This window comes from Juglans microcarpa x Juglans regia, chromosome 1D, assembly GCF_004785595.1.
Source record: "Juglans microcarpa x Juglans regia isolate MS1-56 chromosome 1D, Jm3101_v1.0, whole genome shotgun sequence".
Lineage (NCBI taxonomy): Eukaryota > Viridiplantae > Streptophyta > Magnoliopsida > Fagales > Juglandaceae > Juglans > Juglans microcarpa x Juglans regia.
Genome location: NC_054594.1, coordinates 33,842,494 through 33,906,632, shown reverse-complemented (window position 1 = coordinate 33,906,632; position 64,139 = coordinate 33,842,494). Strand labels below are relative to the sequence as shown.

Sequence of the window (64,139 nt, the reverse complement as noted above, 5' to 3'; positions counted from 1 at the left end):
AATTTTGAAAGTTTAGGAAGTAAAATTTTCAATTTTAAAATTTAGGGAGCAATCTATTCATTAATCAAACCACAAAGATTATTTTTGTATACACTAAAATTCTATAAACCACATTACCATCCACTTTCATCCCACTATATAAGCTGTGGTATATTTATCATTATTGGATGATCTTTTATTGAATAATTTTTAATCATTTAATAGTAATAAATGAGACACATATTATATAATGAAATAAAAATAAGATGAAAGTATAGTATATAATATTATATATTACTCTTTTGTTAAATATGGGATATTTTTTTTCAACGGGGAAGTATTCGAGGTCCATTAAACTACTAATGGGCTTGGCTACCCAAGTTATACCAGCATCCAGTATTGGCCCTGAGGACCAAATTTTATGAAATGTGTGCGTGCACGCATATAATATATTCCGTAAGCGCTTAATTTTGTTAAATAAATTTCATCTCAATGTAATAACCATCGGTTGGTACCAACTAACCGAGACTAAGACTTTGGTTACAGAGGTGATCTCATCTCATCTCATATCATTTTAATTAATAATTTTATTAGTATTCACAAATCATTTCAACTCATCTCATCTCACTATCAAAACGAGCCCTGGGATTTGGATAGTGAGTTGAGTTGAGTTGAGATGAACAAAATATAAAATACAATAAACAATTCAACTTTTTCAAATTTCAAAATAAAAATAATATTCTAACAATATTTTATTTAATTTTAAACTTTCATCTTATCTCATTTCAACTCACTATCCAAACTAGGCAAAATGCAAACTAAAAATTTTGATAATTTAAAATGTGAATTAAAAAAGTATTATCATTTAAGAATGCAATGTAGCAAATAGTAGTTTTCACCTCTCAAATATTCTCATGCAAGCTAATTCATCCAACATAGAGTTGAGGAAGTTGAAAAAGATTGAAAGTAATTTTTTTTTAAGCTAAGAATTAAAAAAATTAAAAACCCAAATGAGAAAATTATATTATTAATCACAAATGGTATTGTTTGTGTAATAACAAAGTAGGTATTCTAATATTTTCATATTTTTAGATATTTCATTCTCAAATACCAATCAAGTACAAAATACTTTACAATTTCAATTCTTCAATTTTTTTCATTTACTTATTACTTAATAATTATCCAAATACAAAATCCTATATGATTTTCTCAAACTTCCAAATAAAACACAAAAAATATAGTTTTTTTTTTCAAATTTCAAAACAAAAACATATTAACAAATAATATTCAAATAATTTTTTAATTTTTTAATATTTTTATTTAACTTATTCTCTCTTATTTTTCAAAATCCAATAAAACATTTTAATTCAAGCCATTTTAGTACAGAAAATGCTAGGTTGCTCCCTGGGTTTGACTACTCGTGTATTTTAATTTTTTTTAATGGTTAATGTGATAACCCAAAACTTGATTAGAATTACATCATTGTTTATTTTCATTTCCTTAGTAATATTTTAAGGCCATGAGAATATATTTAGTTGGACTTAGGCCTTGGTTTTGTAGAATAGCAACCCAAGCCCAAGGGGTAGAGAAGAGTGTTTGGGAAGTCAAAGGAAGGGCTTGCACGCCTACCCTAGTGGGTATGCCACTTGTCATTCATGCTAGAAGTCTTCCAGAAGACCAAATGACAAGATCTCCTAGGGAAGACCAAGGGGCATTTGGCCAAGCCCCATTTGCATGCCTACACCATTCCTTTTGGCATATTCTCGAGTTTCAATGTTGATGTCATGGAAAGTAGTGCCTAAGGAAGACAAAATGAATGTTTTCAAGGGATTTTGCATGGGAAACATATGGGACAAAGAGAGATTTCGAATTTTGCTTACACTCAAGGTTTTCTTCATATTTTGCCACATTTCACTCATACAATGAACTTCTAGAAGAAAAGAGGAATGAACTTTTGCACAAAATATTACTCTACCCTCAACATTTCGATCACCACACTCACAAGCACACTCTCACTTGCCACTTTTCACGTAGGTCAGAAAATGGACCAATGGCATATGGGAAGTCACCTAGGGAAGAAATAAAAAAAGATAAAGTAACAACTTGGGAAATGGCAGGATAGTGGGTGGCAAGTGGCAGGATAGTGGGTGGCAAGAAGCATGGCACACGCCCATGTCAAGTGTTACTCATGCAAGGGCTTGCTTGTTAGAAAAAGAAGAGACATAAGGTGGTTTTACACTTTTACCCTCAAGGAGCTATATACTTGGTTAAGAAATGGAAGGGATATAAGAGGAAATAGAGGGTTTCGGCCAAAGGGGGAGGAACCCCACACACCACCCACATGTATGCACATTCTCAATGCAATCCAATGTTGGGAACTCCAAAGGTCTTTTCGGTTAAAGAGAAAAAGGAAGAAGAAAGAGGCCACTTGTCATACAAGCGATGGTTTTCAAGTAACCAATGAGGGAAAGGGAAGAATCCTATAAAAGGGGAGAGAGTCACTCGCCTAGGGCTTTTCTTCTTGGCCATTTTCAGATTCTTGCATGTGCTCTCATATCCTCCACACTTTCTCACACTTTCATTTGAAGATTCCTCACTTTCTCTCATTTTCTTTCCAACCAAACAAGGGAGGCTTTACTCAAAAAGGATTTTCGACACTAGCAAGGAGAAGACACAGTGAGGACTCTGTTTTCCTTTATATTTTTTCATACACAACACATTTTCAACTCAAGAAGAGATGAGAATCTCTGAATAAATATGGTAAAGCACAAATGATTTCAACAATTTTTCATGCAAAGCAAACTAGGGTTTTCTAGAAATGCTTGAAGCTGAAAATGAAGGGCACAAATCCTCTATGTAATCGACCAATCTTGAGTATTTTCACAATATTTCTCCGGTCGAGATAAGAACACAAGACAAACGAAATGTTTCTTGACGCCAAACCCTAGAAGCCAAATGGTCTAGCCCTAGTGGTAACCCTAGAAATTCTCACACACTCAAGAACACGAATTAAGATTTTTGGAACCCTAATTCTAACTAGTTATATTTCAATTTATAGCTTGCTATTTCTTTCGTTACGTGGATTTTTGTAAATATACACTCAACCTAGTTTGGTTAACATACATATATGCTTGTGTAAATATTTTATTTTGCTCCCATCTTTGAATGTTGTCTTATATCTTTGTTCGGATGAATCTATTGCTTCGACTTGTATGATGTCATGTGAAGATGCCACATGTTTCGGATCCATGATGAAAAAGCCATGAATTACATGCTTATGTTTCGGTTTTGCTTGTTGTTGTGTTCATATGTCATTCATCTTGAAGTTCCAGGTATTGTGATATGTCCACAATTTTATGTTAAATCCACCCATGCCATGATTAGTGTTTGATATGCTTCAAGTATGGAACATATTAAATGAAGATTTTCTATATCACATGCCTCTAAAGTTTCGACCTTGATTATTGTTTAATATGCTTCAATTATGAAACATATTAAGTGAAGAATTCCTATGATTACATGCCTTGGATGTTTCGACCATGACATATTTGTTTATGTTCATGAAGTTGTTTTGGATGTTTCACATGTCTCATGTTAACATGCCATGATTTGAAGATGTTATAATCAATAAGTTCATGCACAGCATCGCATGTGTCATATGTCTAGTATGAAAATGGTTACGTCTTAAGTCTCATTTCACATGCATTTGGGTACAAGATTTTTTTCAAAGAAAATAAATGGGTCAAAAATATTTTATCACGACTTCAAATGCTAGGACGAGAGATTGTCCTAGTAGAACTTCTCCATCCACTCTGGAGTGCTTAAGAATAGAGTGGTAACTCCTAGATTAACAAAGAACCGTCGGCGTGCCTCGAATGAATCTTTTTAGAAAAGATGCTGGAATGAGGTAGCACTTACGCTAGTGGGTGCCATTACTAAGACAAGTAACTCGATGAAGTACTGTCATATTATTATGATATGAATATGTTTAAGATGTATTCATCACAGTGTATGGATCGTTGGTGGTGTGATAACTAGCAGGATCACACAGTGCATAAGGGAGCCATGGTGTGTCCTCAAGTGTTATAAGAACAAAGTAATGCACCTACATGATATGATATGGATCACATAATATGAATGATGCGATATAATACAATATGATATGATATGGATCACATGATATGAATCGTGTGATATGATATGATATAATATGATATGATATGTTCCAGATTACGTGATTAAACAAGATATGAATGATGACAAAAGAACATTTTTTCGAAAAGTTAAATAATTATGTTACATATCTTTTGAAAAAGGTCAAGTGCATAAATCAAGTTTTCAATCACGTCATGTGTCAAGTACATGTTCACGAATGCATTCCACGGTTTGACACTTGTATGCTTATGTTAATCATTGTATATTATGTGCTTACTTACTGAGATTTTTTAAAATCTTATTGTGAAAGTTTTTACTACCATTCCCAATCAGAATTGTAGAAGTTGTAATAGGCATAGATGACGAAGCGAAAGAGGACAACACTCCTTCCAGATAGGATAGTGCCCAAGATGGTAATGAGCTCTCCTGAGCCCTTTATCCAGGAACAATTAGAGACCATCTAACAGACTATTACTGAAGTACTCAACCTCATTGATGAGTTAAAGTGACTTAGGAGATGTGGCAATGACCAGTTCCTCAAGAAGAAAGCAAAGCCTGAGAGGCCATTAAGACTTAAATATTTTTGTAGCAAATGGACATGAATTGAGGTTTTAAACTTTTGTGGAACAATATTTTGTGGGTCCTGTATTTTGGAAAAAAGAACACATTCATCTTTTTGGGTATTTTATGAAATGAAGTCTTTTGGTGATGATAATGTTTAGGTTATGTATAGTTTACAATACCATGTATTAAGACAATTGTTTTAGGCATTGCTTAGTTTCACACAAATCATTTATATTCCGCTGCATTATTTATTGCATACTGCTAATATATCTAGGAGTAATGTATATTATCTATCATACACGAGGGGTATATAGGCATGTGTTACATGTCCCGACGTTTCAGTCAACATCCAAACCCAAGTGGGCGTTGAGGGCGCCACAGTTAAGAAAGTGACTACTAATAAATTTGTGTAATTTTATACAAAAAAAATATTTAAAAGTTTTAGAAAGAAAAAAAAAAAGTGCAATTATACCATGGCACGTCCAACAATATATACTAAATGGCAGAGTAGCATATACTTATACTATTCATAAATCATTTTACTATTATTTAGATATGGGTAATGATACACTTCCTACCCTATACTACCTATCTACTACCCAACACATGACTTTCTCTTATTTTTTTTTTCTTTTCCTTTGTCTTTTAACCTTCACTGAGTTGCTTGTTTGTATACTGAAATTCAAAAATCAAATTTTGTTGCACCTCTCCCCTCCTCCCTCATCAACCCAAAATTTCGGCCAGGGCTCGACGCACCTTTCCCTTCCTCCAACTCTGATTCCAGTCACAACACACGTCCAGTTGTTAACCATCAGGTATGAAAATGACATAACAATGACAAAAAATAATTCAGTAAATGTCTACAAATCATAAAAAACCGAACTTTCCCATAGCACAGATAAAAAACCAGGAGGCAAAAAAGTAACTATAGGCTATAGCCTTGTTCATTCCCTTATAAGTAAATTTTTCTTTTCAGCATATTTCTCAATATATATTCCCTTGTACCAAACTGAACAACAAAACTTCTTTTAACTTCAATTCATAAGCTAATCCATGAGTTTAAGTAACTCAAAACCGTTAATCCTAGCCAATTATCCACTTTTTAGGGGGTTTCTTACATTCATACATATGTGTATAACAGTTAGAGAATGGTAAATGATAGAAAATGGAACCTTCAAAATCTACTTAGAAAAGGAAGAAAATTAATTTCACATTCATCCCAATGGAGTGTAACATTGTGAAAATGGTAAACAACAAGGATGGAAACTTCATTATCTTATCAACTATTATTGACAAAGGTACCCAAGTTTTTAAACGTTCATATATAAAGCAACTAACTTTAATTAAATAGCATGTCAAAACTGTGAGTTCTCAGTTCGATATAGTAGCAGCTTGCTCCAAAAGAGGCTAATCCTCGATTAGTGCCTCCCAGTCCAGTTTTCTTAGCATTTTGAACCTCTCATTCAATGTCACAAACCCAGCTTTGGGAGCAACAACACCAGAGGTTTCGGCTCAATAGAGTAAAAGCACACTGTCACCCATATCTAGGCCGTGGAGTTTACCTGTTAGCAACACTCGGAGAGGTATGAAGAGTGATTTTCCCTGCAAAGAGGATGAAAATAAACAGAACCAAACAATGGATTCGAGGTAAAATACTATGTGGTCCCTCATCCTTCACATGCCCATCTTGTCAACTCCACATGGCCAGGCTACCCCCTGTCCATCACCTCAACTCGGTGAAGCGTTGGGATTATATGAGTTTTGGTTGGACAAGTGTGCAGCAAAATTTGATTTTTAAATTTAAGCAGCAAAGTATGCAAACAGGTAACTTGGTGAAGGTTAAAAGACAGAGGAAAAGATAAAAAATAAAAAATAAAAGAAGAATAATTCTTTGTGCAATCCCGAATAGGGACTGCTCAAGCACAAAGAAATGAAACGATTCATTTCATTTAGAACCGTTTCATCTCCAGATCATTTGTCCCCAATTCCCTTTCCCTTTCCCCTCCCCCTCCATTCGAAAACCCTAACCTTTTTGTGTAACCCATTGAACTCTCCACTCTCCACCTTTCCTCTTTCTCTCTCTCTCAAGAATTTCTTCTTTGTCTTGTCTGCTGTGAAGACAGGTCCCTAGAGTTCGCCTTGTGAGCGGCCTCACTGATGCCTTGCTCGATAGTGTCCCACTTGTTGCCATCACCGGTTTCAAGAAATCCCGATTGTGGAGGTAATCATATTCTGCTGCATTTTTTTAAGGTTAGATTGTTTATTTTTGAGCTGGTACATGAAATATCATAAATTAAGCATTAATCATTTTGAATGTGTTCCTTTCTGGTTTCAGGTTGTTGCAGTTGACATTTGCTTGTTTTTATTCGATATAATGGAGACCAATAATTATATTCAAGTTTGTCTTGGTATTGTGACAGGTGTTCTTGCCTCATATATGTGCAGTAGCTTGTTGCTTTTGCCAGTAAGCCAACTATAGTCTTGATGGGGGACATCATGGCAAGTCTTATTTTAGTTTAGTGTTAGGAATTTTCTCTGTTATATCTCCACTCCTTTTTCAAGTCTTTTACTTTGTAACTTTGTTGTGGGGATCCATTTTACAAATGGTTGCAATGATATAGGTGTTTACTATGTAGTTAGGTTTTCTTGAACTTCAGCATCATTCTCTACTTCAATGAAGTTTTTTGCTAAATTGATATTTAGTTGGTTCTTATGTTGAGTTTCAGTGTTATTTCAGGTATTTTCTCTGACCTTCTTTGAAGTTAACATGTCGATTCTGGACCTCTCTATATGGTCGTTGGTTTGTATGTTTCACAGGGTTTTTAGTTGTAGAGATGTGATGGCTGGGGCGATTATGGCTTCAGAACTTTTTATCAGAATTCAATTATAGATTTATGTGGATTGGTTTTATCTTGTATGTTTGACCTAAATTGTTTCAAAATACCAATTTGTAACTTATCGTACCATAAATTCAATGTTGGCTTCTTCAACGGGTGGCCACCACCAATATGGGCAGTGAACCTACCACTTCATAGGAGGTTCTACTTTAGAGGAGGTTCTGCCACAACCAAAGTGAGCTTTGATTTTAATGTCCTTGGAATTTATTACTTGCAGAATATATCATTTCTATTCAAGAACCATTTTCATGTTGTTTGATCAAGTACATATAGGAACCCTTTAATTTTATCACTACATTTTGATTTGACTCAAGGTCAAACTGATATGGCTACTCTATGCAGTGGTAAAATTAAAGCTTTCATCAAAACTTACATCTGTGTTGGTGGCTCAAGCTTACCCAACAGGGATTTGATATTCAATGCATGTTAAGTCACAATTATACATGTCACTAATTGTGTTTTATATGGTGCCTTATCTTCTGGTGTTGGGCTTCTATTTCAATCCCAATCTCTTGTACTTTTCTCCTATTTGCATCCTACCATCTTCGTTTGTGTCATAGTTCTGATTTTTTAGTCTAACTTAGAGTTTTCTGCTATTTATTTGACATCATCTACAATATAAATTTTGTTGTTGAAAATTAGGGTTGGATTGTCATTTTCTTACTCATTGCAAAGCAGATTTTGAAGAATACAACGAAAGTCCAGTTGCCAGGGAAAGAGATTTCCAACAGAGAGAGGAAAACTCTAACATGCAAATGAAAAGATCCAGAAAAGAGATGAAGACATTCAAAAAAGAGTGTTGATAGGATCAAGATCAAATGATAATTAATGTTGTTAATGTTGTATTGGGAACTTAGCTCATTTGCTAAGTTTGTAAGCATTGTAGTTAGATTAATCACTTGTAAAGTTGTTGCAAGTGTTGTAAGTGTCTAATATCACTTTATGTGCTACATTGTACTAGACTTATGATATTACAATAAATAACTAGAGTTTCTAGAAATTCTCTACTTTTGTGGTTTATTTATATAACAATATACTCTCTAGCAGCAACTAAATCAACTCGGTAAGATCATTATCATCAATACATCAACTCGAAATTAATTCATCAACTGAGCAAGCTGGCAACTTGTCGAGAGAGGCATGATATTGAGGATCCATTTGTAACACCACTTCCATCTGTAAAAGTACAACTTAAAAGTCACAACCACAAATATAAAAACTCGAAAACACTTTTAAAAAAACATGTACTTACTAAAAAATGGATGAATAGAAATATATTCACAACTACATACCTCACCTTAGGTCATGGTTGTGTGCATTCTCAATAGTATTTATGTGCAACACCCCACCAACCAAGATTGCATTAATCATCACCTTACAATCAGTCTTCGTTGTCGGACTTGCAAAAAAAAAAGCAACTTGACAAAACAAACATTATATCAACAAAATGGCCATATAAATTTACACAATACAAAAAAATAATAATAAAAATAAAAATAAAATAAAAAATCCCATGGAAAACCTATATAAACCTACCAGCAGAATATCAACTTGAAAAAAAAAGCAAGTTCTGCTATGAATTATCAACAAAACTAGCAAAATATCGAGAGTTATAACAAATCGACTTCATGTAAATCTAGCATAGCTTAATCACAATGCCCATATAAATTTACACAATACAGACTTTGAAACTGCCAATTAAATCTTAACAATGCCGATATAAAAATTTCCCTTGCTTTGGTTTGACTCTTTAATTCGCAGAACCTCTTTTCATTCTCTCCCTTATTCATCACTTTTGTGCTTTCATGTTTTTTTACATATGAATTTTTCCTTTCTATTTGTTTAGAGCATGAAACTCCAAAGCAATAAATAAAACTAAAAGAAAAATGAACAAAAAAAAGTGTAGAGGTTTTACGTGGTCGGCAGCCAGTGAAGGAGAAGATGACATCAATTGTGTCAGACGAAGCTTGAAAAGTGACCGACGGCGTTGGAGTTTGACACTAGGCATATATTCTAGGAAGATCGGAAGAGAGATAAGAATGAGAGAGTTTTGTGAATCGCTCGTAGGGAGGAAAGATGAAGTGAGGGGTATTTTTGACATTTGAATAAAATTGTAAGGAAATGACCTAAACTCCCTTTTCGTGCACACGCATGCCCCGCCATGGGACCTATACGTAGCACGGCTCATATAAGAAATTCACGTGTGGGGTAGCAGATGGGTAGTAATGAGTAATAACTGTATCATTACCCTTTAGATATATTCAAAAAGGAAAACACTACTTCCACATAAGATTTCCACCAAAATTTTGCATTGAATTTCATTTTATTTTCATTTTTAAATTTTTTTACTTAATGATTAAAGATGTGTTTTTAAATGAATTTGTATTTTTTTTATTTTTAAAATTATTTAAGTAGTTTAAAAAATGTTTGAAAAGAAAGTAAAAAAAAAAAAAAAAAACTTTTGGCTGATCAATGACAATCCTTTATGGATGTAGCAATGCCAATTATGAAATGAGTAAAGTTAGGAGCCAGACACATATGGTTTTGTAGTGAGTGAAAACCAGACTTGCTTGTAGTGAATGAAAAATATATTTCTTTCTCCCCCCTCCTCTCTCTCTCTCTCTCTCAAAATCTCAAAACTCTCTTTCTCACCCTTTAGGTGCTCTCCCCTGCTCTCCCCTCAATCGATCTCCCTTTTAATTTGGTTTCGAGTTTTGGTAATCAACTTTTGTTCAAATATTAGCCCATTCCCTGATAAGGTTTGGACGGAAAGTAGGTCATGAGTTCAAGATTAATTGTGTGCACGTTAAATTTAATAATAAAAAGTTAGTTTAGGTTACGTTGTTAATGAAATTACTTACTGGTTGTTTATATATTCTTGATGAAATGGAAAGGGTTTAAAAGCCTCATCTATTTAAGTTTCAAAATATTTCGAAATTGACGTCTCTCCCATTGGGGCTTCAACATGTTACCACTCTACAAGAGCTTTCAATCATAAATTGTTCAAGCTTGATGGCCATACTATAGAGGATCTGCCATTGGGCATCACATGAGCAGTTCACAATTTTTGGATGCTCCAGCTTGACATCACTGCCAGAAGCAATCCATAGGCTCCTCTATGAAAACGTTGAGAATTTATAATTGCTCCATCTTATTACGAAGATGCGAACAAGAGAGAGGTGAGGATTGACCCAAGATTGCTTGCATCCCAGAGCGACACTTTATTATCTTAATCCTCAACTGAAATATGTCATCCCTGACTCATCCAGTTTTATCTTTATTCCTGCATCCACCTTCTTCACCTTCAATTTACAAAATTCTATTTGCAGACACGATTTTGTGTAAATAAGAAACAAGGAAGAGGCTGAGAGGGATTGAGAGTTTGTTAAAAAATCTAATACATTGTGACTTCTACAAGTAAATAACTTAGTTATGATTGCCTTGCTTTATTTATTGTTTTATTCTTCCATATTCAAATAAATATTACCATATGCATGATTCTTCACATCTAGGAGAAATAGTAAGGAAGCGGAAGAATAGCAAAGAGAAGAAATATAGGAGGGGGTTGCAGAGTAGATCGAGGATTGGACTCCAAAGGTCACAACGTTCAGGCTGTGTAATTTCACGACAACAATTTCAACGAGGCCTGCGGGGAAATAGGTGCGGGAAGAGGGAGAGGAAATCGGTGTTGCGCGAGGAAGGGGGAGAGGAATCGCTGTGCGAGGGAGAGGGAAGAGGAATCGCTGCTAATGAGTGTAGAAATGAGTTTCCTGCAACTTCTATGTGGCAAATTGTCATTGATGGGCGTAAAAATATGAAATGCACCCAACTGCCCTTGAGCTTTTCTCTTACAAAATGAGTAAATTTATTCATTATCTATTTTCACATTATTTTCTTATCGTCTTATGATGTGATATTAGATAATATATTTATAAGTAAAATTTAATAGATAATATCTAATTATCTAATATCACATTATAAAATAAGAGGATGATGAGAATTGAAATGAGGGCATTATGAAATATTTGTTTACTTTTTCTTTTCAACCTCCTCCACTCTCCCTCTCTTGAGGCTCATGCAGCATCCTCCACCATCTAATCCTGCGCACCAGCCACCCTCTAATCAACGCACCCATCCGCTATACTGCGCGCCACCTCCACCCATTTCCTTCAAACTCTATACTTCACTAACATGCGCCCCCTCCTCTTCACCGCCATGGCCTCCAACGCAACCTTCCCCAAACCCCAGAAATCCTCAATCCCTAACTCTAACTCTAACTCTAACCCTAACCCTGCCCTCTGCAAGCACTCTCCCTCTGCCACCCTCGACCTCCTCATCCTCGTCCTCGTCCTCTTCTCCGGCTCCTTCCTCCTCTCTTCTTACTTCTCCTACATCTTCCACTCCGTCTCCCTCCTTCTCTCCCACTTCTCCCCTCTTCTTCATCATCTCTCCGTCCCTTACCTTCTTTCCTTCCTCCTCTTCTTTGCCATCTCCGCTGCCCTCGCTGACTTCTGCTGCGGCTCCCGATCCCGGCGCTGTCAAAACCCTGCCTGCAAGGGCTTGAAGAAGGCCATGGAGTTCGATTTGCAGCTTCAGACCGACGACTGCGTGAAATCTCCCGCCAAGTCCAAGGAGATCGATGGCTTGCCCTGGAAGGGCGGAAGCGAAGCTAACCCAGATTACGAGTGCCTCCGATCCGAGCTTAGGAAGATAGCGCCGCCCAATGGCCGAGCCGTCTTGCTCTTTCGCGCGCGCTGTGGCTGTCCTGTCGCCAAGCTTGAGGGCTGGGGGCCCAAGCGTGGGAAGCGGCATAGGAAGTGAGTGTCTTTTCTTTGGGACTTCCATTTGCAATTAATTAATTTATAATGCCAATTGAACGCAATGCAGTGCCGTATTGCTCAAGCCAATTTCTTTCTCGTTCTTTCTTATATAGTTTGTTGCATGCGTTGCTCCTACATTACTTTAACGTTCATCTCTATTTACTTACCAAAAATATGATGATAATTTATTGCACCCATCGGTTTTCAATTGGGGTTTCGTTTTTGTTTTACAACGTTTCTCAGTTTTTGTGTGATTTAGTACTGGAGTGATTGGTTGGGTTGGAAAAATATGGAAACTAACAAAATTCTATGCCTTTTCAGTTTGTAAGAGTAGAAGTTCTTTTACTTAAAACTTTATTTTATACTGCCTAGCTGGTTAATTATAAGTGAACCATACCATCCAACACAAGTTCCAAGTAGGAGAGGGCGGGGGACAGTTGTTTTGCCTTCTCTGGCAGGGTATAGATGGTTTAGAAGGACTGGAAGGTTGGATTGAGAACCTAACTAGATCCCTTGATATAATCTGTTGACAGGGTCGAGGAGGCAATTTCTGTTGCCAATGTAGTTTGTATTTCTTCTTTGTTTTCACTTCCTCTTTTTTTTTTTTTTTTTTTTTTTTTTTTTTTTGGTATCTGTAAAATCCTACCGATCTCCATTGGGGTTTATCAAAAAGAACTTACTTGGAGTTTGATCTAACTCCTAAAGGAACTTCACTTTGTTATCCTCTTCTTGGATGTGGTATCTTGTGTACAAAATAGGTCGGGTCACAATAAGGTTTGTTTGTATTTGGGAAATAAATGGCAAATTAGTTAGATATTCTCAGTTACCCAAAAACTCGAGGTCATGAACTACTAATTTCAGCTTCCATTCTAATTTATACCAGATTTTTGTTGTTGTTGTGGGTGTGTAAATTTAGTTTGCAATCGAGTTGTTCATATGGTTTATTATTTGCAAACAGTTATTTTCTTAGTAGAGAGGAAAGTGTTTATCCCATAAATCGAGTTGTTCTTTCTGAAGTCTTTTCTTAGTAAAGGTCTTTGAATTTTGTGAGCATAAGAGTTTTGCCTTTGTGAGCATGGGGTAGTAAGTACAATCAAGCTTGTACCTTTTGAAATTGGTATTAAGAATGATAAATGCCTGTTCATAATGATCGTTGATGTTTGTTTAAGGCTAATTGCTTTTGTATGGACATGTGAATTACTTGCGTACTGTTTATGAAGGCCTGTTGTTTTACTAGCTGTCTTTCCTGTTTCTGATGCCATTTCGTATTATTCACCTATACATTGAAAGTTGCCTGATTTTATTTTTGATAACTTGAACTCTGTCTGAATTTTAGAAAATTAAAAACAGATGAATGCGTAGGATGTGAGAGATTGATTATACCTGCGTTTTAGTGGTTAGGATTTTGTTGTAGCCCCTTCTTGTCCACACACACTGTAAAATGAAAGAGAGAAAAAGAGGATAAAAAAAGTGATGGCTCATTGTTATGGTGATTTTCCAAATGTGAGGAAATAGGTCAGAACCTTGTCCCTTGTCTAGGTGAAGTTCTACCGTCTACATCTTAAATTAATTGGCATTTTGGGTCTCATGACAAAATTTGTAAAAATGTTTGAGGTCCTTGGCATGAATTGTGTTTTATGATTTTTTTTTTCCTTCTAAAATTGAAGAATTTTCAAAATTTAAGTTTAGACTAGGACAAGCATGTCATCCACAATTTCAAACCTGGCAAGATTACATCCTTCCTGGTGCCATCTCTTGTACATTGGTCTTGTATATTTTTTTGAGTCAATATTTGCTTCAAATTGAGACGTGTCTTTGTTAGATTTGCATGGATTACTATGCTCAATGCATTTTTGTGATGACAAAGGATAAGCACTAGCCACATGTATGCTATAACCCAAAAACCAATTTGAAGGTTCCTAGATTTGCATATGAAGTACATTATCATTTACTTAGGGGATGTTTGGAAATGGTTTGAGTTAATAAGATGTTTTATCGGGTTTTGGGAAAGGAGAAGGAAAAAGTTGAATTAAAATATTATAAAATTAAAATATTGTTAGAATATAATTTTTTGATATTATTTTTGTTCTGGGATTTGAAAAAGTTGAATTATTTATTGTGTTTTGTTTGGAAGTTTGGGAAAGTTGTAATGATAAGATACAAAAGTTGAAAATTTGAAATTGAAAAGTGTTTGTGTTTGTGTGATGCTTGGGAAGGAAATTTTGAGAAATTTTGAGATGAGATGAGATAAGATGGGATGTGTTTCCCAAGCAGCCACTTAGTAACCACTATGGGACTTATAACCTATCCACTGTATGTGGGTGGGTTATTCATATTCCCAATGTGGGATTGGGGTGTTACAAACTCTTTTTAATTTTCTTATGTCCTCTTTAGGGTTATGTTATGCAATGCTCTAGCTTCATATAGAGACTAGGTGGCTCCAATACCATATGCAATGCCTTAGGATAAACTCTAGCCACATCTGCATTATAACCCTAAAAGGACTAGCCAATTTGAAACTTTCCTAAATTCTAAATCCCAATTTTGCAGTAAGTAGTCAACGAGTAATGCTAGGTACTTAAGACGGGTAATGGTAGGTACTTAAGATGGGTAATGCTAGGTACATTCTAAAGATGGGTAATGCTAGTACCTAAATTACCGAGCATTATAACGAGTAATGCTAGGTACTAAATTCTAAATACCTGAATTTCTTGAACTTTCTTAAGCACCCATTTTGAAGAACACCAAGACATATTAACTCCCGGAGTGTGTTCCAGTAGTATTCTGAACAGAATTTTCTCTCTGTACACACATATGATGGGAAGTTTGTTCTAGTGACTTTTCACCGGAATCATCTTGTTTTAATCCTCTCTATTGTTTTTTTGGGATAATCATGGGCATTCTTAAACATCTTTTAATAGAAACAAAGGTATTTATTTTGTCTATGGAGGGTGGAAATTACAATTACTATCGCATCACTGAGAGGGGAAGGAAGGTTACTAAGGAGATGGTGCTCAGCCATGCGAGTGCTTGTTGGTTGGCTAGTACAATGGAAGAATGTGTTTTTTTGGGGGGGGAGGAAAGATTTTTACAAGACTTATAGGGATGGAATCAAAGCTATGTTTGCTCATAGGAGGTCCTAATGCTTATAGGCACTTCTTGGAAGTAACAGATTATGGTGGTGGCAATGGGGGTTGTAGTCTTTTAGCAATACCAGAAGGAGTGGAAGGAAAGGGCTGGAAGAGTTTATCAATGGAGTTGAAGCAGTTTTTGTCTATACAAACCTTAGCTAAGAAGGCTCTAGTTCATGCTCCACAACTGGTCAGAGAGGTAAAGAAGGGGAAGGAGACTGGGAGGCAGTCCAAGTCGTATGCAGAGGCGGCATTGGGTGGTGCAGGGAGTGGGGCGGCAATGCATGGAGGTTCGAGGCACCCCTTGGCGCTAGAACATGGTTTAAAAAACAAAAATGGGGACATGGCAAGGGATCTTTTGGAGGGCTTTGGCATGAAAGGGGGAGTGGGAAGACGATAGTGGGACTCTGTCCACTAGAAAGTGAGTTGTAGAGGTCTCTCCTTAGTTTGAAAAAGTAAGTTACGAGCATGAAGGAGGAAATGAAGCTTTTAAGAAAGGAGATTAAGGCTTGTTTTGTTAAAATAAACAAAGGATTGGGCCTGGGCTTGGGCCATAGCCTGCAGTCTCTAAATTTAGGAAAGTTGAAGCCAGACAAAGGGAAGGCCTAGAATGGGCTGGGCCTCAGTAATCAATTTCGTAAGCTGAAATGGAGGCCCAAGGTTCATGGGCCCGTTTTCGAAAAGGGATCTTCTTCTGGGCCATCTTCATGGACTGAAGGTAGTTCGGGGCCCATGGACCCACTGCCGCTACACCGGCCAGAGGAACCTCCTACCTCGGCACCGGTAAACACCGTCGTCGATCCCGGCAACCTCGATGCTGGCCAGAACAAATCTTGCGCAGATACTCACGCGAGCATATACGAACAACGTGGGCGAGGCTTTTGACCTCGGGGGGCCACAGACTCAGTCGCTTGCATTATCTAGGCTGTCCCCAATTATCACGACTGCGAAGGCGATGGTGTCGGTTTCTGAGAGGTTCGCGGCAGATCCTGCACAGAATCCTATGTGAGCATCCTCGGAACCAATGGGTGAGGTTTCTGATCTCGGGGGGCCACAGACTCAGTCACCGGCTATTTCTGGGTTGTCCCCAATCATCACGGCGGCAAAGGCTAAGGTTTTGTCTCCTGAGATGTTCACGGTAGGAGTGGAGTGGGCAATCATTGGATGAGGACATGGCAGAGTCCATGGAAGGCTTGGAGCACTATGGGAAGTCACAGAACTCAACGATGGGAGCCTTTAATCTGGTTGTTGGGCCATCCACTACTCCATCACCGGAAAAAAATTTCGTTTTTGGAAGCGTAGATCCTATGGGTGATTTGAGGGAGGTTGATTTGGGTGGTACTTTGGTTGTGTTCAATGCTGCCAAAGATGGAGAGGAAGAACCTACTCTAAATTCTTTTCACCCCAAGGTATCAGATTGGGTTATCCAAAGAGCAATGGACGTTAAACATTAAGTAGGAATTCTTACGGGGATTTCGAAGCTGAATTTATGGCCCTACTTACAGTCGTTGAGGCTATGAATGCCCAATCCAAATCCGATCAATCCATGGCTTCGGCCAAAAAAAGGGAAAGAGAACTCAAAAGTTAACATGGGGGATGGGGGTGAGAAGAGCTCTAATCGGGAGCGTTGTAAGGGGAGGGGTAAAATAGTTGTCCCATGAAGCCAAAAATATTATCATGGAATGTGAGGGGGCTGCATGATCCTAATAAGCGACTCCAAGTCAAAAATTTACTTTGCCAATGGAAGGGGAATATCATATGCTTACAAGAGACTAAGTTGAAAGCTATTACAAGACAAATAGTTCACAGCCTATGGAGAGGTCAACATGTCGGGTGGTCTTACCTCCCTTCAAAAAGAGCATCTGGGAGAGTTCTAATTATGTTTGACACAAGGGTGGTGGAAAGGGTGGAGGAGTGTGTGAGTGATTTTACGGTCGTATGCTCTTTTGTTGATCTAGAAGACGACTTCAAATGGGCATTTGCTGGTGTTTTCTACTTGTTTTATTCTACTTAGCATTACGGTCCAAATATTGACTCAGGGATAAGGTTATTGTGGGAAGAATTGGCGGTAGTCCTTAGTTGGTGGGAATTACCAAGTTGCATTGGAGGGGACTTTAACATATCTCGCTTCCCAAGCAAAAGGTCGGGTGTTTCTCACATCACTCTAACCATGAGAGATTTTTCTGATTTCTTTTCAAAACAGGAGCTCATGGACATTCCATTATCAGGAGGCACGTTTACTTGGTTTAACAACTGTGATTATCCATCTTGGTCGAGGATTGATAGATTTTTGCTAATTCCCCATTGGGAGTCACACTTCCCGGATGTAGCTCAAAGAAGATTACCCTGTTTATGCTCTGATCACTTTCCCATCATTTTAGATTGCGGAAGCATTCAAGGGAGTAGAAGGTATTTTAAATTTGAGCATATGTGGCTTAAAATTGACAGTTTTGTGAATAGAGTTAGACAATGGTAGACTTCCTACAGTTTTCAAGGCTCTCCAAGCTTCATTATGGCAAAAAAGTTGAAAGTGTTGAAACAGGACTTGAATCAATGGAATGAACAAGTTTTTGTCAATGTGTTTCAACAGAGCTCTTGTGGAGGGCTACAGGGCCTGGAAGGCGAGGAGGAGGCCAGAACCCTATCTGAACCTGAAAAAACTCGCAAGAGTCAGGTAGTTGCTGATTTTGAAAGGTTAACTTTGATGGAGGAAATTTCTTAGAGATAGAAATCAAGAATACTTTGGCTTAAGGAGGGATGCACAAAATTCTTCTATAGGATGGCTAACTCTCACAGAAGGAACAATACTATTGATATACTCATGGTAGATAGGGCAACTTCTTCGGATCAGAGTGTAATAAAAAATCACATTGAAAAATACTATCAACAACTCTTATCTGAAGAGCACAATTGGAGACCGGAAGTGGATGGTTTGTCTTTTTCCACATTAGACTAGCAGAGCGTAGAGTGGTTGGAGAGGCCATTTACAGAAGAGGAAGTGTGCAATGTTATCAGAGGTATGGCAAGTGATAAGGCTCCCGGTCCGGATGGGTTCACTATGGGATTCTTTCAAGCTGGTTGGGAGGTGGTCAAGGAAGATATTATGCAAGTTGTTCTTGAATTTCGTACTAATGCTAGATTTGAAAAGAGTCTCAATGCCACCTTTTTAGCCCTCATTCCTAAAAAGTTGGGGTCTAGGGATGTGAGATACTATCACCCCATTAGTCTTGTGAATGGGGCATACAAGATTTTATCTAGTGTTAGTGAACAGATTAAGCTCGGTGGTGGAAAAACTAATCTCGAAGCCACAAAATGCATTTGTCAAAGGTAGACAAATCCTCAATTCGATACTTAGTGCAAATGAAGTTTTGGATGGTCGACTGAAGTCTAGAGAAGCCGGGCTACTTTGCAAGTTAGACATGGATAAAGCATATGATCATGTCAATTGGAAGTTTGTACTTTACTTACTTGGAAGATGCGGTTTTAGGGGGAAATGGTAGCAATGGGTAGAATTTTGCATCTCTTCAGCTTGTTTCTCTATCTTGGTAAATGACTCACCGGTAGGTTTCTTCAACTCCTCTCGCGGTCTTAGACAGAGAGATCCACTTTCTATTTTACTTTTCTTATTTGTCATGGAAGCTCTCAGCAATATGATTGAGGGTTTGGTGGACAGTGGGTTGCTCCATGGCTTTTCGGTGGAAACTAGCGACCTCAACATTTCTTACTTGTTATTTGCTGATGACACGCTCATCTTTTGTGGTGCACACCTTGGTCAGGTTCAAGCCTTGAGGGCGCTACTCCTTTGTTTTGTTGTTTTGTCAGGGTTGAGCATCAATCTTGCAAAGTCGAAAATAGTGCTAGTGGGGGTTGTCCCCGATGTGGAGATTTTAGCTACTACCTTGGGATGCAAGATATCTTCACTTCCTATGAAGTATCTTGGCTTAGCTTTGGGTGCCTCCTTTAAATCTGAAAGGATATGGAATGATGTGTCGAAAAGGTGGAGTGAAATTGGCTGCTTGGAAGAGGCTATATTTGTCTAAAGGCGGTTTGACTTTGATTAAAAGCACTCTTTCAAACTTACCCACCTATTTTTTGTCTTTGTTCTCGATTCCCACAAAGGTGGCTAACCGCATTGAGAAGTTACAAAGGGATTTCTTGTGGAGTGGATTGGGAGAAGAGTTCAAATTCTACCTGGTTAATTGGTCAACAATTTGTACCCCAATTTTTGGGGGTGGTTTGGGGATTCGCCACTTGATGAAATTCAACCAAGCTCTTTTGGGTAAGTGGTTGTGGAGGTACCAAAACGAAATGGAGGCCTTATTGAAGTCTGTTATAGATTCACAGTTCGGGAAAGCTTGGAGAGGATGTGCTCAAACGAGGTACGAGACACTCATGGAGTGGGGTTGTGGAAAAAAATTAGGAGTCTTTGGGGACCTTCCGAGGACATGTACATTTTGTTGTGGGCAATGGTTCGCGTGTCTGTTTGTGGTTTGATAAATAGTGTGGTAGCCATTGTCTACGAGATACCTTCCCTGCTATCTTTGCTCTCGCTAGAGAAAAGGAGCCATCAACCTTCTGGTTTTTTCAAATGGCAACCCTCAATGGAATATTGACTTCATTAGGGTAGCCCATGATTGAGAGTTGGAGCCTATCACAAAGCTCTTTGCAGCATTATATTCCGCAAGTTTTTCAAGGGGCACTAGAGACAAGATGCATTGGAATCATTCTAAGAAAGGTATTTTCTCTATTAGTTCTTTTTATCAAAAGCTTACGAACTCCGGAATGTCTACGTTCCCATGGAAGAGCGTATGGCAGACGAAAGCTCCTTTAAAAGCAGCTTTTTATGTTTGGACAGCATCTTTGAATAAGATCCTCACTACAAATAATTTGAGGAAACAACGGGTTATTGTCCTAGATTGGTGTTGTATGTGTAAGAAGCATGGGGAGTCAGTTGATCATCTGTTGCTACACTGTGAGGTGGCCAAGGTTATGTGGGATGATTTTTTCTCAAGGGTTGGATTGTCTTGGGTTATGTCCTGTAGATTGGTGGATTTCCTCGCAAGCTGGAGAGGACTACACAGCGATTCTCAGGTAGCGGCAATTTGGGGATTGATACCAATATGCATTTGTTGGTGTATTTGGAGGGAGATAAATGCTAGAAGTTTCTAAGGTCAAGAGAGAACAATGGATGAGCTAAAATTTTTCTTTTTTAAGTCATTGTTCTTATGGGCGGGGGCCATAGTTTGTAACGGATCTAGTGTCCATGATCTTCTTCTTTTTATTGTAACCTCTAGTTAGGCGTTCTTCATGTATACTTCCTGTGTACCTAGGCTTTGCCTATTTCTATGAATATAATATCTTTGATTACCTAAATACCTATCCGGGTCCTAATGGGTTCATTATGGCCTTTTTTAAGGCATGTTGGGAGGTACTTAAAGACGACATAATGAGCTTCTTCCAAGATTTTCATTAATGAGGTATTTTTGAAAAAAACCTTGATACTACTTTCATTACTCTTATCCCAAAGAAGCCTGGGGTGGTGGAGATTAAGGACTTTTGTCCTATTATCTTGGTGAGTGGAATTTACAAAATCCTTTCGAAGGTATTGGCTATCCAATTGAGTATAGTATTGGAGAAGATCATATCCAAGCTCCAAAGTGCATTCATCCGAGGTCGGAAAATCCTTGACTCAGTTCTCATTGCCAATGAATGCTTGGAGAGTTGCATCAAGTCGGGTGAACCCTGGTTATTATGCAAAACTTGACAAGGAGAAGGCATATGATCTTGTAAACTGGAATTTTTTGTTACACATGCTTGAGAGGTGTGGACTTGGAGCGAGATGGTGCTCTTGAATCAAGTTTTGCATCTCCACCGTACATTTCTCTATCTTGGTGAATGGTATCCGAATGGGTTTCTTTGGAAGTTCAAGGGGTTTGAGGCAAGGTGATCCATATCTTCGTTACTCTCTGTTTTCATAATGAAAGCTTTTAGTAAAATGATCGCAGGTCTTGTGGAAGGTGGATATTTATCTGGATTTGTCGTAGGGGAGGCAAGAATTGGCACACTTGAGATGACTCACTTCTTATTTGTAGATGATACTCTTGTCTTTTGTGGGGCTAGTCATAATCATATTCAAGCCTTGCAAGCTCCTTTACTTTGCTTTGAAGCGGTTTCAGGTTTGATAGTGAATCTTGCCAAGTCAAAATTAGTTCCGATGGGAAATGTTCCAAGTGTTTTGAGCTTGGCAAATATGCTGGGATGCAAAGTCTCCACCTTGCCAATGAAGTAACTCGGTCTTCCATTGGGTGCATCCTTTAAATCACTGTCTATTTGGGATGAAGTGTTGGAAAAAATGGAGCGTAAACTGGCGAGTTGGAAGAGTATGTATTTGTCCAAAGGTGGTAGAGTTACGTTGATAAAAAGTACTCTATCCAACCTGCCGACTTACTTCTTATCTTTATTTCCAATACCATGCAAAGGGGCTCATTGGATAGAGAAATTGCAAAGAGACTTCCTTGTTTTTGTTTTGGGCGAGGGGGGGGGGGGGGGGATTCAAGTTTCATTTGGTGAATTGGGCTATAATTTGTACCCCTATACGAGAAGGCGGGCTGGGAATTCGGAATTTGTTGGTTTTCAACAAGGCTTTATTGGATAAATGGTTGTGGAGATACTACGAAGAGAGGGGAGCTATATGGAGGCCCAAGGGTGATTATAGAGTTGAAATATGGTGGACTGTTAGGAGGATGGTACTTGAATGGGATGAGCGGATCACATGAGTTGGGATTTGGAAACAAATAAGAAGAGGCTGGACCAATCTTCATTGATGCACACGTTTTGTAGTTGGGGATGGTTCCAGAATTAAATTATGTAATGACCTATGGTGTGGAGATTGAATCCTCAAAGAAGCCTACCCAACACTATATGGCATCGCCCGAAGAAAGGAGGCTTCCATAGCAGAGCTCATGGATCTCTCTAGTGGCTCTCTCCTCAGTGGAATATCACTTGCCTTAGAGCTGCCCAAGATTGGGAAATTGACACATTTACAAATTTCTTCAACCTTGTGCATACTTGTAGAGTGATTGGAGGAGCAGATAAGATTATGTGGTCACAATCCAAGAAGGGGAATTTTACTGTACAGTCATACTACAAGTCCCTCATGACACATTCTACAAGAACATTCCCATGGAAGAACGTATAGAAGACTAAGGCCCCCCTAAAAGCTTCTTTTTTTGTATGGACAACTTCACTAGGGAAGATTCTTACCTTAGATAATCTAAGAAAACGCCAATTGATGGTATTGGATTGGTGCTATATGTGTAAGAAAAGTGGGGAGTTTGTGGATCACCTATTATTGTATTGTAATGTAGCTATGAGCTTATGGAATGATATTTTTGCTAGAGTGGGACTTGTTTGGGTAATGCAAAGAAGGGTGGTTGACTTTTTGGCCAGCTGGCAAGGCATTCGAGGTAATTCTCAAATCGCAGCAATGTGAAAGAAATACCGATTTGCCTATGGTGGTGCATATGGATGGAGAGGAATGGTTGGAGTTTTGAGGATCGTGAATGGACAATGGACGAGATTAGAACTTCTTTTCTTCATACATTATTCTATTGGTCATTTGTAATAGACTTTAATGACATGAATGTACATGATTTTCTTGTATCTTTAGACAGTCATGAATAGGTGGGGTTCTTGTATATGTTCCGTGTACTTGGCTTTACCTATATTTAATAAAATTCCTATTTACTAATTAAAAAAAAAAAAACTTTTCTTTAAACACCAGCCAAGTATTAGTGAATGAATTGATTACTTTAATTTGCAATGTTTGCACACACTATGGTGTCAGCAAGTGAAGGTCAAAATTTGAGTTAACCTGCTAGAACGCCTCTCTCTCTCTCTCTCTCAATAGATACATACATCTATATAATATATAGATGTATATAGAATTTAAATTCTGGTCAGACATGGTGTTAGGTGGTACTTAACACCACCCAATGGGAGCTTGAAACGTCAATCTCCCAGTGTTCAAGTAAAAGGTGTCTCAGTAGATTGACGCCACATGAATAAAATCTTTCTGCATCTCCCTCATCTACAACCCCATCTGCACCTCTGCATTTCCAGACTTACCTTATTGTCTCTGCCACCTGGGGCCATGGTCGCTCACCTGGGCCTCTGGCCAATTTCTACAATTTTTACCCTGCCCGATATTTTCCTTCTAACCTCAAACATAATGTCTCTAATCTCTCAATGGTTCACTGCTGTCAACACTTTTTGAATTTTGCCTTGTATACGACCCAAATGATGAGAATACAAGAGCTGAACAACACCCATACTCAGCCTAAACCTCTCCACCACAAGAATACAGTGGGTAGCTGGGGAAAGATAGAGATTGATTTGGCTAGTCTTCTATTTTGGTATTTCTGAAACTGTGGAATGGTAATGAGATTTTGAAAGTAATTGGGTCTGTACCGATCCAAAAAAAAAAAAGTAATTGGGTCTGGAAATTTTGGGGTAGCCAAGCTGGTTAAGGTTAAGTGGATTGGGGTACTCTTCTGTCAAGGTTTTTTGAGAGAGTCCAGAAGGTCTACTTCATCTCCTCAACTTTCCATGTTTTGATTCGTGTATTTCAAATTTTTTAATATGGGTTTTTGGTTTCTGGTTGATTGAGGGGCTTTCTAAAATGTTGCAGATTTTCGTGTATGAATAACCCCAATTTATCCTGCAAAAATTAGAACAACCCAGATTAGTTTCTAATTTCCATCAGCTATTTCTCCATTTTCTCTGTGTACAAAAACTATCCCACAAAAGAATAGAACAGCCCAGTTTAGTTTCTGCAGAATACTTTCGTTTTTATTTCTGTACATTTCAAGATTAATTAGGAACTTTGGAGTTATGGTAACTGTGAGAAAATCGAGTATGGAGATGGAAGAAATGGGAGGAGGAAGATGATGATATTTTTTGTTCGATGAGGGAACAGAGAAAGGAATACAGAGAATATAAAGCCGATAACATACCTCTAGAGGTCATATATTGATCGTCTGTGATGCAGCCCAAATTAAAACAAATGGGGAGCCTCCAAATGAGAGAGAGACACGTTAGCATTCTATTATGCTTACCATAGACCTAGAGACTGCCGATAAAACTGACTTTCCCTCTGTCAGAGCCACAAGGCACAAACCCTTCCCTCAGTCGCTCTCTCTCTCTCTCTCAAGCCCGATTCTGTCCTCAACCTCTCTGTTTCAAGGTTTTCCAGGTGAGTTTAAAAGCGAAGATAAGGATCCACTATTTGTAGCAAATGTGGGCGATTACTATTCTGGCATGGCTAAGACGGGTTCAGCGCTTTGGGTTCATGGCAGAAATATTTAGAAAAAAAAGTTGCTTTGCTGGAGTGATAATTATCACCGGAAAGAAAAAACACTCTGTTCCCACCAGAAGGAAGGCAAGACTAGGAAGGGAGGGGGGAGGGGGGTTGTTATGGTAATCCATTGTTTTACAGATCATTTCTTGCTTGGATGCTTGCTTCTTGGGTGTCTGTCCAAAGGCGTGCGCATTATGTCTAAATTCACGTTTGACCATCTGACCAATGTTGTAAAGGGTATAAATAGATATTGACGATCATTTAGGTTAAGTTTTGAATTGTTAGCTTGCACAACAGAACAAGAATAAATCTTTCTTGGTGTTGTTAATGCCATGTGGAGCATTCATGATCATGGTAATTGAGAGCGATGGGCTGGCTTGAGGAGAGAGAGAGAGAGAGAGCTTGAGAACCGGCTGACAGAAGCTTTCCATTTGCTCTGCCATATTTGTGTCCACTGTAACAATATTACCTAGCTGATGTGGCTGTGTACCATTAGGGTGTAAAACTGAGGTTTACACCGCATCCAGCCGAGAAGCTCTCATAATCATATGAATATCTAAGCATCTGGGGCTACAATGATGTTTAAAATATTCTGATGGCATAGAACTTGGCTCCTTATGATCCAGAATTTGTTAACTGACCTTTACAATATTTTTTGTGACAACTAAATGCTCTGCTTGACTTAATAATAAAAAAGAAACTATATGCTCTATATGACAGGTGGGACTTGTATTTTAACTAGCGACTGGAATATAGTTGGACTTAACTTTGTGTTTGCTGGTGCTTGCAGGGCTGTGGCAGTCAATGGGGTAGGAGCCGGATGTCATCGCTGAACCTTTGTGATGCGTCGTCATTGGGTGCACTTTACATATATTTACCTTATGATTCTATATCATCTTACTTCATCAAATTATCGAAACATTTTTTTTAAGTTATATAAATCTCATGGCGCTCCAGAAACAACCTTCCCCGCATCTGCATTGCCTCGAAAGACTCATTTGTGGAAGGATAGATACCAGATTTAATGCAAATAAAATATATGAAATGCCAAATGAATATCTCTGCCTCTGAAATTGTAGATTTATGTAGCTTTTACCTGTAGTTGTTAATCAATTTGGCTTTTTAAACTCTCATAATATAACATGGGAATTTCTCTCTCCATAAGCTGCATCTGTGATCTCAGATTCTCAAATAATGTTGGTCGTTGTTTTGATGTTGATGATGATAGTGATTCCAAAGCATGACTTTACAAAATTAGGTCCATGTGTGCACTTCTTGATTCTATATGAGATTACGTCTCCTCATGTTAAGTTTGAAATTCTTTTTACGTAATGCAAAAGCGGGGCACTCTTTTTGGCTGACAACATCTTTCAATAACTAGGGGTGGGCGGCGGGCCTCCACATGTGGCATGCTTGTCCCCCTTGTTTGGCCCCTGCTTGGGGCGGGCAAGGGCACCAGTCTGCACATGGCAGGCATGCAGGTAACCTCCTGCATGTTTTGGTGTAGGGTTTTGTTTTAAAATGCTCTCTCTCTCTCTCTCTCTCTCTCTCTCTCTCTCTTTGATTGAAAGTTTTGTCCGGTTGTTGTCGCTCCAATCTCGTCCGATCGTTGTTGCAGTTTCTCTCCCTTTGGTTGTCGACCCCAATGCTCAGGTATCTCTCTGTGTATGGAAGCTCTCTCTCTAATATCTCGTCGTGGTTGAAGTTGCCAGACGGCCTTGGGAGCCAATCCATCTCGGCATCCAGACGAAGGCACCAACATGGCTAGGTCGGGGCCTGGGGGCTCAACTCTCTCCCTCACCCCTATGCGAGGTGGGGTCAGGGGCGGGGTTATCATTAAGTAGTTTGGCATGTATTTTAGTCTTAAATTTAAATTCAAATAGAGATTCATTTTAAATGGGATAGTTGTCTGAGGGTTTATTGAAGTCCATGGTAGAAGTTAGGGTTTAAGTTAATGCAACAAATTCAACTTGAGGTTTTATCGATTCTTAGTATGTAGGATGCTTTATCTTTAATTCATATAAAAACTAAATGATAAATAAAACTAGTAAAGACATGATGCTGTAGAAACTCAGTTCATTTGGACAAAATCCCCTTTGAGGGTAAAGCTTTTCTCCATTAAATAAACTTGGGAACCTTTTCTATACAAAATGGAAGTTTATCACTCCAACGTACATTTACATTCTATATATAGAGTAGCCCTAAAAGGAGTTAGTCAGAAAAAAAGGTAAAAAGCTAATTTACATGTCATTCTCTATTATCAGTTCAGCAGCCGCCCCCATTGTACCAACACCACCAATCCCAAGCAAAGCCAGAGCAAGCTCCTCCTCATCCCACTGTCTTAGCCCATTACTTAGTCTCTTCAACACATCTACATCTACCTCCAGCACCCAACTCGGAGTGCAGCCAACCATTAAGGTTACAAATCCTGACACGTAAGCACGCCAGGTGGCCCAATCACAACCAAGTGATATTTTCCCATCGACTGCACTAGCCAGGAATTCCAAGTGGGTCCCAAGGATTTTTGGACGGCGTTTTGATGCAGATGATGTTGAGTCAACTCCCCAAGCAAAAGCCCCACAAAGCACTACAAAGTAAGCAAGAGCATATCCCCCAAGCATTGCCACCATCCCTTCTGATCCTTCTTCCTGCTCTGATCTGTGAACGGATATAAACAAAGAAGGCAACGTTTCTTTTATTAAGGATTGAACTAGACTTAAACCTCCAGACAACCATACTAGAGAAGCCCCAAGGGCAGCTGCAAGTTTCACCCGAGTCATTGCTGCAGCAAGTGAAACCTGTCTGTATCTCATTCCAATCTTGCTCGTCCTCAACTTCTCTAATCTCTCTCTAGGAATACCACTAGATACTATTTCTCTGACAGAATGCATCAAGAGAGAAACAACCTCTTCTGTTATGAACACAATATCTCTAATGGATCGATAGACACGTAGATAAAGAATACCGGGGGCAACAGGAGAAATCCCACCACAAAAATGGGATCCAAATCCATGGCCAAGAAGTGCTCCAACCCCACCGCTGCTTGAGATGGGCATAGCGTTCAGACCAAGTGTTGCGGTGAAGCAGCTTTTAAGTAGTTGAACCACTGCATCACTGTTGTGCAGGAAGACAGTCCGAGATGCAGAAAAGACCAGGAAGTCACTCCAGCGCTTCGCCTTCTGTGTCCACAGAGAAGCCACAATTGGCATGCAAGGCCACGGACAACCAGCTGCAAGGGACTCCAATGCTGGGCCAGCCAAATTCAGAAAACGTTCCGAGGCTCTATCAATTTTATAAGTTATAGTAAGGCTTACAAAGGCAGCCAGGGGTAATGGAAGTGTAGATGGAGAGCTTCCACCTGTGGGAACCACGTCTCAATCAGAATTTCTGACAAAAATAAAAATTGAAAGCTAATAACAATCTCAATATATGAAAAGAACATCTATTATAACTTCTAAGCCTCAGTCTATGGGAAAATAAAATCAATTCCAAAGGCTGATTTCCATAGCTAATGACAATATCTTATGGCTATCAGACATTTAACATTAGGGTTTTTTTCCTTTTTGGTTAAAAAAAAAAAAAAAAAAAAAAAGAAGATGAATTTTGATTGACACTGATTGAAACCTAAACAAGGGGTTTTAAGTTATGATATTAATCAGGTTTGATTAAATCTAGTACAGAGCTTCTGATTTTGGATGCCATATACAACTATATGCACATGGCAGACATAAAGCAGAAGTAAAGCTCTTTCCATGTCTAGACATGCTAAGTTGCTAACTCCTTAAATAAACCTAATTATTGAGAAGTGATGACAATAACAAGAGAAAACCTGCAGCAAGACTTGGGATATCAACACCAGTAGTAGCTAGGATTTTCTTAATTTGTTCCTCGACATTAGAAAGATTTGCAGCAGGACTGGGCCAATCTGTTCCGTTCATGAAAACTGGTTTCCAAACACCTCTAGTTACTTCAGCAGAGAAGTAGCTCACAATGGTTGCCAAAGATGCAGGAAGAAAATCAGCTAAATCTTTAAGACCTGACAACAACCAAAGGTTATAAATTATCCAGATTACATATATGAAAAGACAACTTTTCTCGCAACAGATAAGAGGAGGATTTATTCTGGATTTATAATTCAAACAACTGGGTATACATCAAATTGAACAAGGAACTACTTTCTGTCATTTTTTATAGGTCAAGTCAATAATGACAATTTGAGGATATCATAAATATGTTGGTGGGCAAAATTCAGTTTGGATTGCAAGAAGCATCTTAGAGTCTTGGGGTGTAATCTAAAATAATTGATTGTGTAAATAGCATAAAGCAAACAGAATCAAACGGGCACATGAAGCTTACCTGTGGCCAGTTCACGAGGAGAAAGTTTTCCATGGGCACAGGCAGTTAAAGCAGCATCAACCACGAAGGGAACTGCTTCCAGAATATCCCAGGCAGGCAGTTTAGGTCTTAGAGAGGTATCTTCATTTCCAGATCCAGAAGAAGTACTACTTACAGATATCGAAGTTAAGGATTGGCTTCCTCTATTAATCTTCTTGAACATCATATTAAGAAGCCCATCAACAATTTGATGAACTGGGGTTCCATGAACTAGACCAGAGAGGGTTGAAGCTATACATGCTTGATGCTGCCGATACCATGCCTTTAATTTCGGAAACGAGTCCACAAATACGGGTTGTGGAGATGAAGAACTTGCAGCTGCTGAGAGTCTTCTCCTATTTCGATTCTTGTTGGCATTTCCCGGATATACTAAGTGGGAATTTCGTAATAATAGGAGGTATTCGGGAGTTAGTTGGGATCCAACTGTGGGTGTATCTCCTACTCCGTGTTCTAGAGGAGGATGATTGAACCTCCATAGCTTCAAAAGAAGAATAAATGCATTTGAAAACACAGCATGAGCAGAAATTTCTTCTCCATTTGTAAGAGTCCATAAGCCATTGGGCACACATGAACCAAACACCTCACAGATTGGCATCAGTGAACATGCAAGCTGTGGAACCTGGCAAGAAATTAAAATAAAGTATTATTATGTGGATGACATGAAATACTCAGTCACTAACATCCTTTTTGAGTATGATTTGTGGGTTTGAAAATATATCCAACTCCAATTCAATTTTATTGAAGGCTCAACACTTGGCTAGATATATTAATCACAAACTATGACTGCAGTTAATAGAACACCAAAAACATATCCAACTCCAATTTAATTTTATTGAAGGCTCAACACTTCTGATTATTGACTCTGGTCCTTGAGCCCTTAACCCTGTTTCCTCTTTAAATTTAACAATTTTGCTCCATTTGGTAGACAAAAAGGCACTTAACGGAACTCTTCAGTCCACTGCAAGCAACCTAGACACCATACTGATTTACCCCGACTCTTAAAATTATGAGTAATGCTAGATACAGTCATGGGTTGTGCAAGCGCCGAGCACTCTTTTTGAAAAAAAGAGTAAATATGAGACCCACGTGAAAAAATTAATTTTTTAATGGTGGATCTCACTCTTTTTCAAAAGGAGTTTGCAGTGCTTGCACAACCCATAACTGTATCAAGCATTACTCTAAAATTATTATACTGAAGGGGATCAGCGTTACATCATGATTTTAGTTTACATTCTTTTGATCGGGCTCAATCCACCTATTTGCATGATATCACTCACAATGTAACAACCAATTATTGGTTTTTCATTCCCCATGAAAAAAACCCATCTTAAAGCTAAGAAAAGCATTGAGGAAAGTTGTCAATCGTGATGCAGGTTGGAGAGAGGAGATAACTATGCACAAAGTATCATTGCTTATCCAAGAATTTTAGCCAAATCAACTATAATGTCATCTTCTTTTAAATTCCATGTTGGATAAGTGAAAACTAAGAGTTATTTTTACATACCACACTTTCATCCCACTTCCATCATACTGTGCTAATGTGGCATTACCTATCAACTACTAGATCAACTCTTGCTTTTAAAAATAACAGTTTCAAGGCTGGATGAATAATGGCATTGTATTATGTGATACTTTCCGAAAATTAAACATACCAAGCCATGAAGAGAGAATATCTGAACGCAATCAACAGATGCTATTCCAACAATTAGTACATTAAGCAGTGGAGCATAACCGATCAAATGGCTGTCACTCCCAGAATGTTCTAGAGGAATTGGAGGAGACAATAATCTGGCAATGAAATGAACTGTGTGTTCCTGCATGAAATTTAGACATCAAAGTAATTAGAGTAGTTGGATGGTTCATATATGACCAAAAAGAAGATTTAAAAGTTTGAAGAAAAGGTAGGTCTTAATGGTATGCTATTCCATAAAGAATTTAGAACAACTCCAACTTCATTACCTGTATATTCCAACCTCGAATTAAGGAGGCGCCACAAAGTATTGTAGCAGCAGATATCTTCTCATCATCTGATCCTTTGACTGCAATCTCAAATATTTTCTCGAGCTCTGCCAAGCTTTTATCAAAGCCATGAGCTTAAATTAAGTAGAATCACCTTTGGCTAAATTTTAAAAAAGAGCATCTGATGTAACTGGCTTCAGGAAAGAAAAAGGAGTAACTGAAGGCCAGGCCACATCCATTTAAAAGGTAATCTATAAATTAACCACATAGAGATGATATATTTTGTGTCTATTGAAACAGGAAGTGATGAATCATTAACTGTGCAGAAGAAATAATTCATTATAACTCATTAACTTTGTAAATCTCATGAACTTAGCAAATTGGAATGTCCAACAATAACTGACTACTGAATTGAGCATTTGTTTCAGAAATGAATATGAAATTTATCATTTGATACACCCCTCAAGAACATTCAAATTTAAGTACCCAAACCATAGTAGCTATTCAAAAAGTTTCACATAAATTCATATTGAGAGGACATTGTCAGGTGTGGGCTCCAAAGAAGGCAAAGCAGGAACTCAAAAGGGTGAAGTAGAAACCATCTTATAAAAAGTTTGAAAGAGAAACATGAAACGGGTTTATTAAGTACATTAATTTGTGTAAGAAGTACATGCAAGTATACCTTGATGCAGGAGTTGAAACCAAAGCATTTATCAACACTGGAGTAAGTGGAGCGCCCTTCATAAATGATGACCAACTAGGCGCTTGAGTAGGCACATTATGAGGTATTTGATTGATACAGCCATTCGCATAGCCGGGCCATAGATATGCAGATGTGTCTAGTAGATTTCTTGCAATACAAGCCTCAACTATCAAATGGCGCATGTTTCCAGCTGAAATAATGGAATTATACTCAGATTAGATAATTTAAAGTACAAATCACAAAAATAGTGGCCCCATAAAAAGGAATAAAACAGAAAAGGAACTTGAAGATACATATGGACAGAAGAATACTGGCATAAGGAAAGAACTTTGCCAAAAACCAAAAGGAGAATAAGTAACTAGAAATATGGAGAAAACAGGATGTTCAACTAGGTTGTTAGAACAGACTAACAGAGAAAAATGGATGGAGGCAGTCTAAGAGTTCCAAGGGTCCAGCCCAAGAAACATATTCAGTTATGTTGCGAATTCATTTTTTACAGTAAGAAAGTAAGTTGCCAAAAGAGAGGCATTCACAGTAACAGTCAAAATGAATTACGAGTAATGTTTTGGCAGTCACCATGAGAAGCCTCACTAGTCACTACCATATGCACCTAGGCAATATATTTGATATGGCCATGTTGGTCCACGCTTTTCCTCTAACTGAATAATTTCATTAAATTGATGCTGGTTAATAGCAAAAATGTTACTTACAATAGTTGATAGGCACATCTTTCACACCAATACACTCAAAGTATGCACTCCCCACACTAATGCCTGAAACAAAAAACATTGCCTTTTCAGCAGCCTGATTGGCTGCAGAAACGACAGACTGGGGCGGAGTCAACAAGCCTTGATAATCCCCTAGCATCTGTAGACTAGAGACCAAGTCATTCCGACGCTTCCCTGTAACATTTTTCTCTTTCCAATGATTAGTGGCTCCACATTCTGCTTCATCAACTGACTCACTTTCTTCCTCCTCAATGAGATCAGCAATGACAAGCGTTGTGATAGACAACAGAATACATAAGCGAGTATCAAGGCGAGGCACAGGGCCCTCAATGGGATCCCTTTCCTAACAAGAAAAAATATTTTAAGAATTAGAAACAAGAAATAGTAATTAATGTAATACATGAACAATAATCTATATCCACTGGGAAATTTTTCTCCAAACAGCTTAGAAAGCAGAAATAAAATTCTCATCAAAACCTTTTCAGATTATTTAAGATGGGGAAGAAAACTCAAAGACCAATATTAGACACGATCTTCTACAACCATTTACCTTCGATTCAAGTCTAACGCTAAAGAAAACAACGACAATTTAAAGGGGAGGAAGCCATACTCAAATGCCACAAGAAGTCATAGTAACTTACATCTAAAATATTTGAAATGTATGTATACAAAGAAAGAAGAAAACTTTGAGTACAGTTATAATGAATCCTAACCCTTTGAACTAGACGAAGAGCTGCTATCCAAAGACCTAAAAAAGTGTCATGCCAGGTGGTTCCATTTATTGCTTGAAGGGTTTTAATCAAACCTGCACACATGAAACCATGTTTTCATTCATATATATCTTGGATTTCAAAGAAGGATCTAACATCATTTCAATTAAAATTCCACGTGAATTGGAACAAAATCTGGCTTTACCAGTAATTATTTCAATAGCACTTGTTGCGTTAACTAGATATCCATCCATTGCATCCTCTAATAAAAGATCAAGAGGAAGCCAAAGAGCAGAACGGCTAGCTCCTTGGCATAGACCAGCAGAGGTAGATAGAGAACCAAAAGCCATAACTCCATGGAACTTTTGTAGCGAAGCTGTTTTGCATTCACGAGACAAGACTATCCGAGTATCTGAAGTCAACTGATTTAGAGCCTCAGGAGTTAGAGCTTTGGAATTTCTTAGTGCTGTTGAATTTGCTTCAAGCAACCGTAAACGCTGGATGAAATCTACCCAATGTGTATGCCTGGCAAAGTCACAAGTAAGTATTTAGCCAAATATCTTTCATTTAAGATACCACAAAAATACTTGGAAAAAAAAAAGAAACCACATATAAAATTGATTGAAGGTAGTTATGGACAGACATGATGGACATGAATTGAATGGAATAATGAAGTAGGATTCATGAAACTGATAACAAAAACAGAGGAGAAGCTTTTTCAGAAAATTCTATAATAGAATATAGATATGTCCAAAAAGAATCCCCCAAAGACCAATTAATACTCCCTAACAATGCTTGACAAACCAAGCATGATAGCCATTCACTTCACCTACACACAATTAAAATAAAATCCACAGTTATAAATGAGAATGTACATACATGTTCCGACGAGCCAAATAAATAATTCTTGAAGTTACTTTATTTTGCAGAAATTGTCCTATTAATTCAATGGCCATCACAGTATTTACATTCTGCAATCTCTCCTTAAATTCTGCCCTCTTCTCATCAAAACTATCATGGTAATCTATTTCCATTTCTTGAGATTTAGCTGCCCATGCGGACCTCTTCTCTAAGGTGAGTTCTAGCAACCCTTCATCATCTAGTGTTGCATCAAGCAACTGCCACACAATTGAAAAGATGAACTCAACCACAAGAATCCCAGGTTCAGTAACGGTCATGCCAAATCTCTGTGAAAGATGAAGAACATCATCTATTGATTTCATGACCCTGCAGAAGAAAGAAAATAGGTTAGAAGTCGCAAATGAAAAAATGACCTTGATATAGCATAAATCGCTATGTAGTTTAATAGTCAGCTTTAAATGCACTAGCAATCTTTATGATGCAAAAATTAGAGTGGAAACTGAGGGGTATAAATTTAAATGAGAGAATTTTCATTCATATTTGAATGGTGGAGTTCAGTTAGCAAACATTCATCCGTAGCATAAATATAAACATGTTATAGAAACTTGATAAAGAATTTTAATTAATTAAAAGACAGTAAAATTTTGAAATCTGAGCAACTTCATTGTTCTTGAACTGCAGAGTTCTTCTAATAAAATTCATGTCCAATGAAGATATCATAAAAATATTTTAAAAAAATTTCTCTCCCTAATGGGTAAGTGATAAAGATTTATGAATCCAATAAACATAATAAAATAAAATGAAATAAAAGTTCTAGGCTGTGTAGCATCCAACACATGCACTCCCCGAGAATATATTTCAGTCCAACTTAAACACTGGGAGCTCTGGTTTCCATGCCCTCAACTCTTTCCATATCTATTTTCCATCTCTTTGCTGTATCTATAGCTTTATGAGTTATAGAAAAGAGCTATTTACAGGGTCTAAGCACATATAAAGGGTCGAAAGCAATGGAGGACTCATTGGCTGCTGAATCAAGGAGGTGGAGCAACAATTTAACAAAATTTAATCAGTCACAACAGCTAGCACTATAAGGACATCCATGGCAGAGATACTATGGGATGTAGCATGGGGAAGTTATTGTTGGCAATATTGCCCAACAGTACGCACAAAGTATCTGGCATCTCAAATTTTTGTTTCCTGGCCCCAGTCATCTTTGGCAATGTCATGATGTTAGGTAGCCTAGCAAGGCCAAGCAGTGACCGCGTATCATCTAGCGGCACTCTCTTAAGTACTTCCACAAGGTTTTTGTACTCCTCATGCGGGAAACTGGAACAGAAAGAGAAAAACTTGAAAATAATTGTGATATAGAGTAATAAACTTAACAGTTTCATTTTTCTTTTTGAGGAACAGTTTCAAGAATTTAGCTTTTCCTGCTTTTGTCTTTGATTATATGCTGCAAGATGCAATATGACAATATTAGTCAGCACATGAAAATGATTCCTGGCCACAAGGCAACAAAATACAATCATATGATATTGACAATGTGAACCAAACAGAAAATAAGTGGCTCTGTTTTTTTCTCATAAACCCAAAGCTATATAACTAAGTAAACGATATATAACTCACTTCTGATAATTCAGCCCATTTATCTGATATTTAAGCGTAAAGGCATGTCTCTTAAGGAGTTCGAGATAAAGCCTATATGCCGCTGGCCGAGAATGTCGACATGGAATGACCCTGAAGAAAAAAGTATCACCATGAATGTGAATCTGCCGAAAACAAGAAAATTGAACAACCAGGTCACTAATTTTCTCTGTGTGAATCTTTTTTTTTTTATATATATATATATATTTGACAGAGAATCTACTATAGTAAACAGGGAAAATAACAGTATCTCCAAGAGTATAAACGTAAGAAGATAAAAATATATAAATGAAAAGTTCCCTAACTTATGAAACCCTCCATTGGATTGCAGAAGGGCAGCAAAGCCATAAAAATCTAACAATCTGCATTCATTAAGTACCCTCGCTCTCTATTTCTTTTTCATGATTATTCCTTAAGCTCCTTCTCTTTCCTTTCTGCCACTCATTTTAAGACAAAACAAAGAAAAACAACGAAATAACTCAATGCGATCTGCTGAAACCTTAGATAAACCAGCCTTTTCAATAGTAGATAGATGGGATCGATTCTCACACCACCAGACCGAAAACCAATTAGATGATACGCAAGTAATTTTCAACTTATAAAAAAAAAAGTAATTTTCAATTAAGTTAATGTCATTCAATTCCCCAAAAAAATAAACACAGCCAACTTCTGTGATCGTCAATAGTTTAGTTTAACAATGTCGTCCATAATTAGAAGACAGTTAATAAGAAAATAAAATTACAAAAGAACATGCGGCTGAATGCTTCTCATAATGCAACATCATCCGTGTCGCAATGTTCAAGGAGAACGACTCTCTGTGCTGTTAGATGGAATATGCAGGAACCAAAAGAAATGAACATTATAGATATTTTATGCATGACAGAAAGCTCTAACGCAAAACTCAACTTTTCCCAAGGCAAATGGAAATATAAGAACTAGACTGAAAAAAAAAAAAAAGAAAAAAGAAAAAGCAGAATCTTGAGGTGAAGAGAAATAAAAACGGCACTCATCTAATTTCCTTCTTTTATAAAAATAAATAAAAGCCTGCTAATACGCTCTATATTTAGTCCTTAATTGATTTTTCTCCATTTTCTGAGGAACCAGACACAGTGCAGTGAATATATAAAAAATGCCGCTGAAACTCATCAAACAACACAGCGAAAAGACTCGAAGAGTTCAAAGGAAAAAAAAAAAAAAAAATACTTAAACAAATTCACTTACTTCCTCTAATACCCACCAACGATAATACACAATAACACTCGTTTCAGGTGATCTAAACACTCCCAACAAAAAGAAAACAAACAAGACCCAGAAAATCATTCAAAACAGAAACACAAACCTTGTAGAGAGCAGGGCAAGAACGAACATAGGCGGCACGATCTTCAGCATCAACGCCTTCTCCAGAAACTTCCAGAGACTGGGTAGGTTGTTTTCCCAGCAAATGTACGACACCAACACGTCCGCGAGCTCCACAGAGGGCAGAGCCACTCCCGCGGAGTTCAAATTCGAAGATATCTGTAACGCCCAGAGCAAAGGATCGCTGCCCTTCCTCTGGGCCAACATGGTCAGCTCTCTCACACTGTCCCAGATTTCGGTATGAACAGAAACCTCCATTTCCGAGCTCATTTAGGAGGATAGTTTCATTCGGGGTGGTAGAGAGCTATGTCTCGGACATACTGTCTCAATTCTCAAACAGAAAGTGAGCGGTTTTGGAACGCACCCTCAACAGAATCATTTCCCCGTAGAGAAACTGCTTTTATATTTTATCGTAAAATAAATAAATTACGTTTATGATGGGGTTAAACTGTTAATTAGTGTGTGACCGAATTTCTTATTCAACTTTTACTTAAACACGAATTAAGTTGGAACTTTTCATTCAGTTGAATTTTGTGTCAACGAACAGTTTATTAATCTCAGAGCAAATTCAAACTTATTTACAAACTATTTATTTTCGACAAAATAGATTATTTATATTTTATTCTATAAGATAAGTTTTAGCCTTTTACTAATATTTTTATAAAACTTATACATACATATATAAATAACTATATTTATAACGATAGCAGCTCCCGTTGGGGTCTAGCATTGTTCCTTCAAGTATTTTTTTTAAAGTTATTTATTATATAGATTTTTTAAGACTTTTACATATTTTAAAAAAATAAAATAAATTTAGAACATTATTAAAAAACACTTCTTTAATCAAAAAGTAAAAAAAATATATATATATAAAAAAACACACACTAATGCAAGCAATAGCTCCCAGCGGAAGCTGGGAGCGGGACGCTTAGCATTTTCCTATTTATAAAGATTTAAATAATAAAAAATTCTTCTCATTAATTATTATTCACTATCTCACACCTCATACTCTCTAAAAAACACTCTCCACATTTACCAAAAAAAAAAAATAATCAAATGTAGAGATAAATAGTAGCTGATGTATAACATTCATCTTAAATAACACGTTGAAAATTAAGAACGTGATTTCGTTCGGTCTCTTTAAATATTAAACATATTCTATTTATTAATATAATGATAAAACAATAAAAAGATAATAAATATAAAGTTATTCAAATTTATGAAAATTTATATAAGTTGAGCTGAGCATTATTATACGAGTTGTAATATTTAATAATCAATCATAATTTTGAATATGTGGTTAACTCATTTAGCAAACAAATGTAGTCAAACTCGTATTAAGTCGTCTTGTTTATTTAGATACAAGGCCAAATATACAAATTTTGTATAAGATTTTTTAGAATGTGAGACCTACTTTTAAAAAAAAAAAATTAATTTTTATATGACTATTATGTTTTTTTCCTAAGTTTTTAATTTTATATTTCTATTCATTTGATTTCTAATTTTAATAGGTTTAACAAATATATGACGTGACATGTCATGTGCTTAAAAATTTATAAAAATAACAATCATATTACAACTTAAAAAGAAAAAAACTTAACCAAAAGGTAATAAAATATTCTTCAAAAAAAATCTAAAAACAAAAAATAGAAAAATTGTTAGAAAAAGTTAAAACCATAGAGTAAATATTTCTCACGTGATATATATCAAATGTTACATCAAGCCAACATAATTACTGGTTAAAAATTTAATTAATTAAAAGTATAGAACTTAAATATATAATTAAAAAACACAGACAGCAAAAGAACTAATTTAATATTTAATGCAAAAATTAATCGGTATAAGATGAGATTCTTTCTATACTTAATCCTAAAATTTAATTAATAGGAAAAAATATATAATTAGAGATTTGGACTTGAGTTCATGATTTCTTTAAAATAATATTTAATTTATTACGGAAAAATCCAATTCTTTATTTTCATAATTTAATTATTTTTATATTTAAAGAATAAAAAGTATTATTTAATTTAGGAATAAATAATTAGAATGTTCTAATCCCCCATTCTAATAGAATAATATTGGAGACATGTAGTACAAAAGAAAATATACTACCTAGGCTTTAGGACAGACATGTCATTAATCAAGAGAGAAGTCAAAACAATATTTATTATATCAGGGATGTAAATCAGATTCAAAATGTTGTCATGGTAGGCTTCTTATTTCCATTTCAAGACACGACAGAATCTTCATTTGGCCATTGATGCAGACTAAACTCTCTCTTTTTTCTGCTTGGTTTATATTTGCTTAGGGACACGACAATGGAGCTGAAAACAATGCTTCACCAAGTAATCATGCACCAGGAGTTGCTTCTACAAAGTAAGCAGTTGAAGGAATGGACTGGATTTACCATACCATCTTCTTCCATATTTCTTCTTTAAATCATAATCGCTCCTTTAAAAGTAAAGATAAAAAATATTTATAATCGTGAATTGTGCAACCGTCGCGTAATTATTTTTAAAAAAATAATAAAATATAAAATTTACATGAAAAAAATTAATTTTTTAATAATAAATATCATTCTTTTTTAAAACGATTACGCGTCGTCTATACACTTTATAATTATATATAGAATTATCAAAAAGAAATTTTTGAGCTAAAGATTATCCCAAAGAACGAAATAACCATCATACATCCAAAATGATGGGCCACCTACTAACTATTATGACAGGCCATTTAACCCACATATGAATCACCAATCCATACCTTCCAATAGTCTGATCTCTGACTAATATAATTAAAAAAAAAAACCAATTGTCTAACTGTTTCTTTTTTCTTTTTTATTCAGTACAAAATGCTTTTATAGTGGTTAGGGTAGGTGGAGATGATGACAGGGGAAGCAATCCCCCACCAGAATTGATCTTTAACTCTAAGTAGTGATGATGATGATGTATGCATATTGGCTTTAGGTATGGAAAAGTCTCTTTTTTCCCATCGATTGCGAGCACTATTTTACTAGTGCTATACATCCATCAGTTGGTGCTTATCATTCATCTGAAAAAGTAACTTTTTGGGGCCCTTTTTTATCCTCAAAACACAACAGTTGGTAGCTTTGGTTGAACTCCCCCCTCCAAACATTGACAACTTCTTCAATATGGATATTCTTCCTCTTTGTATTGTGGGGTTGTGCAGTCAATTCAGATATGATTATATGCAGTATAGTAAATCATTATGAAACAACAAGCTGGGATTATCTTTCTTTACCTGTCCACCAATACCATGTGGATGTTATTACGTATTAGATTGAGCTATGAATACCTGCAATATTATGAGGTAGGTGAAATGATTCAGTCATCAGCATAACTGCACCACATGCTGTTGTAAAGATCAAGGTTGGTACGATCTGATATGGGAGCTGGTGATGAGCCAGTTTTAGAAGGCATGTGGATTCCATTTTGTGTGAGAGATTACAAGATTGCCATATTTTATGGGAATTTGCACTTCATGATTCCCCCATCTTCCTTTTCTTTATGTTTAGGATGATGTATGTGAGAGAGAAAGAGAGAGAGAGAGAGAGAGGGGTATATTATCTTTGTATTTTGTATATACTTTGCATAGATTCAGGAATGCCTGTAAAAGAGGGTGCCTTCCCACCAAAACCAAAACGGCAAAGGGAAGCAATCATAATTGCGAATGTGCAGTAAGGACAAAACCCAATTAAATGAAAAGAATAGTGCAACCACATTTTTTTGAATTATAGTGTGGAAAATGTCTCGTCTGCATGTAAATGGGATAACTAATAAATAAAATAAAAGAATTTTGGTAGGTAGGGATCATCCCCAAGCAACCGAATTTAATATTCTGTTATAGACAATAGGCTATGGTAATATAATTGTTATAAATACTGCTATTCTAAGGACTAGTCTGGACTGTGAAATTATTTCAACTCATCTCATTTTATTTAATTATTATAATTTTTTTAAACTTTCAAACAAAACATAATAAACAATTCAACTTTTTCAAATTTTAAAATAAATATAATATTAAAAAATTATATTCTAACAATATTTTATTCAACTTTCATCTCATCTTAACTCACTATTCAAACTAGACTTAAGTCTTCTACACTATTTATATAACATAATTTAATTTAAAATATAAATTTGTAATCTTAGTGTAAGCGATATAAATAATATGTTGTACGTAACAATTTGAAAATAGAATATTTTAATTTTATTTAATATAGTCGACATCCAAGGAATTGGAATCTATAAGAGCAGTTAGCCAATATTCGTTTTAGAGCCGCCAGTAGGTGTCACCAAGTACCCCTAATCTATTTTGCTATAGACGATGGGACACAGTACCTTCTTCGTGACAAAACAGAGAACAGAAATCACTGCAGCAGCTCCTCTGGAAAATGAAATGACTTGGTAATTGGTATTCATGATAATATTACAATGTTGGGCCATCTTTATCCTTATCATTAAAGGTGGATAATAACATCGAAAGGGGATCATTGCGAGGAAGAAAACACAATCCCACAGGTGGAAAAAAGTCAAATATCTGTTAAAGCTAACAGCTAACTTTTAATTTGTCTAATATCTTTGCTCTTTTATTATAAGAGGTTGCTGTATTAATTATTAAAGATTAAGCACTCGATGCCTTTGGAGGGGATGGTTTGAGAAGCAAGTCTACTATCACCTGATGTCAAAAAAACTCCCTCTGCATTAAGATTCTCTACAGATCCACATATTACTTCTACCATCTCTTAATTACAAAATCTGCTTGAAATAGATAATTGCAGAGATTCCCACTTTCGATCTGTTTGGTGTCATATCGTGATGCACATAGAAAATAGCAGCAAGGAATCAAATAACAGTACAATGATGTGTGCTTGAATGCAGCACTTGATTGGTATACCCCGCACGCAAAAGTGATGCAAAAGGAAACCCAAAATAAATGCCTAAATGGCAAGCATGCTGCATGCAGTTGAGTTTTTCATAGCATCATATATCCTTTGTAATCTTTAACCATGTATAGGCAATTAAAAGAACAAGAACTCCATTTCGAGAAAAGTTAATCAGCAGTATAAATAGTTGGTTTTATAATCTTTTAACACCAACCGGGGAATTTTAACACCTTACTGATTAGTCTCAGACGTTTATCTGTTTTATAGTTTCTTGGTTTTTAATCCTTACGTGAAGGCTGAGCAAACAGTGCCCAATAAGACAGGGAAAGGAACCCTCAAATGCAAACCAACCATGTAATTAAGACTCTGAATGTTAACATCGTGTTCCGTACGCCTTTAGAACGAGTTTCAGCAATTCGAATCTTGAGTCTTTTACCTACATATTTGAGAAAATACGAAGAGTGGGAGACCTTGGTAGAGGCTGGGAAGTCTCCGCTTCTAAAGTCAATATATCTCCTTAATAGTTTGTACGTGAGTTTAGATGAATCAAATAGAGTTCTTTATACCTAGGAGTCGGCTTTTATACTAGGTTTCTAGGTGGGGACAACTCATACCAGACTTCGGGGAGCCCATGTCCCTTCAACTATTCGCTTAGTCAAAACTCTTTAATGTGGCGTGGTTTTTGGGGCGGCGTCATTAATGTAGCGTAGAGTCCGGGTAGTGACACCATTGATGTGGTGTGGCTCACTAACTCACTTTACTCTATGGAGTTCCTTGTTAAGCTCTTCCATGTTTGTTGTCAAGAGATTAAGGGTTTCCCCTATTTCCCGCCCACTTGCCTACACAGGTTCCTGAGAGTAGGGTGTCATCGGGGAGGTGTCAGGATGACGAGTCCCATCTGCCCCTGCCGTTCGCTTTCTCCACACATGAGTTGCTTCGTGGGTGGGTTTTGCTCATGAGTTGAGTACTCTACAGAGGCCCACTGACTCCTTTTAAAGAAAGGGCGTTGGGCTTGGCCAGGCTTTCTGACTTACTTCCCCAGTGGTTTCTCATAGGCTTGCTATACGGGCTGATGGGAGGGAAAACTTCCTTACAGTTATCCCGTCAATTCTTATCGGACTGGTCCGATGTGAATTCATTTTTGCCTTCATCTTCATGCTATCAATTTCCCGCACTCACTGACGTGGAGATCATTTTCCATATAAATGAGTGGTTATTACTCTCTCAGCTCTTTTACTTGTAAGGTTCTGGGCTCTAGATTATGCCCATGTGGTTTTTTCGTCATTTTAACGATGTCAGGCAACAATTTCTCTCTCGACTTTATTTGCACGTTTTCTGACGGATCTTATGCAAGGGATAAGTCAAGTCCATAGAGAAATGGTACTTGGCTCCCACATATTCCTGTTGGCATTGTAAACTGAGGCAAAGGATGAGGCAACTCCGTGGAGACACAATACTTGGCTCCCTTGATCTTCTCGTCGACCTCATAGACTAAGGTGATGGTTAAAGCAAGTCCATGGAGACATGATACTTGGCTCCCTAGATCTTATCATCGACCTCGTAGACTGAGGCGAGGGATGAGGCAAGTCCGTGGAGACACGATACTTGGCTCCCTTGATCTTCTTGTCGACCTCGTAAACTGAGGTTAGGGAGAAGGTAAGCCAGTGGAGATACGATACTTGGCTCCCCTGATCTTCTCATCAGCCTCGTAAATTGAGGCAAGGGTTAAAGCAAGTCCGTGGAGACATGGTACTTGGCTCCCATGATATTCTCGTCGGCCTCGTTGACTGAGGCCAGGGATGAGACAAGTTCGTGGAGACACGATACTTGACTCCCCTGTTAATGTCGTGTTTCGTATGCCTTTGGGTCAAGTTCTTGCAACTCAGATCTTGAATCTTTCACTAGTACAATTGAGAAAACATGGAGAGTAGGGGGCCTTAGTGGAGGCCGAGGAGTCTCCGATGCTAAAATCTATATATCTCCTTAGTAGTTTGTGCGTGAGTTTAGAGGAATCAGAGATAGTTCTTCGTACTTGGGGTCGGTTTTTATACTAGGTTTCTGGGTAGAGACAACTCGTACCTGACTTCAAGGAGACCATGTCCCTTGAACTATTTACTTAGTCTGAATTCGTTAATGCGGCGTGACTTCTAGAGCAGCGTCATTAATGCAACATAGAGTTTGAGGAGTGGCGCCATTAACGCGGCGCGACTCCTTGACTCACTTTACTTTACAAACATTCCTTATTAAGCCCCTTCATGCCTATTGTGAGGAGATCAAGGGTCTCCCTATTTCCTGCCTACATGCCTGCGCAGGTTCCCAAGAGTAGGAGGGTATCATTGGGGGGTGTCAAGGCAGCGAGTCCAATCTGTCCCTACCGTTCGCTTTACCCACACGTAGGTTGCTTCGTGGGTGAATTATGCTCATGAGCCGAATACTTCGCATAAGCTCATTGACTCCTTCTAGAAGAGGGGTGATGAGAGGGAAAATCCCTTTACACTGGAGATAGAGATTTTGCATCCTACGTAGTTACACAACAGACAACAGCACTTGATAGTTGCAGGTCCAAAATGATATATTTGCGGTTTTCTGGGAGTAAAAAGTGTAATTTCCTCTGTAATTCAAGCCCTAGTCCAACTTCACTTCCTTCAACAATAAAAAGAGAGCATAAAATAATGGGATCATGAGCTTTACCATGAATGCCTTCAAAAATTTAAATGGCAAGATTTAATTTATAGAATTTAAATTTATAATTTATTTTTTAAATTAAATTATATCATATAAATATTTTATTATATATATTCTATACACTGACTTGATCATAAAAAAATTTAAATTCTATATAATACCACTTATAATTAATTAAAATACTCAATGGAGATTACACAAATTAAATGAACTGGGCTTGTCACTGCTACATATATACAATAGGAGGAATCTGAAAATGAGCACAAAACATTCATGATCTCGATACCCATATCCATTTTAATATCCTCGACAATCCCTATTATATATTTTTTAAATAACAGTAGCAGAATTGACGACAGAAAATGCCGAGTCCAAACAAAATGAACATGATATGAATCAATTCAAAGAATAGATACATGACAACAGTAAAACTATGAAAACGACTACTTCAGATCACTTACATATATACGCATCTGAAACGACACCCTATAATATATTACTTAAGTATAATAAACTCTAATAAAATTAAATAAGTATTATCGAATTTTATAAAATTAAATTTATAAATTTACGTGATTTGAAGAATATTATAGTAAAACAATTCTGAATATTGCCCAGTTGGAGCATGATCTCTATCATTCTCGAGCTAGCAATATTGAGTTATGAGTAGAATTAGCTCAAACACAGTTTTTTTTTTTTTTTTTTTCCTATCTAAAAGGTTTTTAACATTGCATGTGACTTTTGATATTCACCCATATATGCACCCTTCTGATCTCAAAGATCAAGGTTGTTTTTCCACTGCTCAATCAAACAGGAAAACAAAAAAAAAAAAAAAAGGTAAAGAGTCGAGTTAGGTAGAAACTTTACACTCTGTACATCACTTAAAAATATATAATTTTATTTTTTTATCCTTATATTTTATATTTCATATATGAGAGTAAAAGAGTGAGAATAAATCTTCACAACCTCTTCACACTTCACACTCTACTATTTTTTTAATTTTTATTATTTTTTTCTTTTATCAAATATTTATTATATGAATATGAATAAAAAATTTGAAATAATTTAAAAAGAATAAACTCAAAAATAAAATTTTAAAAATATTAAAAAATTTAAAAATTTAAAAAAATATAGAGTATGGAGTGTGTTGAAAGTTATGTAACAAAACTCAAAGAATAAAAGAATAAAATTTTATATTTTTAAATAGTATGCAAAAGTGTAAAATTTATATCTAAAATTTTTCAAAAGATAATCAAGCTCCTAGTACAAAACATCATATTCAATTGTGCCCAACTTGTACCAGAATCCAATAGCTTAACGACATTTCGAAATGGATATATCGTCTCCAAGTCAAAATGTGAAGACCGGCCGGAAAGGAAAAGACACGTTCGGCCTGCTTGTTATTTTGGCCAAACACGTACGGTCTTTTCTGTTGGTCCTCCTCACATGTACTTATCAAGAAAGATACAAATAAGCAAAATAATATATATGCTCATTTATATGTGTGTATGTATATATCTTATATGTAATAAGCGGCAATAAGCAGCTGTTGTATACTATTTTTTCCGATTTTATCCTTTACCATCTATATATTTTACGTTCGTATTGTCTCTGATTTTACCGAGTGAATTTTGCCCAATTAATTTTGTTATTATCCTGTTTTAAATATGTTTATATTTCTTTTTCATTTTGATCTCTATTCTTGTACGTTCTAGATTTCACTTTTTTGGCAGTTGTCGTACACTATTTTTTCTGATTTTATCCTACACCATCTATATATTTTAAATTCGTACTCTCTGTTTTTGCCGAGTGAATTTTGCCCAATTATTTTCGTTATTATCTTGTTTTAAATATGTTTACGTTTCTTTTCTATTTTAATCTCTACTCTCGTACGTTCTGGATTTCACTTTTTTGCCGCACACTATTTTTTGCCAATTTATTTTTGTTGTTATCCTGTTTTGCCAATTTACTTCTTCAAGTTTCCCACCACTTTCCAAGCTGTTATCAAATTCAATTTTTTATTTTTTTCCCACCGCTTGCGGTTTACTATAAAAGCAATTGTCACCGTCACATTTTCTACTCTTCTCGTTGCTCTAAATTACCAAAATCTACTTCTTGCTTCTGGATTTACAATTTGCTGTCAGAGTTTGTTGCTTGCCTTTCGGATTTCAAATTAAATTCGGTATGCTCTTCGTTTGGTTTTATGTTTTATTAATTATGAATTTTTTTTTTTTTGCTTTCATAAAATGGTAAATAGTTATGGATTTGAAAAAATATTTATGTCTTTCATGATTATGGAAAGGATTAATTACAGTTTAGCAAAATTATATTGTAGACTCATAAGATCAGGACAGAATTACTTTCATATTCATAACATGCATATACATAACATAAAAGAGATATACGTAAGAGAGATATAAATAACATGTCAACAATTTTCGGGTTGAATATTCTACACTTTTTTTTTTATGAATTTTTTTTTTTTTTTTTGCTTTCATAAAATAGTAAATAGTTATGGATGTGAAAAAAAATTTATGTCTTTTATGATTATAGAAAGGATTAATTACAGTTTAGTAAAATTATATTGTAAACTCATAAGATCAGGACAGAATTACTTTCATATTCATAACATGCATATACATAACATAAAAGAGATATACGTAAGAGAGATATAAATAACATGTCAACAGTTCTCGGGTTGAATATTCTACACTTTTTTTTTAAGTATTTCCAAACTAAACACTTAAAATTCCAAAAGTTTTAAGCCAAAACTCATAACATAAATTATATTGTAGACACATAACATCGTCACAGAATTAGCTCTACATTTTCCAAAAGTTTAAGCCAAAACTCATAACATGATTTCTAATGTAGACACATAACATCATGACAGTTAGTTTTACATTCATAACATGCATATACATAACATAAAAGACATATATGTAAAACACATATAAATAACATGTCGAGAATTTTTTGGTTGAATAGCTTACACTTTCTTTTTAAGTATTTCCAGACTTAATACTTAAAAATCTAAAGATTTAAGCCAAAACTCATAACATGTAATAGGTATGTTAAATATGTATCAAACATAAAAATTTCCAAGCATTAAAAACGTTGGCATACGTAGATGCAGATCTTTACAAAACAGAACAAAAAAATCAAAACTTTAACAAGCACAACAGAAAATATAGAAAAAATAAACAAGATAAAGATCAAACAGAAAAAAGTAAAATAAAATAAAGACTAATTAGGAGAAAAAAAAATTACAATGAAATCTGAAGACAATATCTTGAAAGATTCGAACATCTGTTGAGATTTATGGAAAGAAAAAAGTGCCAGAAAAAAGAGAGAAACAAAACAAAGAAAAAATAGAGAAGAGCGGAATCATCCTGAAATAAAAATTTAGATAAAATCAGAACAAAAAAATCAAAACTTTTACAAACATAACAGAAAATATAGAAAAAATAAACAAAATAAAGGTCAAACAGAAAAAAATAAAATGAAAAAATAAAAAAATAGGGAAGAACAGAATGAGCTCACTCAGATCTGAACACGAAAAGAAAAACAAAACAAACCCGCTCAGATCTATTTTAGATCTATAAAGATAAACCCAAAAAAATAGACCATTCATATCTGAACAGGAGCTTTTCAAATATGTGAAGATCTGTTCAGATCTATAGAGAAAAAAATGGAGAAACGGAAAAGCCAAAAAAATAAAACCATTTGCAGGAAAAAAAAAACCTACAGACCATGTCGCGATGAAGTTCCTTTTCTCACTTGGAGCCTCGCCTTCTGATGGAAATCCGGAATAGGCCCTTGGATATATTGTACTGACATGCAAAGAAAGAAAAAAATAAAAAATAAAAAATCAAGATCAGATCCATAGACGGGAGAAAGTTAAAATTTTTTAGGCATATCTTGTTCTTTTGTTGAGAAGAAGATAAGAGAATAAAAGAAAGTGTAGACGGAAAGAGACAGAGAAGAAGAAAGGTGAGGAAAAGAAAGAGAACGAGAGAGAGGAGAAGAAGTATCTGGAAAGCGGCGGAAATGAAAATGCAAAACTGATAAGGATGTATTTATAGGGCTACTCGTAGACTTAGGGTTTTCTTTTTGTAAAAACGACGCCGTTCTAAGTCTGGGATGGGTGTTATGGAGTGTGCTGAAAACGGCGCCGTTTTGGGTCACTTGGGGTGCTAATTCGGCTGGGCTTGTGGGGCTGATTTTCTTCTTCTTTTTTCTTTTGGGCCTTTAATTGAACAAAAAAATAAAAAAAACTAATAAAATTAATATTATTAATAAAATTATCCATATAAATTTTACTAATATAATTATAAAACTTCATGATATAAAAATATATAGTCTATTATAATTTTTTTTTTACAGGTTTTTTTGTTCTTGTTCTTCATTTATTGTTCTTTATTATTGTTATATTATAATTATAAACATTATACAAATCATGTCTATGATATGTATTGTAAATAAGAAAATAAGTTTTAAAAACATAAACATAAATATGTATTCCATTTATAGTAAAGATTTATATGTTGTGATTATCAATATTTTATACATAACAAATGTTAATTTTTTATGATAAAAAATAAAAACTTAAAATATAAATGAAACTCTATTCGCTAATATTTAAAATTAAGAAATTATATAAATCTAGGTTATCGTTTTGTTGTTTTTTGTGGATTGATGAGTAATCAATTTTTCATATGTTTTCATGTGTTAAATAATTATATGATTAAATTATTTAAAACTTATTTAACAACTATTGTTATACGAATAAAAACTATAGAAAAAAAATATATATATATAGAAACAAAAGAAAAAAAATTTAGGATATTACACATTTTTTATTTGTGATCTCACAAATTTTATTACTGTTATGTAGTTATTTTTTTTTCCTGACAGTTAGTTAGTCACTTATTATAATTGAATTCAAATAAAAAATATTAACAAATTATATTTTAATATGTTAGTGTAACTTTATGTCTAAAAAATAACATTAACATCTCAGACTTCAACTTAGGATTCAGATTGACTACTTGATAACCATAACATAGAAATTTTAAGTATAAATAGATAGATTTATGTCTATATTTTTAAAATTTTTTTACTATTTACAATAAATATTATACACATGATTTGCATGATATTTATAACTATAATACAAAAACCTACAATAACCAGGTCACAACTTTGAGAAGTATACGGCCGACTTTTATGATTGTCGAACATCCCAACCTAGCTATCAGAGCAGCTGAATGAGTTTTGTTCCTATTTTTCGTCATGCCTATTCATACCAAAGTTCAACAGATTGACTGAATAAATAGTTATATAACCATATCATATACTTCAAAATACGCTTCACATCTAAAATATATATGGTTATTCATTCAACCAACATGTCGAACTATAATGTGAATAGGCACGGCAAAGATCAAGAACAAAATCCATTTAGTTACTTTGATAACTAGGTTGGGATGCTCGATGATTGTAAAAGTCGGCCGCATACTTTTCAAAGTTGTGACTTGGTTCTTGTAAGTCATTGTATTATAGTTATAAACATTATGCAGATCCTGTATATAATATTTATTGTAAACAAAAAAAAAATTCTAAAAATATAAACATAAATCTGTCTATTTATAATTGCAAAAAAAAAAATAGAAGAAAAAGAAAAAAAAGTAGTTTAAAAATAAGATGATTGTAAGATCACCCAATCCCTCTATCTTCCAATCTTACAAATTTGTCTTATTATATAGTTGTTTATGTTTGTGACGGTTAGATAATCACTTGTTATAATTGAATTTAAATAAAAAAATATTAATAGATTATATTCTAATATATTAGTGCAGTTTTATTTAACAAAGTACAATGTATTATTAAAATAATTATGTGATTTTATATAATATATTTCTTTATAACAAGCACTTTGATCTTGTCACTTTATGCTTGTCTTGCTGTTCGTTGTTTGGCTCTATTTCCACTGACTTTTTATTTGCCCCTATCTCCAGGTATGTATTAATATTGTTTATACAAATAAATGTTATTTTTATATTTTATATATTTAATGTATTTATTTCTACAAAGAATATTGTACTATTTATTTTTTCGAATCTTCTTTATGTGCTTTTTATATTTACATATTTGACAAATTATTATTGGTTTCTTATTAGTTTGTAACATTGCTGTGATATTCCTATCTTGTCATAAAAATGCCAACTGGTAGGTCAATCTTATTTAAAAAAATTCAATTTGTATTAAGACTTTTTTAATTAATTTGTATCTAACATTCTTTAAAATTATATTATGAAGAATATGAAGAACATGTTCCAAAAAAATATTGGTACGGTACTCAATCAGAGGAGAAGAAAGAAGAAATACGTCGAAAGAAGAGACAAAGGTATGCTGAGTTGAAAGAAAATCAAAATAAGAGAAATCAAATAGAAACAATATCTCATTATAATTTATCTTATACTTCAAGGGATGATGAAATTGTTTCTATAAGAGAAATTGGATCTTCTTCAAACACTCACTGTTTTGATGATACTATGAATAGAAATAGATCTGGTCTGGAAAGGCTAAGGACTTCTATTTCTAACAGTATTGTCAGTGTTCCAACAAGGAATACTTGTTTTAGACAAGTATTGAAAATCATATTTTTGAAGCTAAATCATCTACCATCAGTTATTTCATGTCAATATTGTGGAGCAAGAAGATTTTATCATGAGCCAAATGGCTTCTGTTGTGCTGACGGGACAATAGCGTTGACTTGTAATCAAACTTTAGACGAGCTTTATCAATTGTTTACTTTTGATTCGACTGAGTCCGAAAATTTCCGTACATATGCACGTACATACAATAATAAATTTGCTTTCACGTCTTTTGGAGTTAAATTTGATACAGACTTATGTAGAAGGAACAGAGGAATTTACACATTTAGAGTTCAAGGACAAATATATCACTACATTAACAATTTAATCCCTGAAGATGGACATCCTTCATATTTACAATTGTATTTCTATGACACTGAACATGAGCTAAACAACCGTATAGACAATGCAGAAAGATTGGATTCTTCTATCATTGCTAAGTTGATGACTATACTTAATGTTAATCCATACTGTCACTTCTTCCGAATGCTCAACAACATTCCAAATCTTGAAAACCATACAATTCGTATAAGATCAAATGTTGATTTAGATCAGCGTGTTTATAATGCTCCCTCAGTATCACAAGTTGCAGCTATATGGATAGAAACTGACACATCTACTGAACAAAAAGGCAGAGATATTATTGTCTTCAACCAAACAGGTGGTAGTCATATTGTTTAATATTATTTTGGTTGTTATGATCCTTTACAATATCCACTACTGTTTCCTTTCGGTGATTCGGGTTGGCATCAAGGAATCAAGAAAATCGAAAGAGGAACGATATCATTAAACACCCAAACATTAGAATCCCATCATATTGAACATTCAAATAGTGCAGAAGAATTTCTTCGGGTTGAACAAATAGTCATGAAAAAAAAGAAGAAATTGCCTACAGTTTCTTGTCGGGAATACTATTGTTTTAGACTACAAATGAGAGATACATATAGATCAATTTTATTATTATCTGGTCGTTTGTTACAACAATTTGTTGTTGACATGTACATTAAGATAGAAACATCAAGATTATATTATTTTCGTTCAAAACAACATGAAATTAGATCAGATGTATATCAAGGCATTGTAGATAGTATTTCGATTGGAGAAATTAATGCTTCCAAAATTGGAAAACGCATTATCTTACCTTTATCTTTTATTGGAGGTCCAAGATATATGCGTAAAAGATATATGGAAGCAATGGCTTTAGTTCAACATTTCGGCAAACCTGACATTTTCTTAACTATGACATGCAATCCAAATTGGAATGAAATTTTAGAACAACTAAATCCACATGAAGATGCTCAAAATCGTCCTGATTTAATCGCAAGAACCTTTAGAGTAAAATTAGAAGACCTAAAAATTGATCTGTTCAAACAACAAATTTTTGGCAAAATTGTAGCCTATGTTTACACTATTGAACATCGAAAAAGAGGTTTACCACATGTTCATTTCCTAATTATACTTCAGAGAGATTGGAAAATTTATACCCCTAAAACTTTTGATGAAATTGTTTCAGCAGAAATACCTGATAGAACAAGTAATTTACACTTGTATAAGGCTGTAGTTAAACATATGATGCATAGTCCTTGTGGAATATTGAATCCAAGCAATGTATGTATGAAAAAAAATGGCATTTGTAAAAATCAATATCCTAAAGAATTTGCACCTACAACAACTGTTGGAACAGATTGTTTTTCATTGTATAGGCGTCGTAACAACGGAATCACTGCTAAAATTAGAGGACAAAATTTAGACAATCGATGGGTCGTTCCGTACAATCCATACCTTCTTTCCAAATACAACTGTCATATTAACGTTGAGATCTGTTCTACAATTAAATCTGTTAAATATTTATATAAATATATCTATAAAGGACATGATCGCATTGCTTTCAATATTACGAATGAAGAAAATAATGAACAAATTGATGAAATTAAACAATTTCAAACAGGTAGATGGATTACTCCACCGGAAGCAATGTGGAGGATATATGGTTTCACACTTAATGAAATGTATCCATCCGTTTATAGTTTGCATTTACATCTTGAGAATCAACATTTAGTATCTTTTCGTGCACATCAAAATCTAAACACTGTCTTAAACTCAGGTCTATCGAATAGATCAATGTTAACACAATTTTTTTATAGAAATCAAATCGACAAAAATGCACGAAATTTGTTATATAGAGAATTTCCAGAAAAATTTGTTTGGAATCCAGAATATAAAATCTGGACTCCAAGAAAGAAGAAAATTGTTATAGGTCGAATTATTACAGCTAATCCATTTGAAGGCGAAAGATATTATTTACGAATACTATTAAATCATATAAGAGGACCAACATCGTTTGAAAAACTAAGAACAGTTAATAACGTTGTCCTACCAACATATCGCGAAGCAGCTACTTCACATGGTTTGTTAGATAAAGATAGCAGTCTAGAAGATTGTTTAGAAGAAGCCTGTCTATATCAAATACCAAATAGTTTAAGACGTCTTTTCTCAATAATTTTAGCATATTGCAATCCTACAAATCCAAAACAACTATGGGAACTATTTGAAAAAGAAATGTCTACAGATTTTCTTGCAACAAACATACCATCAGAAAATGTTAGAAGAATGGTTTTGCAAAATATTGCTTCCACACTTGAATCTATGGGAAAAAATATAAATATGTATCATTTTGCTCCTGTTGATACATTTTACAATGTTGAAGAATTTATCAATAGAGAAATTGATGACGAGCGAACTGTCACAATTCCAAAAGAAGACTTACTTGCATCAAATTCCTTAAATTCCGAACAAAAGAACGCTTATGATTTGATACTACAAACCTTATTGTCAAATGAATCTACTACATTTTTCATTGACGGTCCTGCTGGTACTGGTAAAACTTTTTTGTACAAAGCACTTCTAGCTACAATCAGATTAAAAAATATGATAGCACTTGCAACTGTATCGTCGGGTGTTGCTGCATCAATCTTACCTGGGAGACGAACAGCACACTCAAGATTTAAGATTCCATTAAATGCAGATAAAGATAGCACTTGTAATGTCATTAAACAAGGAAGTCTTGCTAAATTGTTACGTCTTGCAAAGTTGATTATATGGGATGAAGCACCTATGTCTACAAAATATTCCATAGAAGCATTGGACAAAATGTTACGAGACATAAATGATATAGATCTCCCTTTTGGTGGCAAAGTTATTGTTTTTGGTAGAGACTTTCGGCAGGTATTACCTGTAATTCGTAAGAGTACAAAAGAACAACAAATTGATGCAAGTTTGGTTTCTTCTTACATATGGTCTATCTTGAAAAAAATCAAATTAACAGAAAATATGAGAGCTAGATTAGATCCTAATTTCTCACAATATCTAATCGAAGTTGGCAATGGCAATGCTTCAATAACAATCGATGAAAATATCAAGATTCCAGAACAAATGATTATCCGTTATAACAACGAGGTTGAATCTCTAAATTCTTTGTTAGACATTGTTTATGGAAATATGTCAAACTATTCAAACAATTTAACAGAGATGGCAAATCGGGCTGTACTAACTCTAAAAAATCTATCAGTCGACGAAATAAATGCTATTCTCATTGACAGATTCCCTGGCGATATAGTACGTTATTATAGTTTTGACGAGACAGTTGATGTATCTGAACAGGAAATTATGGAAGATTTTTTAAATACATTAACACCGAACGGATTACCACCGCATGAATTGTTACTTAAGAAAAATTGTCCTATTATGTTATTTAGAAATATTAATCTTTCAGAAGGTTTATGTAATGGAACACGGTTGACATGTTGTAATTTTAGTCGTAATATGATTGACGCACAGATTTCATCTGGCCACTACAGTGGTAAAAGGGTTTTTATACCTAGAATTCCAATTTTACCAGAAACAAATGAACCTAATGGCTTCCCATTTAAAAGAACACAATTTCCTATTAGATTGAGTTTTGCAATGATAATAAATAAATCACAAGGACAAACATTAAATTATGTTGGAATATATTTACCGGAACCTGTTTTCTCACATGGCCAATTGTATGTTGCACTATCGAGAGCTAGAACTTCTGATTCAGCAAAATTGCTTATAAGACCAACATCAAGTACTGTTTGTGAAATAAATTATACAAAAAATATTGTATATAGAAATTTCTTGAAATTAACAAATTCATTGTGACATAATGTAAGTGTCTAGATCCTTTTAACGTTATTATTATTCATAAACTTGCTCATTTGTTTTATTAATATTATAGATTTTATGTTATGTATTAATATTTCTTAATTTTCTCAATTTTATTTGCAGCAAACATGCGGACCATCTATAAATCTGTTAAAGATATCACTCAAAATATCAGAAACTGGAAAATAAAATGATTGTTGCTGAGAAGTCACCAAAACGTGTAGCTCAAAATTCTCCTACAAAATATCAAAATTTGGTACTCATGGATGTTGAGGTATGAAAAAAGTCCATTTCATTACTTATCATTGTTTTATTTGTGATTTAAAATTAAACAAATAAATTTTATTTTTATATTTTTATAGGGAAATCATGTGCAAGCAGTCATTTTTGGAAAAGACATTGACTTACGTGATGACACGCTGAATGTATACCAATCCTACTACATTGCTAATGCCTTCGTCAAACCATTAGATGCAAGACATAGAAGGGAGGCATATGAGCTTCAGTGGATAATTAATTCTCGAACCATTGTCGAAAATATTGAATACGACGAATCATCGCTTAAACCACCAGATTATAATATTGTTCATTTAAATCAACTTGATATGTACAAGGATAAAGATGCCGAAGTAGGTACGTATAATATAAATATATCAATATCTTTATATGTTTCTCTTATTACAAAATAATAATAATGAGAAGTTTATAAATTAGATATTTTGGCAATAGCAATTAACACAAATGCACCAAGAGAGGTTAACACAAGCCATGGAAAATCATTGGTACAAGACATATATGTGATCGATTCAAGGTATGAATATATACATTTTTATATTGATAAAATTTTTACTTTAATATCTTATAATATTCTTATTATTGTGAATCTAACATTGTTTTTATTTTTTGTAGTTTAAAGGTTCTACGTTTGGCAATGTGGAACAAATTTGTTCATGATGAATGCCCTGAAATTTGTAATGTTATTATGCAAAAGCCAATTATTCTTGGGAAAAAAATCATAGTCTCTTCGTATAATGGTATTTTTTTCTTAATATCAACATTCTTATTAATTATTTATCTTACATTTATATATTTATTTATACATGTCTATAATATAGGCTTATCATTATCATCGCGACCTACAGGTATTTTCACTATTCAACCCTTTCTTGCATCTGCCATTTCATTACGTACATGGTAAATTATATGTTTAACTTGATTTATTATATTTAATATATATTTCTTCTTATTTAAATGTTTGACTTTATCTATTAATTCAAATGTTCAGGACAACAGAAAACAATTCGTTACTTGAAGAAATAATTGCCAAAAATTTGAATAGAACAGGCGCGTCAACTTCAGGCAGTTCTACCAATCCATTAATAAAAATATCAGAAATTGCCGAAACCTTAAAGTCTATACCAGCAATGACGGTATAATTTTATTGCTTAAAATCATATCTTATTTGTTATAAAAAATTATCTTTTTCACTTCTTTAGATTTCTTATGTTTTTTTGAAATTTGGAGATTAGAGATTGGTCGGGATGAAATAGAGATGCATGATGCGAAATTTTGATTTGTGTGTTGTGAATTTCAAACAGTACATGTTTCTAAATTGTGTATTGTGGATTTGAAAAAATATGGAGATTGGAGGTTGGTTGGGATGAAATGGAGATGGAGGATGAAAATTTCTCAATTGTGTCTTATGGATTTGAAAAAATATGGATATTGAAGGTTGGTTGGGATGAAATTGAGATGGAAGATGGAAATTTCTCAATTGTTTCTTATGGATTTGAAGCAATGCATGTTTCTATATTAGATATTATAGATTTGAAAAAAATATGGAGATTGGAGGTTGGTCGGAATAAAATATGGAGATCAGAGGTTGTTTCTTATGATTCAATTAATATGATTTGTGTATTGTGAATTTCAAACAGTACATGTTTCTAAACTATGTATTGTGAATTTGAAAAAATATGGAGATTGGAGGTTGGTTGGGATGAAATGGAGATAGAAGATGGAAATTTCTCAATTGTGTCTTATAGATTTGAAAAAATATCGAGATTGGAGGTTGGTTGAGATGAAATAGAGATGTAGGATAGAAATTTCTCAATTGTGTCTTATGGATTTGAAACAATGCATGTTTCTATATTAGATATTGTGGATTTGAAAAAAATCTGGAGATTGGAGGTTGGTCGGGATAAAATGGAGATGGAATATAAGAATTTCTGAATTGTGTGTTGTAAATTTCAAACAGTGCATTTTTCTAAATTAACTATTATGAATTTGGAATATAAAGATTAAAAATTGTTTAGAATGAAGTAGAGATAAAAGATAAAAACTTCTTAAATATATGTTGTCAATTTGAAAAAATGCATGTGGTTAAATTTAAAATATTAATTGTTTCTTATGATTCAATTAATATAATAATACTAAACTTTTATTCATATATTTAATACATACAAGATCGAAGTCAGGTTGATGATGTGTGATTTACATTTGTAATTTTTGTGTTGTCAATTTAAAACAGTTCATATGTTTGAACTTAGAATATTGATTATTTATTAGTTTCTATTAACATGATAATATTAAATTTTTTATATATATTTAATTGTCAATTTTAATGCAGCGATCAACATTTCTGGTTAATGGAAAATTTACAATATCCGATCTGCATAAACCATTTTTTTACTTATCATGTGCAAACTATAGTAAAACCACTGGATACGAGAAAGATGAAGAATTTTTATGCTATAATTGTAAAGAACTAACAACTGCACAACCAAGGTAAATACTCATCATGATATTTTCAAGTTAACAAATTTTACATTATAATTATAAAATACTATTTGCTAATACCAAGAGATAATAACTTATTTATTATTCCTAGATCTCGTGTCTATTTAGAGGCATTTGATGACAGTAGCTCGATCGTAGTAGTAGCCTTTGAACCTACAGTGGAACGAATTCTTGATTGTACAACAACAAATATTGTACAACATGCAGAACAGGTAAGATTTATACTTTTAGACACATTTAATAAATTTAACAAATTATTTTTTTATATGTTTTTGTCATTACAGAACGATCGTTCGTACATAGAGAACATTACAAATAAGATTCAAAATAAACAGTGGATGATTGTTTTAGGTGCATCTATGAATGAATTTGGGAAGCTGTGCCAAAACAAACTTAATGTATTATCTGTCAATGACATACCTGAGACAGCAGAATAACTATTTCAGAGAGTTTCTTCTAGACTTCCAATTATTATAATGTATAGCTATAAAAATTTCATATGTAATTATGAGATAACTTTTACTTTTTATCTGTAATTATAACGATAATGCTTTTGTTCCAATAATCACTTTTTTTTCTACAATAGAACATTGTGTAATTATAAATATGTTCGTATAAATTTTTATATTATAATCATAAATACTCTACAAATTATATATATGATTATTTTTATAATGAATAACAATTATAAAATATAAACAAAACAATTAGATTTTATAATTTTATGTATTAACTTATTTTTTATTATTACATATTTTTAGATTTCATAAATATTATTTTTTAAAATATATTTTATATTGTCACAACTGGGCACACGTGCAATGCACGTGTTTGCCCTTTACTAGTATATATAGAAGAGCCATAGACGAGCACATATCAAAATCGCTTAGAAAAAAAAAATCAAAATCATTGTACGTGTGCGAATGTACAAGAGAATATGTAATTTTTATAATATAAGATATGAATAGATAAAAATATTAAAAAAGCTTGTTTGGAGTTGCGGTGGAAGTCTTAAAAAGTCTTTAATAGTCTTCAAAGCTCTTTAATGAAAAATTAAGTTATTTGAATGTTATATATTAAAGCATTTTTAATCTCAAATAAACTAAAAAATACGTTTGAAAAAAAATATCAAATGTGTTTTTCATATGATGTGAAACATTATTCGAATTTTAAAAAGACTGTTAATGAATATCTATATAATTTTCAAATAATAACAACTTTCAAACTTTTAAAGATGTGGTCATATTCTTTAAAAATTTAAATAATCGTAGTTTCTATATCAGAAAGTATTTTTTTAATTTATTTTTAAACAAACGTAACATGCTTAAAATTATTTTAAACATATAGTTACCAAATATTAAATAATTTTTTAATAATAAAATTTATTACTTAAATTATAAATTATAAATCTTAAAACTATAAACTATATTTTCTATCGAAATTCCAAACATTCACTTATAGTCGTAGAACTAGAAAACGAGAAGCTGGAATAACGATATGCTGAGTCATTGTTTTTTTTATTTCTTTTGCTTTTTTGCCCTGTAATTCGTTTAATTGGCTGATTTCGTTCTTCACATGACGTGTCTTTTTTTCAAAAGCAAACATCAGTTTTACAGGTTTGGGGGCCTTGTATGAGATGGAGACCCACCACATACAAGTCCACTTGAGGATCGATTTGGCCATCCATCAAGCTAGCCGATGAATCACCCATGCATGGTGGCTTGAAGGAATGGGCGGTCGGCCCACTCCGAGTGGGTGGTGGGCTAGAAAAGGCCAGTTCGAGTTGGGTCAGGTTGTGGACTATTTAGCTTTTTCTGTTTTTTTTTTTTTAATATTTTCTCTTTTTAAGCAACCAAATCATTTGATTGATTGGTCGAAAGTATTATATTAGACACGTGAATCACCTCAGAGGAACCGATTAATTGCCAAAAAACCAAATTTTAGACAAAGAAATATTCTTTTCATCCGTCACTATTTCTTTCTTACACCCCACACATTGCGTAGACTTTCTTTTTTTCTTGTTTTCTTTTTCTCTACCTCTTTTTCTTATTAACAAAAATGAGAGAAATCTTGACAAAAATGAGAGAGAACTTGATGAGAGAGAGGAGTCCGATGAGATGAGAGAGAGTGAAATGATGAATAAAAATAATGAGAGAGAGTGAAATGATGAGAGAGAGGGGGATATGATGAGGAGAAAAGAAAAAACTAAAAAGAATTTGAAAAGAGAGAGGAGTTCGATGAGATGAGAGAGAGGTGGTTCGATAAGATGAGAGAAAGTGAAATGATGAGAGAGAGTGAAATGATGAGAGAGAAGGGAGTCTGATGAGGAGAAAAGAAAAAATTAAAAGGAATTTTGAAATGAGATGAGTGAGAGTTTGAGGAGAGAGAGAGAGAGTGCTTGATGAAAGAGGGCTTCAGTAAAATTGAGGAAAGTTGAGGAGAAAGAGCGCTTGTTTTGTTTTGTTTGTGTTTTCAGGGATAATAATAGAAGACACTACTATGGGTTTTTGGTAGTTTCCACACCATCCACCGATGGTAGCAGCGTGTGCACATTTATCCCACAGTGTTTGTGCTGGTAGCAGTTTTGGCAGGGGCAGGGGTGGGCATGGGTGGGCAGATCGACACCATCCACCGATGTAGATTGCGCTGCCTGATAGAGTGAGTAGAGGTGGCGGCGAGTGGGGTGGCCGATGTATCAGATGCCATAGCAGCAGTCCATATCTCCTACGATGGTGGCTGAGGGCGAAAGGGTGGGCAGGGGTCGGGGTGGCGGCGGCATGAGATCGGTAGGAGCATCGGTGGGTCGTTTGGGCAGATGGGCAGAGGTGGCTCTACGGCAGGGGTAGAGGAATCAGTGGAGGGGGTCGGGGCCGACGGTCTATAGAGGAATCGGTGGAGGGGGCAGCGCAGGACGGTGAAGAAGAAAAGAAAAAAAGAAAAAAAGAATAAGAAAAAGAAAGGGGCGGCGGCAGCAGTATAAGATGGAACCCTAATAGCAGCGTCTTTTTTAGTCCATGTGTCTTTTTACTTTTCTATGTACTTCATGTTTGGTGTTTGTTTTCAATAAATAGAAAAAGGCTATTAGACTTTTTGGAGTTCATAATAGCAAAGTTTCAATCCTCTTTTGGGAGGAGGCGGAGTGATAGTACTTTTCCTCCTTGAGAGGACGGGGGGTGATAATACTATTTTTTTAGAGAGGTTATTTAGTTCTGTTTTTACAGGACGTTATTCTCTTGGACAAACCAGACTGTTTGTTTAGGAAAAAGTTTGCAAAAGTTAAGACAATGTCCGTCATAAAGAAATTTGTGTGCGGGAGTGCTTTAGAGCAGATGCATAGGTTGGCTTGTAGTCTAGATTTTTCCCTGTATTAATAAGTCACATTTGTAACTTCGAATTCAGTGAATGACATGAAGTCTATTTTCATAAAAAAAAAAACACAAAAACAAAAACAAAAGAAAACAAAACATCGTAAAATCAAGGTACGAAACAGTCTTGGCATATAATGCCGTTCAATTACCGTTAGCATCTTCTTCTTCTTTTTTCCCTAATAGCGTGGCAATTTTGACACCTTAGGATCCTTCTTAATAAACTCCATCCATTAAATTGGCACCTTTGACTTTTCCCCAGCTTTATTGTGGTGCAACTACTTAAGTTCTCAATATTCTATTTCGTCTCCTGCTCCCCTTCTTTGTGATCTCTATCTCTCTGGCTCATTGTCAACACTCACAAACTCTTTGATTAAGTCACATTTTGTAAGATATCTAGCTCTCAGTCCTTTGAGAACTCACCAGGACTTATCTCAATCTCGGGAGCAGGGACCATCCTGTTGAAATCCATGCCCATGTAAACAGTCAACAACGGCTGCTCAACACTCAGCAGGTAACTGCATTTGCTATTACAAATTGAATGCAAATTAAATGCATTCATACAGGTGAGGCAATATATGTTCGCCTATAAATTGAGACTCCCAACAAGAGCTTCAGATACACCCAAGAAAGAAAAGAAAAGAGAGAGAGCTAGAAGAGCTCTGAGAGACAAATGAGAGTTAAGTTGAGTAGAGTGTAATCCTCATCCTCTGTAATATTTTTTTGTGTTCCACTATTTATTAGTGAAGTTCTTTTCTATGGATGTAGGCAATCGCCGAACCATGTTAAATTCTTGGTGTCACAGAATGCATGGGTGTGCTATTTTATTTCTGTTTTTATTCATTTCGCTGTGTTGATTTCCCCAGCAAGTGGTATCAGAGCGATTGTTGGAAGGAGTTTTTACAGAAAACTCGTTTTTAGTGCTTTGCTCAGTTTACAAATCTAAGCATACCACTATCTTCGTACTAGTGAGACAAGAAAAGTGGTGAACATTAGAGGCCGAATGGACCCCACGCGCCTCCTGAAGGTTGGAGAGTGAAGTCCACTCTCGACAGTGCCACCACGTGCCCAGAAGAAGGAATCGCGCGTGAACCCATGCGCCTCTCGCGCTCCAGAGAAGGTCAAGCGCGTGAGTATCACGAGCTAGACGCTCCAGCCTCTAGAAAGCGTGTGATTGACACGCGCCTACGCATTTTTTGGGTGCCACGCCCTACTTGCACGACAAAGTTCCTGTCTTGGCTCTTTTGCTCATCAATGTGCTATCTGAGTTTGATTTTGACAAAACAAGACTCATTTTCAACAAAATCAGGCGTTCCGGACACAACGGCGCTATCCGTTTTATGATATTCCACCTTGAAGATCCTATACTTGCATTTTTTATTTAGAATCAATCTAAATCCATGAAGAATTCAGCATCAGGCACCATGATAAAGCTGACTGCCTCAAACTACAGTCTTTGGAAATCTCGAATGGAGAATCTCTTGAACTATAAAGATCTGTCTGACCCCTTGGAAGATGAAGGGAAGAAGCCAGATGAATTTACGGATCAAGTGTGGAAAAAGATGCATAATAAGACTATTGGTCAGATCAGGCAATGATCAACCATAGTGTCTTTCACCACGTGGCCCAAGAGACAGATGCATATAACCTCTGAAAAAAGTTGGAGGATATGTATCAAGCTAAGACTGCTCGAAACAAGGCCCTCTTGATGAGACGGCTTGTTAACTTGAAGTTGAAAAGTGACATCTCTGTTGCCGAGCATACTAGCAAGTTTCAAAACCTAGTTAACTGGCTCGGGTCCGTCAAGTTGAATCTTGGCGATGAAGAACAAGCCATTCTACTTCACAGGTCATGACCAGACAGTTGGGAGACACTGGTAGTTTCCCTAAGTAACTCTACTTCATATAGTAAACTTACCATAACGATGGTTAAAGATGCCTTGTTCAATGAGGAGGTCAGACGAAAGGAGATGAGCATGAATCAATCTCATGTCCTTGTCACCGAGAGTAGAGAAAGGCTGCAAGGTAATAATAGAGGGAGAAGTGGAGGCAGAACCAAAGGAAAGTCTCAACCACGTGGAAAGTCCAGCAGTAGCAGGAACCAACAGACAGGTAACATGAAATGTTACCATTGTGGCAAAGAATACCACATGAGGAAAAACTGCCGCAAGTTTTTAAGGGAGCAAGGTCAAAGCAGTAAGTTGAAGAAAGAAGATGGTGAAACTCCTGTCACTTTTTTGGAGATATGGCAATACTCTCCACGAGTGACGAGACGTGTCTA

General features: G+C 35.4%; 3 protein-coding genes across 5 annotated transcripts; 2 read left to right on the top strand and 1 right to left on the bottom strand.

The window, feature by feature from the left end:
• Window positions 1-11,718: 11,718 nt before the first annotated feature.
• On the top strand, window positions 11,719-26,063 carry LOC121242294 (uncharacterized protein At5g19025-like). Its single transcript, XM_041140182.1, has 2 exons — window positions 11,719-12,412; window positions 25,695-26,063. The coding sequence occupies exons 1-2, from the start codon at window positions 11,787-11,789 to the stop codon at window positions 25,735-25,737; spliced, it is 669 nt and encodes a 222-aa protein (XP_040996116.1). The 5' UTR covers window positions 11,719-11,786; the 3' UTR covers window positions 25,738-26,063.
• Window positions 26,064-26,983: 920 nt separating this feature from the next.
• On the bottom strand, window positions 26,984-37,646 carry LOC121241534 (mediator of RNA polymerase II transcription subunit 33A-like). Of its 3 annotated transcripts, XM_041139354.1 has the most exons (13): window positions 37,244-37,379; window positions 35,887-36,029; window positions 35,644-35,713; window positions 34,279-34,626; window positions 33,605-33,924; window positions 33,403-33,494; window positions 32,672-33,032; window positions 31,941-32,151; window positions 31,259-31,373; window positions 30,952-31,113; window positions 29,261-29,918; window positions 28,734-28,940; window positions 26,984-28,262 (listed from the first exon to the last, which is right to left on the bottom strand). In XM_041139354.1, exons 3-13 carry the CDS (start codon window positions 35,649-35,651, stop codon window positions 27,145-27,147), a joined length of 3,600 nt encoding a protein of 1,199 aa, XP_040995288.1. In that variant the 5' UTR covers window positions 35,652-35,713; window positions 35,887-36,029; window positions 37,244-37,379; the 3' UTR covers window positions 26,984-27,144. The 3 variants fall into 3 exon arrangements, with proteins under 3 accessions (XP_040995288.1, XP_040995270.1, XP_040995280.1); XM_041139336.1 differs by lacking the exon at window positions 35,644-35,713 and having other exon boundaries at window positions 35,887-35,997; window positions 37,244-37,646; XM_041139346.1 differs by lacking the exon at window positions 35,644-35,713 and having other exon boundaries at window positions 31,012-31,113; window positions 35,887-35,997; window positions 37,244-37,646.
• A 16,423-nt stretch (window positions 37,647-54,069) lies between these two features.
• LOC121246852 lies at window positions 54,070-63,457 on the top strand. The gene is made up of 8 exons (XM_041145162.1): window positions 54,070-55,125; window positions 55,874-55,972; window positions 56,061-56,331; window positions 56,428-56,509; window positions 56,608-56,732; window positions 56,841-56,892; window positions 56,984-57,128; window positions 63,245-63,457. The coding sequence occupies exons 1-8, from the start codon at window positions 54,070-54,072 to the stop codon at window positions 63,455-63,457; spliced, it is 2,043 nt and encodes a 680-aa protein (XP_041001096.1).
• The last annotated feature ends 682 nt before the right edge of the window (window positions 63,458-64,139 follow it).

Bases quoted from the DNA above. Each gene is read 5' to 3' on its own strand.
- LOC121246852 (XM_041145162.1), top strand. From the start codon at position 54,070: ATGTCTACAGATTTTCTTGCAACAAACATACCATCAGAAAATGTTAGA. The intron at 55,126-55,873 runs GTACGTTATTAT...TCAAAATATCAG, and splicing joins ACAGATTCCCTGGCGATATA to AAACTGGAAAATAAAATGAT. The intron at 57,129-63,244 runs GTATAATTTTAT...TTTTTTATTTAG, and splicing joins AGTCTATACCAGCAATGACG to AATCAATCTAAATCCATGAA.
- LOC121241534 (XM_041139336.1), bottom strand. From the start codon at position 37,530: ATGAGCTCGGAAATGGAGGTTTCTGTTCATACCGAAATCTGGGACAGT. The intron at 34,627-35,886 runs GTGAGTTATATA...TTTCTTCTGCAG, and splicing joins AATGGGCTGAATTATCAGAA to GGTCATGAAATCAATAGATG. The intron at 28,941-29,260 runs GTAAGCTTCATG...GGTTGTTGTCAG, and splicing joins TCCTCGTGAACTGGCCACAG to GTCTTAAAGATTTAGCTGAT.
- LOC121242294 (XM_041140182.1), top strand. From the start codon at position 11,787: ATGCGCCCCCTCCTCTTCACCGCCATGGCCTCCAACGCAACCTTCCCC. The intron at 12,413-25,694 runs GTGAGTGTCTTT...TGGTGCTTGCAG, and splicing joins CGTGGGAAGCGGCATAGGAA to GGCTGTGGCAGTCAATGGGG.